Raw genomic sequence first — 70157 nt, forward strand, 5'->3', positions numbered from 1 at the left:
CAGGGTCGCTCTGAGGAGGCCCTGTGCTTCACAGGAGATTTTTTCCCTTGCTGAACAGATGGCCCCCATATTTGTTTTAGCCACTGTTCAGGCTAGTTTGTCATCCAAGTCTTTCCTGTACTGCCAGACCCAGCCATATGGGGAGAATTAAGACTGGATTAAGTTAAAGCTTTAACTCTTTAACAGGCAGCAGCTCAGCACAGACTGTCCCAGGCCCTTTTCGGATCCATGTTTTCCAGTAAAATCAATCCCTATTTCATTCACAGGTACACACACATTTCGGAAGTGTTACTGTCATATGTGAATTTCCTAAAGAACTAGATGAAAGCATTTCTTGAGTTATTCATAGCTGCTATGTTATCGCAGCCCAAGAACCTGAAACTCTGAACAATACCACATCCTTCCTCCTTTAGGAGCCTAAGTGTGACCTGAGTCAAGAAGTTTGCAAACGGATACAAGTCCCAAAGATTCCAGATTTTGCTTCTCAGAAAGACAACTTAGTCTCACTGAGGTCACATAGGACTGGAAGGCACCTCTTGGGTCACCAAGTTCAGTCCCCTGCTATTGCCCATAATCCCCTCCTTTAATCAATGTATTGTCTCCATGCTTCCCAAACACCAAACTGAGAGTTAGGAGGAGACTGTGGGCTTGCCTGCACTGGGAAGTTTACTGTTGTTACCAACAGGTTTAAGCCAAACCAGTCCTAAAAACAGTTTAACTGCAAATGTAGACAGGGCCAACCTGTCTTCAGCACCTTTTGAAAAGATGCAGTTGAAAGCCATAAGCAATTTTTTTAGTGTAGACAAATTAAGACACCATTTACCAAAGATGGTTCCTTAGACACTGTTTCTAGATCCAGTAAACAGCTCTCCAAAGTGAGATGACAAGTTACTAGCCAGCATTTAAGATTTTAAGTCTACTGTAACCAAACCTTTACTCAACAATCTGAAAGAATTAGCACCCCAAATTGAGGACTATGAAGTATTTACTCTACCTTCAAACCATATCATATTCCACTAATTGCCCATGGTCCAGCACTTCTCAGAGGAAGAAGAACTTAGCGGGACAACGTTGTTACTGCTAGTGGTACATGTATATCACAAGTTTATCCCTATTCCATAACATTTTAGCCTCCAACATCACCAGTTGATTTAGAAAGATGTGGGTAGTTAGATGCAGTAGAATCAAATCTCTCCCCAAAATACACATTTGGATACTTTCAGGCTTAAGTAAAAATAATACCCAGGCACCAAAGACAGAACAAACCAAGATAAAGGTTATTGTTAACCAGAACATTTTCTCAATAGTATTCTAGAAGCAGTAAGTCTATTGACATTGCCTATTGCCACCAGAACAGTTCCAGCTTTATCCTGGAGTTTCACTGGATTGGAGATGCAAGCTGTCTACACTCTTAGCAAGCTTAGGTGAAGTCTATTAGTCACTTCTCTCCCCATCAGGTTTTCTATAGCACCCACCACTAAGTGCCCTCTCAATCTGATGTAGCTTTAGCTATGACAATTCAAGGCCACAACATTTGACAAGTGACCCGACTCCCTCTAGTGGCCTTATTTGGAAAGTTATACACAGTACCTTGAAAAGCTACAGAAGTGTTTACAAGATGATACTGTTTTTCGTATAGAAATGATCCAATTTAATAAAAGACATGAAAGGGGGATAGTTAAGTCACTGCAAACTCCAGGACTAAAGATCAGAAAGTTGGGATGCCACTAACTTCTAAATAAGCAATTAGGTTGAGATCATCAGTACACTGGAATTAACCAGAGATTTAAAAAAGTATCTTTCCATGGCATCCTCTTCCTATGGCTCACAGTACAATGGAGACATTTACTCAGAGCACATCACCCTCAGGATAACTAGGACAGAGTGAGCCCAGCTATACATGGGTCAGTGTGGGATTTGAAAAAGAAACTGAAACTGAAGTTTTTAATAGATGTTTACTATAAAACACAAAGGTACATAATGGAAGTATAAAAAGTAAGCGGTTGGCAGGTAAGCACTACACAATTTGCACCAGATGATAAATGCTCTTCCTCACAGTTCTGTGGGACCTTTGCTGGTTCCAAGAATGTGCCAAGTTCTCTGGGAAGCTCCCTGGCCCCTTATTATGAAACAAACCCTGTAATTCATTCTCTCAGAAGGCTTTAAATGGAGATTATCTACTGTGTTCTCTTCTCTTGAGGTGCTTCTTCATTTTCAACTTCCCAGCTCCCGAAATGTCATAATTGTATTCAGATGTCACATAGGGGATCTCCCCTTCAGTTCCCTGCTGAAACACACAAAGAAACTGAAAGACACTGCCAGTCTGAACATTACTTTGTTCTGTTTCATTTATGCAGACTGACAGAATTTAGCGGTTTACCACTGGGCAGCTCTGAGAATCATGTACTGCAACACACAAGATTTTAAAAAGTAAGTTTAAAATTGAAAATAAAAATCGCCACTTAATTAGTTTGTTAATATATATAGAGAGAGCATTTAACCGGCTTATGTACTGAATACAAAACGTTCCTATCTTGGAGCCCTAACCACCAGTTAATACACATAAGCCTCCCAGCTCACGCATGCCTTATAATACAGCTGATTTAATACAAGAAATAGATCTAATACCTTCTAATTAAAATACATGTCACCCTGCTGTGTAGGTAGAAGCTGTCTGAGGATCTTCATAAGTCACCCTTACCTGGTTTGTAAAGACACAATCTGGAATGGTGATATTTCCCAGCAGCAGACAGTTTACAAGTCTTAAGTTTTCTGGAGGTACTGGAGTCAGAATATGGTAAAGCTTCCTCTCCATGTCAATCCCTCGGATAATTCCTTTAAAATATATTTACAGTTCAGTCTTAAATCCTCTGAACTATGGAAGGATGCACAATCACTGCATAGTCGAAATTCTTTGCATGGGCTAGTTATTTCTTAAAGTAGTGTTTTAGGTTTAAGCAGGAATCATGCCCTAGACAGAGGCTGAAATATGATTTTCTTGCTACTCTTGTGATTTGTCTCCCCTACCCTCCATCCCCTTTTGGTCATGAAAAACCCAAATACCCCAGATGTCAACTCCAGGATAGTTTTTCCAGGAGCAGCTACAGAACCTTCAGATTTTCAAGTAAAATTGCTGTGTGTTTTCAAAACAGATGTACAACACACATTAATGCAATGTGAAGTTGTATAGCTAAAAGTCATTAGAGGCAATGCAAATATTTAGATTCAAAACGGCAACACCTCCTGCTATGGTTTGTGATAAAATGGTATTTGTCATTAAATGTACATTAAAATAGAACTTTTTTAAAGAGAGAACAAAGGATACGTGCACAATGCAGTCAAGTAAAAGTTGCAGGGGAACATCACCCTTTGCACTTCTGGACTGATTTTCCCTGTGCGACTTTAACATGGCTTCAACTGTTTAGGGAACTCCCCCCCAACACACACTCCTTGTTTGTGGCTATGCTCCTGCAGAGCTCCAGGGAACCCTGAATGCTTAAGACATAGAAAGCAACTGAGAATTGTTGCATCAAAACCAGACTTTTTTCAAATTAAGTAGAGATGAGTGCTTAGTGAGGATTAGGCCCAAGGTAAGATTCAGACTTCAGGCGACTTTTGCTGTAGCCCTGTTCAGAGAAGTGTACTTATTTCTCCCCCCTACAATAAGAATATTTTACCCCCAATCCACACAGGTTGAGACATCCAAATGGATTTTGAGCACAACTTCCTGAAGTTGATCTTAAACATCTGAACCCAAAGGAAAATAATGTATCAAGTTATGAATAAATACAAAGACTACAATGGAAACTGTTTTGCGATCTTAACTAATCACTAATTTAAGACAGAGGGCTCACAAGCAAAGGTTATAATGGAAAACAAAACCTGTAGAGAAGAAGCAGATGTTTATTCTTTTACTCTACTCCTATTTTTCAAGTTACCTTTAAAAGAGTGATTAAAAACGGTGACTCCTTTATGCTGCAGTTTCAACATATGATCAGATGGGGCAATTTAGTTTACGCAATGCTAAAGTCTTCCCAGGATTCACTCACCGAAGCCCAAGCAATCACAGACTGGTGTCTGTGTAAGCAAGACTGGCCCATCAGTCTGACATCTGACCTCATCCAATATCCTGCAGAGACCGACCCAGCTGGCATTTACTGAATACATGATGTGTGTAGGAGCAACATCAGTGTGAATAACCCTGAGCGCAACAGCATTGAAAGGTACCTACAAAATAAGCCCCAGATCATTAGTTCAACTTGAATTTAGTTCTGAATTGCAATAGACACATACTTTTAGTTATTTTTATCATCACTATATGCAGTGTTGTTGTAGCCATCGCTGTACAAAAACTGAAATCTGCTGTACGCTGTGTGCCTACCTACATTAGTGACAACACAATACTGTAATCACAAACGACTGACCAAGAGACATGTAAAATCTTTGCTATATACATTTCAGGGAGTGCTGGCATAAATGTTAACCTGATAGAGATGTTTTACAAGTGGGTTACTACTGCTCCTAGCATTCGGACAGGGTCTTTTTGTTGACAGTTCCGTAAAACATTTAGAATATAGTAATTTAGATTACTAACAATCAGCTTTCTGAATCCAGTCATCAAAATGGCATCTTCAATTCTTTCACAAATGGTTAAGTTACCTGATAGGGAACCAAACTATGTAAAGGAAGTACTGATTTTGTTTCCAGAGGCTGCAGCTGGCCAAGGTAACCTAACATTGCCACATCCCGGAGGATACTGCTGTGGACCCGTCTAGAAAAATAAGCAAACAAATCATGCAGAGATGAAAAACAATCATGTTCTAATTCAAACATAAGCACTTACTCAGACATTTCAGAATTTGCAGTGTGATATTTTTATATTCACTGTTTTAGAAGGTTTATTTTAAAATTTCTGTTGTTCAGACCTATTTAGAGCTATGTTTTATTAACCTTGTGGTTCTGACATTCCACAGTTCAGTTGAAGGATGATATTATAAGGCTGCTTGCTTTAGGCAGCAGTCACTTTTTAGATTCTGGCTCTCTTCTCCAGTGCCGATAGCCAGGAGAATTTTCCATTCGCCAATTGTGACAAAGGAGAAGAAATGATGGTCTGAGCCAGTGACCCAAGTCACTCTTTATTAAACAGTTCTTTAGTGAAGGTTTCTGGGTGAAGTCAAACACCCATGCATATCCCCCAATATCAGAGAAATGGAAAGCAAGTGACAGGATGAGAGCCAAGGAGAGACAGTTGCTGACGCACGCAATCTTTAGATAAATATTGGTTATTAAGTTTGCCCTTAAACCATCGTAGCTAAAAGGCATATTGAAAAGCTTCAGGGTTTCTTCCTGTCCACAGCTTTACATACTCCTGGGGAAATTATGCGCTACTGCATATGTGCATAATTAATAAGCGGCACATACTTTTATTTTTTGTGCAGAAAAAAGCTTCTGCCAAAATGTTGCTTCAGTTCCGCCTTTTGCCCATCAGAAGGCGCTGCGGCGCAAGAACAGCAACAGCTCCCAGCAGAAAATAACCTCTGCAGTTCTGCCTTTTGCCCACCAGAGGGCACTGTGGTGAAAGAACACAGCAGCAGCTCCTAGCCAGATGGGGAAGAGAAAGAGCCTGCCTTAGTCGCAGCACCTGTCAGGACAGGTCAGGAGACAGGGCCTATGGGGAAACCGACAGCATGGGGCTGCTGGGGGGGTCAGACAGGGCCAAAAAACATTTCCTGACTCTTTTTTGTCATCTGTAGTTAGACATACTTGCTGACAGGTATTTTGAAATAATGACCAAAAATAATTGAAACTGGTGTGATTATATTGTGTTATTTTGACAAATAAAACATGCAGAATTTTAAAATATTGTGCGAAGAATTTTTAATTTTTTGGCGTAGAATTCCCCCAGAAATATTTACTATATCAAGATTAGGGACACTGTTCCCTCTAATTTTTCCCACACATGTGCGGAATTAATTTTATTACGAGCACCAAATATGGAGGTGATGTGTGATACATCACCTCTATATTGGTGCACATAAGAAAATTCATGTGGTGGGGTGGGGCCGAGGGGTTCAAAGTGTGGGAGGGGGCTCAGGGCTGGGGAAGAGGGTTGGGGTGCATGGGTGCAGGCTCTGGGGTGGAACTGGAGATGGAGAGGCTCAGGACTGAGGCAGAGAGTTGGGGTGTGGGCTCTGTGGTTGGGCTGAGGATGAGGGGTTAAGGGTGCAGGCTGCCCCAGGGCTACAGCAGGGAGAGAAGACTCCCCCCAGCTCTCTCCCGGCAACAGCATCTGGGCTGTGGTGTGGGACGGGGGAAAAGGCACCCTTCCCTGTTGCGGCAGCTCTGGTGCTGAGTTGGGGCACCCCTCCTCAGCAGACGGTTGGCCCTCCCCTGACCAGGTGGGTTCCCCGAGTGCCCACGTGGCACTTAATAGTCTGTTATGCGGCCACACAGCTTACAGGAAACTTAGTCCTGCATGGCTATTAAATAGTTTCAGCAAAGCAAAAGGCTTTACTTTGCCATAACTGCAGTTCTCTGTTAAATCACTAGTGAAGGTTGTTCCAGAAACGTACACAAGGCTACCATTGCACTACCAGTCTTGCACTTCTCTCATGAACTGATAAGCAGAACAGGATGAAATATTTCAAAACAAGTTTTTCATCCAAAAATGGCTTTTGAAATTGACTTTTTGCAAAAAAAAAAAATTAGCAGTACTGTCAATGTTTTAATTTTTCATGAAAAATGTAGTTTGATATTTTTCAAAATCAAACGATCAAAATTATTAAATAAAAACTGGTAGTTATTCCAAGGTTTTAAATACCATTTTTTGAAAAAACTATTAGAATGTCCATTTAATGGATTTTAAAACCAAAAGAGACCATTATGATAATCTAATCTAACCTGCATAAAATATGCCACAGAACCATGCCAAGTAAATTCTGCATGACAGCCACAACTTCTGTTTAAGCTATGGATACTTAAGAGATTCTAGTCTTGATTTAAAGATGTCAAGTGTTGACAAATCCATCACATCCCTAGGTAAGTTGTTAGAATTGCTAATTATTCTCACTGTTAAAAATGTGGTTTGTTGTCTGAATTTCTCTAATGTCCATTTCCAACCACTGGATCTTGTTATGCCTTTTTCCACTAGATTACAGAACCATCTACTATCAAATCTGTTCTCCATGTAGCTACTTGTAGGTGCTTCGACACTACGATGACTGTGCCATACAAGTACCTGAACAGATGCAAGTGTGGCTCTGCGAAGATAACATCAGATAGAGAGCTCTGCATTGTGCATTTACTTTCAAAATTTAGTGACTATGAATGACATGCTGAAATGCAGACAAACTGCTGGAAACACATACTCCATGGCAGGAGCAGTGGCTTTTGTACTTACGCTTCACCAGCATTCCCTGCTCCAGGAAATTTTGGTTGTACGCACAGCAATTTATGCCCTGTAGTCGATGTTTGAAAGTCGCTTTCTCCTTCATACTGCTTCCAATCCTCCATTCCACTCACGTCCATGCTCTTACACTTGCCCTGTAGTTTGCCTTTTGTATGTAGGCCAGCAGCAAGATTAATATATTCTGGGGTAAAGCGAGGCATATCCTTAAAGTCTTCCACACTGATCTGAACAATGTGACTGGGTGACAGCAGTCGAATGATATCAATCAGAAGCAGCAATCCAACACCTTTGGGAATGGGGGGGGGAGGGAGAGAAAACACAGTTTGCACAATGTAGTGCAGTCACACCAGGTAAGCATCTTGCAGAGCTGAACCTTGGTTATTAGAGACTCAGGAGTGTCTCTCAATGGTTGTTAGAGACTTAAAATAAACTCACACAGAATTAGAGTCATATTTCCCAGTCTCAGAATAGCTACAAAATGTGCATTATGGCATGTATACTGTTAAGATATAGTATTAATCTTCTAATGCATCTCCAAAGACTAGATGTACGCTGGCTTACCTTTCACCCATCCCATTGTATTGATGACCAAAGGCACTTCTTTCTTGTAGGAGTTAAACACATACTTTACTGTGTCAATATATCTTTCGGTATCCTGATCACAACTAGCTTCTCCATAATACACCATTTTACGTGGCATTCGCTGATGAGTGAATGGTGGCCCTGAAAAAAGACACACCGAAGATTAACAGTAAATACTTGGGAGATTCAGTAATTCAAAGAAAGCGGCCATAAAGAGTTAGCAAAACCCCCAAAACTCCTGAAGCACACATGCTCAATCCTTTTCTATACTGATGGAAGTTATTCTTCCAGTTGTTTCGTCTTTTTAGGAAAGACTTGTGCTTTAAGATTTTCTCCACTTGCTCCAATGAACCTTCCTCTGCCCTGCAGATCATTTCCTTTCAACTCTGAGTATACAGTCAAAGACAGTCAGTCTGGACGTCTGGGTATCAGAAACCTGATAAATCCACTAATGTGGTATGGAACTATACAATTCTTAAACGTATGAGTTTATAAATTAATTTAGATTAACTACTATTCTAGAAGACAATCTGAGCAGGGTAGCAGTTTTTGGTCAGGAAGTAAAAAAGGAACCCTAAATTGGAATGACAAAAGGACTGTGTGCATTACAATTTAGTAGTGTAAACACATTCGTTTTTTTCCTCCATGATGACAGAGCAGCCCAAGGCAAGCAGCTGATACAAACAGTAGACCACATCATTTGGTGCCTGGGAACCAAAGCTCTTTGGAGACATCCAAGGCCATACCTATTAGCAGGTTTTCAAAACTTACAACAATATTCTTCCCTCTTTTTCCCACCCCAAGCTTAACAACTTTACAATTTAAAACTAGGGTGAGATGTTGAAACTTTTTTTTTTTAAAGCACAAACCCCAGAAAGTTCTAGGGCCTTTTACATTTTAAAACATGTACTTCTTTGACCCACACCACTATCTGCATATCTCAAAAACATTAATAAACTTATCCTAAAGTTTCAGTGAGGTATGCAAGTATTATTCCCACTTTCACAGATGGAGAACTGAAACAGAGATTAAATGATTTGCCCAAGGTGTCACATGAAGTCTGTGGCAGAGAAGGAAAACTAACTCAGGTCTGCTATATCCCAGACCAACAGCATATAGAAAAGATCACCCTCTCCACCCACTTCCATAAAATATGTAAAAACCAACACGGGAGAATAACTTGCCTGGTAGTTCTGATTTCCTAGAGATAGCACCTTGGAGGATTTCACTCCCGGGTCTTAGCTCCTTACCACAAGATTGGCAGGCCTCCTTCACTTATAATGTTTTTTGAACTGTGAGTAGAGGTAATATGGTTCTGTTAAGACACAGGAGTGAGAATCCTGCATAGTACCTTTAGAGAATAAAAATATATACATTATATATATATATTTTTCTGGTGATAAGACTATAGCAAAATACATACCAAGACATGGCTCTGACACATTAATTAAGGAGACACAGCCAGGTGGTGTAAACTCTGTCTGTCCCAGATCACATTCCAAATATTCAACACAAGGAAGGCTACAATAAAAGAATAACGATATTTTAAGAGGCACTGCATATTAGCATCTGTGTAAATAAAACAGGACAGCATTTTACTTAGAATATATCAGGAAAAGAATCCAACTCTGACAGCTTTAAACACAATTTTGAAAATCTCAGACACTGAATAAGATCACTAGCTTTCTGCCTCCTCCCTCTATTTGACAGACTGTAATGATCAGGCAAGGACAAACTATAACTAGGACTCCATGTGCATCACGGAGGTCGCAGATTCCATTACTTTGTGCAACCTCCTTGACTTCTGCAGCGTCCGGGGCCAGCTCCTCAGGTGGCCTTGGGGACAGCCACACCAGCCGCTGCTCGGGCAGCTCCTGGCAACTGTCCCCGGGCAGCCGGCTGGAGCAGCTGCCATCTGCTGGTCCTGGGCACTCCTGGACAATTCCCCCACCTTCACCCCCCCCAAGCAGCCGCCCCCGAAGTTTTAGTCACAGGTATAAGTCATGGACAGATTACAGGCTGTGAATTTTCGTTGACTGCCTGTGACCTGTCCATGACTTTTACTAAAACTACCTGTGACTACTTGTGTAGCTTTAACTATAACCAACTACAATCAATGCCAAATTGCACAAGTGGTACAGACAAGTGGTACAGACAGATGGCGACTGCCAATTATATCAAGCAAAAATTGTAATTTTCAAAAATATCCAAATCCCCAGTAATTATTTCCAAATAATCCCATCAATTTTTTCTTGCCCAGATCATAGAAGATTTGAAAATTTGAGTGTTATAGGATAAAAAACTCACTGATTCAGCAACAGGTTAATGAGATATCTGTTAAATGTTGATTTTCCAATACTTTTTGGGCCACACACCAGAATGACAGGACAACCATCATCTTCCTCTGGAAAAATAAACATACCCTGATATGGACCATTACTACAAATTAATCTCATGCATCCTACTCCACAAAAGTTTACAAAAATTTAATCTCAGGAGCTGAGCATTTTCATTGAAAGAGCAGTTTACATAACATGGGCTTATATTTGCACTTGGGAACCGAACAAGATAACTGTGTTTAAAGGTGAAGAGGGTATTGACATATATAAACACAAAATAAAAAGCTTTCTAAGAGGGCGGACTCCAACACAAAACCAAAACCTTGCAAAATTCTACTTGCCTATGGGAAATTATTTGGGGGGTGGGGGAAACTGATACCCCCCCCAACCCCCACTAAAATCATCATAAAGGCACATTAGTCTTGGTGGCAGATCAGCAAGGCAGCAATAAGCCTTATGGGCGAGATAAACACTCCCTCCTGCCCTCTAAGTACATCAAAATGGGGTAACTCACACTCAGTTTGGTTCAGAAACTCCCCCAAGACTTGAAATTTGACCCAAGCTTTTCACTATTGTCAGGGCATGGTTTCACAAGCATGAACTTAGGAAAAAAAACTCTGAGAAAGGAGCTTTTGCTCCTGTTATATCACTGCAAAACTTAACATATTCAGTTCCATCAATTTAAGATACTCACCACAACACGCTTGTATTAACTCTTCAATTGCCAAAACTGAACTCTCTGAAAAAATCAGGCCGCTTTCAGGATCACGTTTTCCAATACCAGTAGAAGCTAGAGCTGCATCTTCTGGTGTGAAGCAAGGACCCTTTTGTCTCTAGAGATCAGCAAGCATATAGCAGAGAAAGGTTTTAGCAAGTTCATACATAACAATACAAAATAACCCCAGAATAACTCCTACTGTCTTATAGCCTGGACAGTGGTACCAGGACAGAAGGATTTAGTCACACTATCTTCTCTGTTCTAGTTCTACAGAAGTCTTAAGTCCAAGTGAGAGGAAGAAAGTGATAGGAACAAGGTCTTATCTTCATTGACATTCTACTTACTACAGCAAATGGCACCTTATAAATACCACAGACAGATATGTCTAAAATGGGAAGAATGATAACTCCTTTATAAAGCACTTGGAGCTCAACCGAAAAACTCTGTAAGAGCTAGGTATTATTATATACAGGTCTACAGCGCTCAGACCATTATAAACCATGGGAAACCAGCCTTATAATTCAAAGGCATGGGAGCACACCTGAAAGTCACATGACAGACATAGGATGATGACATGATTGGAACATGAAACAAACAATAATGGGGCTGGGCCAGTCAAGTGGAGCTGCCACCAACTGCAGACAGAACAGGAAACACTAGAGGGCTGGGGAGTGTGGGGAGAAAAGTATGGGAAGACAGTAGCAAGAAAGTGACTGGAACAAAGGACTAAGAAGGATAAGTAGTAAAAGAGGAAGTGAAGTTCTGGCAAACGATAGATCCATGTGTCATATATATAAAAGAATGAATTACAACTTATGTACACAGTTATAATTCCATCACTGATTCAGCAACAAGTTAATGAAATATCTGTTAAATGTTGACTTGAATGATTACATACATGATTCAAGCTTTGGTCTTATGGTAAATATCCAGAATACTTCTATGGAACGGTACCCCCTTAATTCACAATTCCTGGAAATTAGTCTGAATTTTACAAACATAACACATGCTTTTTTTTCCTGACCCATATATTTATTGCTCCATATACCATTGATCTTCTCCTGAAGCCATGCACATTTTTCTTCCTCATAAAACAATTCCCATAGGGTAAGCTTGAACAAATGCAAGATTTCCATTAAGTAACCAAGTGGAAGACGCATTTCACCTTTACTCTGAAGATATGGGAGAACTCTGGGTGATTAAGAATGAATCTTGTAACCGAGGTATCCAGACCATCCAACAGCACCACGGAACACAAAGGGGCAAAATTTTTCATCAGTTTAATTCTAGCAGCTGCAAGATGACAACAGTTAGTCTTAAAACACTATATTTCACACAAATTAGAGTCAAGTCCAAAACTGATACAATGGACAAATACTTTTTACATTATCTGACCTTCATAATACCTGTGAGGTAGGTATCTCCCCATTTGACAAATGTGAAAAGAGAAGCAAACATCTCATGTGATTTGCCAAAGAAGTCAGTGATGTGCAGAACTAGAACTCATGAGTTCCTATTTTCCAGTCCTGTACTTTAAAAAACAAACTACAGAGCTCCATGGAAAATGAGAAAGTATATTCGTATCCTAAAGTAAGGCAATAAACAACACTCAGTCATTTTCATTGCCATTAAAAAGTGATAAAGACGATCTTGAGAGTTTGCCAATTACTACGTGTACAACTATAGACCAAATATTTGTGTGTGTGAATTTACTGTGGGACAGATGATGGCTGGACAGCCCTAAAAACTGTAGTACCCACTGGACAGATACAGCATGAAACACATCTCTCCCCTCAGTCCAGGTGATCATAATAGCTCACCTAGTCTGACCTCTTATGTAAAACAGGCCCTAGAATTTCAAACAGTGATTCCTGCTTTTAGCTCAACTTGTGGTTGAATAAAGCACATCTTTTAGAAAATCATCCAGTCTTGATTTAAGGACTGCCAGCAATGGAAAATTTACGACAGCATTTGATAATCTCTACCAATAGTTAACTACCCTCGCTGTTAAAAATTTGACTCTAATGGGAAGTTATTCTGCTTTGTCTCTACAGAAAACAGCCAGAAAAGGCATCAACAGCAATAGTGACGATGAGGACATGTCACTAGACTGGGACCACCCTAACTCAGTTCACAGAAGCCACTGAATAATGTCAGGTGAAGATGACTTCTGATCACAACTCTAGTCTACATTCAGAATGGTGACAGAGAGATAAAAGGCTTATCTCACTACAAGGTCTCTGGGATTCTTCAGTCTGCCCCAAAGCAATTGGTAACAGGTAGCCCTACATGTAACCAGCCCTAATAGCATGGCTCTTCAACCCCCCAAATAGCAGACTCCTCACCAAAGCACACTGCTCAGCCCATGCTTACCACGTGGCACATGATGGGCTCTGAGCATCGCCCTGGCTGATATCCTCATCTCCTTTTTCGATTTCTCCAGCGTCTCGTAGATCACTGCTTCGATGGTCAGGGCAGAGTGGGTCTGAGGGGAGAAGAGGTCGTAGGGAGGCTGCTCCTGAGTGATAGTAAATCCAAACACTCGGACTGCACCATAGAGGCAGGTCAGGCGGCATTTCCCAGTGAAGGTCAGCTTCTGCAGTGGGGAAACAGGAGACGAGATACTGACCAGGCTTGAAGACAGGGCGGTGCTAGACAGACAAGGGAGAGACAGCCCCTGCCCTGGCTGTTCACACACAAGAGGCGCGGAGTTTCCCACCCCGCCCAGGAGCTGCCCCCCACCCACCCCATCCCTGCTCCCGCACTAGGCTAGGGCCCAAAGCCACTGCACATCTTCATCCCCCCCAACTATTCCCAGCTACCCCACCAACAGCCGCCCCGCCCAACAGCCGCCCCCCAGCACCCAACGGCCGCCCCCTCCATCGCCCCCAACGCCCCCCGTCCCCTCCAACGGCTGCCCCCTCCATCCCCCCTCGTCCGTCCCCCCAACAGCCGCTCCCGCGCCAGCCCTCCCTTCCCCTCCAACACCTGCTCCCCCCAACGGCGGCCCCCTCCATCGCCCCCCCGTCCCCCCCCAACGGCCGCCCCTGCGCCAGCCCTCCCTTCCCCTCCAACGCCTGCTGCCCCCAACGGCGGCCCCCTCCATCGCCCCCCCCGTCCTCCCCAATGGCTGCCCCCTCCAACGCCGGCCCCCTCCACCAGCTCCCAACGGCCGCCCCCGCGCCAGCCCTCCCTTCCCCTCCAACGCCTGCTCCCCCCAACGGCGGCCCCCTCCATCGCCCCCCCGCCCCCCCCAACGGCCGCCCCCGCGCCAGCCCTCCCTTCCCCTCCAACGCCTGCTCCCCCCAACGGCGGCCCCCTCCATCGCCCCCCCGCCCCCCCCAATGGCTGCCCCCTCCAACGCCGGCCCCCTCCACCAGCTCCCAACGACCGCCCCCGCGCCAGCCCTCCCTTCCCCTCCAACGGTTGCCCCCCTTCCCCTCCAAAACCTGCCCCCCCACAACCCCTTCCAACGGCCGCCCCCCTCAACGGCTGCCCCCTCCATCGCCCTCCGTCCCCTCCAACGGCGGCCCCCTCCATCCCCCCCTCGTCCTCCCCCAACGGCCGCCCCCGCGCCAGCCCTCCCTTCCCCTCCAACGCCTGCCCCCCCCAACGGCGGCCCCCTTCATCGCCCCCCCGTCCTCCCCAACGGCTGCCCCCTCCAACACCTGCCCCCCCCCAACCCCTTCCAACGGCGCCCCCAGCTCCCAGCGGCCGCCGCCCCGCACCTGGGCGCGCGGCAGGAGCAGCACCGCGGCGCCCTCTGTGGCCTCCACCGCGGCGAGGCTGCGCGCTGCCGGGGCCGCCTCCCCGCCGCCCGCCGGGCCCGGCGCCTGCAGCAGCCCCGCGCGCACGAAGGAGGCGGCGTATTCCCGCCACGCGTCCCGGCCGGGCCGCTCCCGCCACTTCCGGGCCGCGGGGCCCGAGCCCGGGCCTCCCTGCCGGCGGCCGCGGCCCAGGCGCTTGCGCGGAGGCTGCGCCCGGCGGGCCGCGGGGAAGCGGCGGAGAGCGGGCGGCCGGGGCATGGCGGCCTCCCCAGCAACTCTCGCGAGAGTCGCCCCAGCCGGCGAGAATCGGGCGGGGTCCACGGGATCGCGCGAGACCCGACTCAAGCGCCCCCCCGCGGGGTCAGGGGGGGCGTCCAGGCCGAGGGGGGGAAGCGGGGGGGGGCAGCGGGGCCGCGACACGGTGCCCCTCCCCCCCTCCGCGCGCGGGGCCGGGACACGGTGCCCCCGGCCCCTCCCCCCCCGCCGGGCCGCCACACGGGGCCCCCGGCCCCTCCCCCCCGCCACACGGGGCCCCCGGCGGGCCGCCACACGGGGCCCCCGGCCCCTCCCCCCCGCGACACGGTGTCCCCGGCCCCTCCCCCCGCTGAGCCGCCACACGGGGCCCCCGGCCCCTCCCCCCCGCGACACGGGGCCCCCGGCCCCTCCCCCGCGCCGGGCCGCCACACGGGGTCCCCGGCCCCTCCCCCCCGCGACACGGGGCCCCCGGCCCCTCCCCCCCGCGACACGGGGCCCCCGACCCCTCCGGGCCGCCACACGGTGCCCCCGGCCTCTCCCCCCCCCCCGCGCCGAGCCGCCACACGGCCCCCCCCCCCACCGCCCAGACCCCGTAGACCCCTTCCCTGGCCTGGGGCACTAGGCGTGTGTTTGCGCCGAGGCTACTCCTTGACCCAGGGAGATGGAGCCGCAGGATGTGCTCTTGCATCCACACTAGGGGAGAGGCCAAGGCTGGGCCCAGCAAGGCAAGGCCCCGTGCAGCCCCCCTGAACTCCACTCCCTCCTGCTCTGCGCCGGGGCTTCTCCACCTGTGTTCCTTTGCGCACCTTTAACAAGTCTCAAGTGGCGGTGCAGACAGCTGTTGGCTGTATCTGTCCTTGAATCCTGTTCAGCGAGTTTTCAGTCTAAGCCTTGTGCGGACCCCGTAGACGTAGTCCACGGACCAGAGACTGAGAACCACGGCTCTATACAAACCCAGAGCGAGGGAAGGACACCACTGGGACATGAAGCGCTCTCTGGACTCTTCCCTGCACCTGCTTATTAGTGCACAAAGTCTCCAGCCCAGGGACGGTCTGTACTGATGTGTCTTGTATGTTGTAGGCACCAAAAAAAGAAAAGGCCCAGCTGCACGCTTTCCCCTCCTCGGCCTGCACTCCCCATTATCTGCTCTTCCTCAGAGTCCACCCCAAAAGGGGAGCTCATCCATAAGCATCTGTTAGACCTGTCATAAACCCCAAAGCTTATGGTCAATGAGCAGCACTTATTTGTCAAGTGCCGGCAGTGAATGTGTCCCCTTCCCCAGCAAGCTTACTGTCTCGAGCAGTGGTTCTCAAACCTTTTTTTTTTTTCCACAGACCACTTGAAAATTGCTGAGAGTCTCAGCGAACCACTTAATGATCTTTCCAAATGTTGTTTGTACCGTTAGCTAACTATTGTAAAGCGCTTTGGATAAAAGTGCTTCATAAAAAAAACCCTTAATAATTAAATTTTTTTGTTCAACAAATAAAAGCACACAACTCAACTTTCTAATGCGATGGATGTGCCCTCTCTCCCCCGCTGCAGCAGCCCCTGCACAGGGGTTGGGAAGGAGGGGGTCACTCCCTCTCTCCCCCGCCGCAGCAGCCCCTGAACTGGGGCTGGGAAGGAGGGGGGTCTCTCCCTAGCAGCTGCAGCCCTGGAGCTGGAGAAAGTCTCCTCTTTCTCTGGCCGCTGCAGCCCTGCACCTCCCAAATTCCCCCCACCCCCTCTTCTCACCCCACTGCCCTCTCCCACCTACCTGCCATTTCCCCCAAGGCCACCACCTCACCTTACATGTGCGTCTTCTCCAGGGTCCAGGCACCTAATTAGTGGAGCCATGCCTGCATAGTTCCACTAATTAGGTGGGTGGCCCTTCATTCTCTTGTGTGCAGCTGCCCAGGCGTGCACCTTAGAGGGAACGATCTGCAGACCACCTGAATGGAGCTCGCGGACCACTGGTAGTCCGCAGACCACAGTTTGAGAACCTCTGATCTAGAGAATACACATACCATATAGAGGAGGACACACAATGGTAATTTATCTTTTATTACCTTTGTGAGCCTCACTGAAGAAGCAGTTCATTAGCAGAGATTCTGATGTACATCACATACTGGCTTTCTTCTCTTTCCCCTCTCTATTACATGCAGAACATAGTGCAACATATATAGTAGTTATATAAGAACACTCCTAAATGCCCATAACAAAAGCACCACACAGCCCACTCTACTTCCTAAAACACTCCAACATCAGCTTGTTGAATGAAACTATAAAATAACTGCTCAGTTTAACGTGAGAGGGAGGTGGTAGAGAACAACTCTAGAGAGAGTATCCTCCACGAAGATCATGACCTAGTTAATTCATGCCATTTCCACTGACCACAGGGTCTGGGCTCACCTGCAGAATATTACAATAGATAAATCCCTGGTTGGTTTGTTATTTTTACCTCAAAGCAAAACTTCCTCCCTTCCTGGGAAAGTGTGAAGTCCTAGTTCCTGGGTACATGTTGTATCAGGGGCATTTGCGTATGCGTAAGCTGTCTATGTAAATAGTCCAAGGTACTTCAGGATCTGAGATCCTAACATTGTCTGAGAGGCAGTAAGTGTTGTGTCCATTATACGCTTCCCAATCCCTTCTCCAGAGAGCTCTGTGCCAACAGCATGATGCTTTCTCCTCCATTCATTTTATATTTGTATCTCTTGGCTCCATGTTATTGGGCTTTCATATGCCAGAACACGGGGCCTTCTTCTAACTTCAGGATGGACGGAGATTACACGATTGCAGGATTTTTCCGACTGCATAGCTACTCAACAACAGTGAAACCTAGACCGGAGGTTGACATATGTGACAGGTAAGTGGGAAGGGAAGGGCTTGGCGCTGCAACAAACACTACGTATCAGTACCTAGATCCTACAGTTAGTGTGTCCAAGCAGGGGGTATGCTGTAATCACTGCTTAACATGCTGTCCAGTACTATCTCATTGCTTGTGCTTGCGGTCTGTCTGCTAGATCCACCTGTTGCCTCTCATCTTAGCCTTAGATTTTAAACTCTTGGAGCAGGGCCCGTTCTGTTTTGTACAGCAGCTAGTACAGTGGGGCTCCTGCAACCTAATACAATCACAGTGACCAGAGCTTTAGAAATGTGGTTCGCCTAGATTAGACAGACACAAAGAAGGAAATCATATTTAGCAGGAATAGAAACAGGAGGGGAAATGAGCAGGAAAAAGAAGTGGAACAAGAAGTAGGAAAGCAGATATTGGACAAAGAGACCCACTGCAAATAGACAGGAAGCTGCAACAGAGAAGACCCATGGTGGGCTGGGAGTTGGGGCATGCAAGGCTCACCTCTCATTAATAAAATGACAATAGTCCAAAATATCGCAGCTTAGCTGGTGCAACTGCGGCCATTACTGAAGAAAATCTCTGCTACAACCAATATCCACTCTGTGCCATCAGAGATCTGGGGAGATGCAGGTGGTTTCTCCTCCTCTTGTGCCACCTGAGCAGGCGAAAGGGAGCAGAACAGGGCAGTGAATCTGCCCCATAGGATATTGCATAAAGAGTTGCTGATTAGGAGAGGGGCAGTGGGGATTTGAACTAATAGGTAAGATCTGATGTGTGTTGTGTAACAATAAATAGCGGGTTTCAGAGTAACAGCCGTGTTAGTCTGTATTCGCAAAAAGAAAAGGAGTACTTGTGACACCTTAGAGATTGGTTAGTAATTAATAAATTGGTTAGTCTCTAAGGTGCCACAAGTACTCCTTTTCTTTTTGATAAATAGCGGCAAACTCAGTGTAAACATACAAAAAGAAAGATGTTTGTGCTGCTGGTCTCCTCATGAATCCCCTGTGAGCAATGGTACATGTAGCAGAGGGGGGCACAGACAGGTGAAGTGATTTGTCTGAGGTCACCTAGTGTGTCAGCATTAGAACTCCAGGCTGCCTGGCTCTTGGACCACATTGTTGTTATGCCAGGCATTGCCCAGGGTGCATCTCCAAGATTCAGTGAAGCCTTCACATCTGTCTCTTGCCTCTGCAATAACACTTGTGTTTCTGCAGAGCGGCCTCTGTAAACAGCCATGGCTACCACCTGTTCCAAGCCATGAGACTCGCCATCGAGAAGATAAACAACTCCAGCAGTCTCCTCCCCAATGTCACTTTGGGCTACGAGATCTACAACACATGCTCAGAAGCTGCCAACATGTATGCAACGCTGAGTATCCTTGCCCAGAGCAGGCAGCACCATGTGGAAGTGCTCAGCAACTTCACACACTACCAGCCCAAGGCTGTGGCTTTGATAGGACCAGACAGCAGCCACTTTACCCTCACCACTGCAGCTATCCTGAGCATCCTCCTTATGCCAGAGGTAATCATTAGCTTGTCTGGAGCAATGCCAAATATACCGTAAGCGATACGTTATCTGTGGCAGGGTCAAACACAGGAGCTGATTAGGGTAATACTGATTAATCAGAAGAAGGACAGGAAGTGGGCTTGTGGTTTGGAGTGGAGGTGGCTGGAGGATCAGTGCTCCAAGCAGGTGTTGCGACCCCTATGGTCCTTTGTGGCATGTGGGACTCAGTCTCGGTGTGACTCCAGAAGAGGTTAGGCTCATTCCTAGCGCTGAAAACAACATGCAGCCATGCTGCTTACTTGGTTGTTTTTTGAATGTGTGTTGCTGCGGCTACCACTTCCACATGCCCTCCAAATACCAGTCCCCTCACGCCCACAAGAGTCACTGCTGACGCTGGTTCCTCCTGCCGGTATCGTTGCTCGGTGCCAATCGCCCCCCTGCTCCTCGGGTAATCACTGCTCAGCACTGACTTCCCGGCGGTACCAGTGCCCATCCCCCTCTGCGCAGTTTCCCAGCTGGAGACACATCCTTTCCCTGATTCCCTTTTGCAGATTAGTTACGAAGCCTCCAACGAGTTGCTGAGCCTGAAGAGCGCCTACCCCTCGTTCCTGCGCACTATCCCCAGCGACAGGCTGCAGGTCGAGGCACTAGTGCTGTTGCTGCAGGAGTTCAGGTGGAACTGGATTGCGGTGGTGGGCAGTGATGATGCCTATGGCAGGCACGGGATAAAGACCCTGAAAGAAGTGGTGGCTAAGCATGACATCTGTGCCGCCTACCAAGGAATCATCCCCATGAAGGGGGGTGCCAACAGCCCAGAGCTGAAGGAGATGCTTAGAGTCCTTGTGGAGACCGGTGTCAATGTCACCGTCGTCTTCTCCAATGTGGACAGTGCTAGAGACTTCTTTGACATGGTGGTTCAGGAGAACGTGACGCAGAAGGTGTGGCTGGGCACTGAGGCCTGGTCTCTAGCCTCAGAAGTCTGGAGCATCCCCGGCATCCACAGAATTGGCACGGTGATTGGGTTGTCAGTCAAGCAGGCAAAGCTTCCAGGATTGGAGGAATTTGAATCTGCCCATGTGAATTCAGAGAAAAGTAATGTAGCCATGTGTGCCCCTGATTTGGGTGCTGAAGGGAGCAGTGGTGGGAGCAGCAGCAATGAGAGTACCAGCCAAGGCTGCAATCAGATCTGCACAAGGTGCCACTCACTCACTTCAGCGCCCCAGACATTTGACATTTGGGCTGCCTTTAATGTGTATTCGGCGGTGTTTGCTGTGGCCCGTGGCCTGCACAACTTGCTGGGTTGCTGCTCGGGAGCGTGCAGCAAGGACAAAGTCTATCCCTGGCAGGTGAGTGGGTCACTGGGAAAGGCCCCCCGCTCTCTTGTAGACTCTTGTGAGAGTCTCCTTGTGTGAAGCTGCATGGGGGCAGCCCAGAGCTCAGGGCAGGTTTGACTATGCTGTAGTGAGAGGCAGGGGACTGGAAGTAGAAAGGAGCAGAAGTATAAGCATCTAGCAGGATGAGCAGGTGTCCAGCAGCTCCAAGATCTACCTGTGAGCTGCATGCTGTCAGAGCACCGATAAGGTTTCAAGGCTGGTGAATTGAGTCCCAGAACAGGCCAGCACGGCTCTGCCAATGGGCCTCACCCTGCTCTGGAGAGACCATCCCTAATTAGAAGAGAGGATGGATGGTAGCTGGGGGCCTCGGACACCTGGGTTCAATTCTCTGCTTCCTTATAGACTCCATGTGCCTTTGGGATGCCACTGACGGTAAAATTTTCAATGGCCCCTAAATGACTCAGATGCCTCCATCTCTTGAAAGTCAATGGGACTTAGGCATTTTTGAACAATATTCCACTAGTCTCTGTGCTTCCGTTCTCCAGCTGTAACATGGGGATAATAGCACCACCCTGCCTCCGGGTGGTGGGGGAATTCATGAGGAAGAGGAAAGCAGCAAAGACTTGAACCCTCCCACCCCGTTAAGGCCCTAACCTATCCCTGACTGGGGTCTTTGCCCAAGTGGCTGAAGCTGTGTGTGGGAATCTTGGGTCTTTTCTGTCTGTGGCCTTTTTGTTTTCCAGCTCCTGGAAAAAATCAAGCAGGTGAATTTCACTCTGCAGAATAGCAAGGTGCTTTTTGATGCCAATGGGGATCCCCTGACAGGCTATGACCTCGTCATGTGGAAGTGGACTGGCCTGACCTGGTCTTTTGATGTGATTGGGTCTTTCCTCCAAAAGCCAGGCAGACTGAACATCAACCAGGATGGAATCCTGTGGCATACAAAGGATAATCAGGTACCACAGCATCTGAGCTGCATACTGGGAAAGGAGTGGCCTCAGGAGCTTCGGGCAGTAGCACCAAACCGGGATTTTCTTAGCATTACAAACAAAACGAACCTCCCCTTATTCCTGAAACTTGACCCTGCATAAAGCTCTGTGTCCCCAGAGTTGGGGAAGCAGAATCCTGCAGGCTGGGAGGGGCCCGCCTCACCACTTCTCCTTCTGCACTGAGTCACATTTTCTGGTCATGGTCAGGTCTGCTGCATCTCCACGGGTCTTTCCCTTAGCAGGGTGAAGATGGGGCGCTCAGCATCTCAGGGTGCAGGCTCTGCAACAATCAGGGCTGGCAGTACTAGGAACAGACAGCTGACAGGCTCTTGCTTGCATCTTAATTTTCAGAAAAAGCTCTCTCAGGAAGAACCCCCCCAGGTATGCCCTTGTGCTGCCCCTGCACACTGCCCCTGCATCCCATCCGCAGTCCTGACCCCTTTCCTGGACATTAAGATGCCTAGAAATATAAGGAACAGCCCTCTGGTGAGCAGCCTGCGCTGGTCCCAGGAACTCAGCTCTGCTCGGTCAGTGCTGTTTCCTAGCGGGCCCTAGCTGTGATGGGGGCTTTCTCTTGGCAGGCCTGACCCTTGCTGTGCTTTCATTTAGGTGCCTATGTCAGCTTGTTCAAAGGTCTGCGTAAAAGGAGAGAAGAGGATGCAGGTGGGGCTTCACCAATGCTGCTTTGACTGTGTGGCCTGCCCCGCAGGAACCTTCCTGAACAGCAGCGGTCAGTAGAACCTGAGGCAGCTCCTCACAGGGGTCACAGCCAGGGCAAGCTGGTTAATCTTGTTCTGCCATTCCTGTGTTCCTATCCTATGCACCTGGCTCCATGCTCCTCTTGGACACGCTTACTCCAGCCCTTCTCTGTGCTCCTTGCTTTCTCCTTCTCCTCCATCCTGGCTGCAGCAGTTTTCTCTTCTCCTTCTCCCATTCCCTTCCCCTTCCTCTTGCGGGGGCCTGATGACTAGCGTTTGAGATGCAAATGGCCCAGTGCAGCTTGCGCTCTGACTTCTCCATTTGAATAGCTCTCAGAAGGGCTGCTGTGCTGTGAGTATGTAAATTCCGGGTCTCCCCCCACAGCACCGAGTGCTGGCTCCAGTGCACTCCTGGCTAGTGCTGGGAAGCTGTGGTTTCAGATGGTTGCCGGGAATCAGATGAACAGGTGAGCTGAAGCTGCCTGACTCCTCTCACTGTGAGCTTTGGGTGGGGGGAGGCAGGTGTGACAGCTGCTGCCTGCCCTGGGAGGAAGAGCCTGCCCACTGTTGTCTTTGTCCTGTTGATGGGGCAGGCAGACAGACAAACCCAGAAAGAATGAGCAGCCCCAGGTGGCAATAAACACCAGGGTGAAATTTGGTTAGTGGCTAGTCGATGGTGCTGGAAGTGATATGAAAATGCTTGGGTGCTGGGGGCCAGGTGATGCCCAGGGCTGACTGCAGGATTAGCTGATCCCCGCTGTGCCAGCCACAAATGCAAACCTATGGCAAGAGAAAGTCTTCAGCCCCTTCACTCTCGCTCAGTAGATGCCAGCAAACTCCACGTTCCACTAGAGCATGAGCTTTGGGCAACCACCAACAGTGAAGAGCCTCAGGAGTAAGTTACTCAGTGGCCTGGCTGTGTGAACAGCCCTGCACCTAACTAGCAGTTGGAGGAGAGAGCAGCTGCTGCAGACATGCCAGCCTTTGTGGGGCTGTTGCATCTGCTGGAGCCCACATCACACGTCCCTGCAGACTAGCTGCATGAGCTGTGTACTTTACCTCAACCAGGACTCCAGCTGGGACCCAGGTGGTCTGTAAGCCTTAGTTCACTCAGCTAAGCCAACAGCAGCTACTGCCCCTGACTAAGCTGGGGGGAGCCGTGCTGAGGGAGGCCACTCTATAGATGAGTGGATGAGCTATTACCAGCAGGAGAGTGAGTTTGTGTGTGTATGGGGGTGGGTTTTTGGAGGGGGGTGAGGGAGTGAGAGAACCTGGATTTGTGCAGGAAATGGCCTAACTTCATTATCATGCACATTGTGTAAAGAGTTGTCACTTTGGATGGGCTATCACCAGCAGGAGAGTGAATTTGTGTGGGGGGGTGGAGGGTGAGAAAACCTGGATTTGTGCTGGAAATGGCTTTTAGATAAGCTATTACCAGCAGGACAGTGGGGTGGGAGGAGGTATTGTTTCATATTCTCTGTGTATATATAGAGTCTGCTGCAGTTTCCACGGTATGCATCTGATGAAGTGAGCTGTAGCTCACGAAAGCTCATGCTCAAATAAATTCGTTAGTCTCTAAGGTGCCACAAGTACTCCTTTTCTTTCTGCGAATACAGACTAACACGGCTGTTACTCTGAAACCTGTCATTATGCAAGGCACTGCATTTAGCCGTATGGAGTGGAAATCTATCAACTGCATGAAAAAACTTGCACAGATACAGACAGACATCATCTTCCTTTCCAAATGCAAACAGATGGACATCGTACCAAAAGGACTGAAGGTAAAAAATCCATTACAATCTACATACCACACAGACTATGCTGACAGCTTGTGCCACACGCTCTCAAAGAAACTGCGGAATCACCTGATCAACATCCTCTACAGCAAACAGGGACAGATTAAGAATGAGCTCTCAAAAATGGATACTCTCATAAAAAACCAACCTTCCACACAAACTTCCTCGTGGCTGGATTTTACTAAAACTAGACAAGCCATTTACAACGCACACTTTGCTTCTCTACAAAAGAAAAAGGACACTAAACTTTCTAAACTACTACATGCTACAAGGGGCCACAGCAATGGTTCCCTCAACCCACCTAGCAATATTGTTAACCTATCCAACTATACTCTCAGCCCAGCAGAAGCAGCTGTTCTATCTCGGGGCCTCTCCTTCTGCCCCTCCACCCCCATGAACATGATACAGTTCTGTGGTGACCTAGAATCCTATTTTCGACGTCTCCGACTCAAGGAATATTTCCAAAATACCTCTGAACAACATACTAATCCACAGAGGTCTCCCTACCAACACTACAGAAAGAAGGATTCTAGGTGGACTCCTCCTGAAGGTCGAAACAGCAGACTGGACTTCTACATAGAGTGCTTCCGCCGACGTGCACGGGCTGAAATTGTGGAAAAGCAGCATCACTTGCCCCATAATCTCAGCCATGCGGAACGCAATGCCATCCACAGCCTCAGAAACAACTCTGACATCATAATCAAAAAGGCTGACAAAGGAGGTGCTGTTGTCATCATGAATAGGTCGGAATATGAACAAGAGGCTGCTCGGCAGCTCTCCAACACGAGTTTCTACAAGCCATTACCCTCTGATCCCACTGAGAGTTACCACAAGCAACTACAGCATTTGCTCAAGAAACTTCCTGAAAAAGCACAGGATCAAATCCGCACAGACACACCCCTGGAACCCCGACCTGGGATATTCTATCTACTACCCAAGATCCATAAACCTGGAACTCCTGGGCGCCCCATCATCTCAGGCATTGGCACCCTGACAGCAGGATTGTCTGGCTATGTAGACTCCCTCCTCAGGCCCTACGCTACCAGCACTCCCAGCTACCTTCGAGACACCACTGACTTCCTGAGGAAACTTCAATCCATCGGTGATCTTCCTGATAACACCATCCTGGCCACTATGGATGTAGAAGCCCTCTACACCAACATTCCACACAAAGATGGACTACAAGCCGTCAGGAACACTATCCCCGATAATGTCACGGCTAACCTGGTGGCTGAACTTTGTGACTTTGTCCTTACCCATAACTATTTCACATTTGGGGACAATGTATACCTTCAGATCAGCGGCACTGCTATGGGTACCCGCATGGCCCCACAGTATGCCAACATTTTTATGGCTGATTTAGAACAACGCTTCCTCAGCTCTCGTCCCCTAAAGCCCCTACTCTACTTGCGCTATATTGATGACATCTTCATCATCTGGACCCATGGAAAAGAAGCCCTTGAGGAATTCCACCATGATTTCAACAATTTCCATCCCACCACCAACCTCAGCCTGGTCCAGTCCACACAAGAGATACACTTCCTGGACACTACAGTGCTAATAAACAATGGTCACATAAACACCACCCTATACCGGAAACCTACTGACCGCTATTCCTACCTGCATGCCTCCAGCTTTCACCCTGACCACACCACACGATCCATCGTCTACAGCCAAGCTCTGCGATACAACCGCATTTGCTCCAACCCCTCAGACAGAGACAAACACCTACAAGATCTCTGTCAAGCTTTCTTACAACTACAATACCCACCTGCGGAAGTAAAGAAACAGATTGATAGAGCCAGAAGAGTTCCCAGAAGTTACCTACTACAGGACAGGCCTAACAAAGAAAATAACAGAACGCCACTAGCCGTCACCTTCAGCCCCCAACTAAAACCCCTCCAACGCATTATTAAGGATCTACAACCTATCCTAAAGGATGACCCAACACTCTCACAAATCTTGGGAGACAGGCCAGTCCTTGCCTACAGACAGCCCCGCAACCTGAAGCAAATACTCACCAACAACCACATACCACACAACAGAACCACTAACCCAGGAACTTATCCTTGCAACAAAGCCCGTTGCCAATTGTGCCCACATATCTATTCAGGGGACACCATCACAGGGCCTAATAACATCAGCCACACTATCAGAGGCTCGTTCACCTGCACATCCACCAATGTGATTTATGCCATCATGTGCCAGCAATGCCCCTCTGCCATGTACATTGGTCAAACTGGACAGTCTCTACGTAAAAGAATAAATGGACACAAATCAGATGTCAAGAATTATAACATTCATAAACCAGTCGGAGAACACTTCAATCTCTCTGGTCACGCAATCACAGACATGAAGGTCGCTATCTTAAAACAAAAAAACTTCAAATCCAGACTCCAGCGAGAAACTGCTGAATTGGAATTCATTTGCAAATTGGATACTATTAATTTAGGCTTAAATAGAGACTGGGAGTGGCTAAGTCATTATGCAAGGTAGCCTATTTCCTCTTGTTTTTTCCTACCCCCCCCCCCCGATGTTCTGGTTTAACTTGGATTTAAACTTGGAGAGTGGCCAGTTTGGATGAGCTATTACCAGCAGGAGAGTGAGTTTGTGTGTGTATGGGGGTGGGTTTTTGGAGGGGGGTGAGGGAGTGAGAGAACCTGGATTTGTGCAGGAAATGGCCTAACTTCATTATCATGCACATTGTGTAAAGAGTTGTCACTTTGGATGGGCTATCACCAGCAGGAGAGTGAATTTGTGTGGGGGGGTGGAGGGTGAGAAAACCTGGATTTGTGCTGGAAATGGCTTTTAGATAAGCTATTACCAGCAGGACAGTGGGGTGGGAGGAGGTATTGTTTCATATTCTCTGTGTATATATAGAGTCTGCTGCAGTTTCCACGGTATGCATCTGATGAAGTGAGCTGTAGCTCACGAAAGCTCATGCTCAAATAAATTCGTTAGTCTCTAAGGTGCCACAAGTACTCCTTTTCTTTCTGCGAATACAGACTAACACGGCTGTTACTCTGAAACTCTATAGACCAGAGCTCTCCCATTCCAATTCCTTTCCATATCCTGCCACAGACACCCCAGTGGTCTCATAGGACCATTAATGTCACGGGAATTGCACCCACTCACTCTAGGGCTGAGGCCTTAGGATTTGTCACCTTTTATACTGTCTCATTAAACCTTGTTTGGAGGTGGTGCACATTGATCCCAGGTCATTAAAGACCCTAAGGCACTTTACATAAGGGCTGAGTTGTTATCCCCAGCATCTGTGCTCCACCTCAGAGGTAACTGCATCCCAGTGGTGAGTGATCCCTGTACACAGCTTGTTAAGTGTTTTGGGATCCTTTCAGGCATGAGGTGCTATAAGGTGGCAGATCATTATTACCATAACCAGCATGGTGTGTGAGCAGCATCTCCGCTCTTCCATTCCCTTCCTCTGCAGACCTCTACAATTGCCAGCCCTGTGGGACAGATCAGTGGGCCCCAATGAAGAGTGAAATCTGCTTGAATCGGACCACCGAATTTCTGTCCTGGGCTGACCCCGTCTCCTGGGCCTTGCTGACTGCCATCACCCTTCTGCTGCTGCTGCTGGCAGGGACAACTGCCCTCTTTGCCCAGAACCTCACCACGCCAGTGGTCAAGTCGGCAGGCGGCAGAATGTGCTTCCTCATGCTGGGCGCTCTGATCTGTGCCTGCTGCAGCCTCTACTGCTACTTTGGGGAGCCCACCTGGCACACGTGTCTGCTGAGGCTGCCCATCTTCTCCATTAGCTTCACCATTTGCCTCTCGTGCATTGCAACCCGTGCCTTCCAGATCGTCTGCATCTTCAAACTGGCGTCTAAGTGGCCTGCCTTCTATAGAGCCTGGGTGAAGCACAACGGACCCAACCTGTTCATCGGAGCCTGCACAGCCACCCAGGTGGCGATGTGCCTGGTCTCGCTCAGCATCAATCCCTCAGTGCCCAGGAAGGACTACACGACCTTTGTGACAATGACCATCTTCCAGTGCTCGGAAGATGATGCTGTGTGGGGGCTGCTCTACAACACAATGCTCAGTATCTGCTGCTTTGTCATCAGCTACATGGGGAAGGACCTGCCTGAGAACTACAACGAGGCCAAGTGCATCACCTGCAGCCTGCTTATCAACTTAGTCAGCTTCGTCTGCTATCTCACCACCTACGTCTTCTACCATGGCAAGTACCTGGTGGCCATCACTGTGCTGTCCAACCTGTCCACCCTGTCTGGGATCTTTGGAGGCTACTTCCTCCCCAAGGGCTACATCATCCTCTTCCGAGCGGAGCTCAACACCACTGAGCACTTCCAGATGTCTATCCAGAGTTACACCAGGAAGAGCAGCTCAGACTGAGCCCACAGGCGGGGGCGCAGGGAGACTTTGGGATTTATATGGGGTGGGTGGGGGGAGGTCCCTCACAGCTGTTGAATTCTGTGCTCTCAGCATCCCACTGTGGAGGAAGAGGGTGTGACAGAGATCTGTGCAGGGAGCTGCAGGGGGCCTCTAGTGGGAGCTGGGGATGAGATGGGCGGTGCGGAGGGGTGGAGTGAAATGAGCTCAGGCCTGTGACTACCTGCCACCAGTAACTGATCCTGCTGGGCTGCGAGGTGAGAGTAGCTGTGTGGGAGTTGGGATGCAGGGGGTATTGGGCAACATACCCTGCAGGGGGCACATGGGAGCACGCAGGCCACATGGGGTCTGTGCTGTGGGAGGTGGCAGCAAGAACAGGACAGACTGGAGAGCTCCCATGTTTCAGTTAGAACAAGCGTTGACAAAGCTGGGCCTGTGGCCTTGCCTCACTCCCAGCCAGCCTGTGGGGTCAGGGACAACTCATCTGCCATGCTCTTCATCTTCCCTGTGAGTGGAAGGCCGGCCCTGTGACAGAGCCATGTGCAGGGGGCCTGTGCAGGGCACAGAGGTTGTGACCCCACAGCCTAGTGGGTGAGGGAGTTTAGGGGCAGTGAGGTCAGCCCGGGGCAGTAATGCTTTGCTCTCCCCTTTCGTGGCTCCTTCCCACCTCCAGCCCTCCAAGGGACAGAGCTTCCCAGAGCCGCATCCAGACCAGTCCTGCTGCCAGCACCAGGGCTGCACTTCGTGGCAGCACAAGACTGGCTCCATGAGCTAGTGCACATCCTTAGCCAGGCTCCGTGGCTCCAGCATTTCAGGAGCACTAACTCCCACTGTTACACCCTGCATGGAATCCTCATAGCCACAAGATGGCAGCCCTGCATGCCACCTGCCCAGCTGCAGCGTAAGTTGCAGGTCACAGACCTGGAGACAACAGCAGGTCCCAAGGGGGCCACATCCTCCAAGACAAGACTGCTGTAGGGCATGGGGAATGGAATGGAAAAGAGAGGCACAAAACCAGATGGCACAAGTCATTATACTTTATCCTGGCTCTTAAACACCTACCCTCAAGAGACAGATCTGGGCTTCTCTTTTCTCCCTACTAAATGGATGGAATACCTGGTGAGTGGGGCTGGGTGGGGGACGGGATCCCCATGAGCCCAGCACCTCGGAACAGGAGGCTCTTGACAATTTGCTCATGCCCCTGGAACTGAGTGGCCTGATAGTCTCTCAGGCTGGTTACCCAAGAGACGTGAGAACAGCTTCCTGGGAGGCTTGGACCACTGGCTTTGTCAGCTCAAGGTGGAAAAGGAGGGGCTGAGCACACTGGCCAGCCTAGGATAAAAACGCCCCTTTTCTCTCGGGTGCTGATATGGGTAGAGAGGGGGGCTAGGAACATGCTGCTGTTTCTCAGCACCAGGCACCCAGCACCTACGCACAGGCTCATTCCCTCCCACGGGACACTATGGGACACTGAGCAGAGGTAACTTACATAGCGGGCACTCAGATCCAGTCCTCATGCTCTTCTCCCTCAGCATCTGAAGCCATTTCACTGTGCCCTCAGCGCCTCCCTCTCGCCTGCCCCACAAAGTTCCGACCTTAAGTACTATTTTGTCAGATAATTTTTATTGTTAAACTGCCATTAAATATAATACAGGAGAAAAAACACAAATGTCTCTCCAAAAACAGGTGACAACAGCACCCAAATGGCCAACAACAGTCAATCAAACTTCACTGGAAACTCACTCACTGTTGCATTACAGCCCATAGTTAGCCCCGCTCCTACCCCTGGGGAGTTACAAGAGCCTTTGCCAACAGTGGCATGGTGACTGGCTGCAAGCTGCGATTCCCAGGGCCTGCTGGATTTGCCCAGGGAGGCTGAATGCAGATTTTTGCACCTCTTTCAGGGTGAGTCACTCAGTTGTCAGTTTCAGCTGAGAGCATCCAGGGGAATAACATCTGCCGCCATGTGTATGAGGTTCCCTTCCAGCCAAGTATGCCAGCAATGACCAAGGGGATGGAGCTGTTCTGCCTGGAGCAGTTTATAACCTGTCCCTCAATGACAAGGGCCTCTTTCTGCCAGGGCCTCCAAAGCCCCTCTGCGTTCCCTGCGGCTCTGGGACAGGCTCCCACCCTGCACTCAGCAGTTTGCTATTTGTTGCCTCATGCTCCCCAAGTGATGCAAACTGCAGTGCCTCCTGCAAACTCCAGGCCTAACCTCCACTGTGCTGGGAAAGTGCTCCCCTGTGGATGGGCAGGAAGCCAACCGAGCTTTCTGAATGAGATACGCAGGCTGTTTGTCTTCCTTGGATGCCCAGAGCACACTAGTCACCTCCTTGCTCCAAAGAGCTCCTATTCTTAGCTCAGTGACACAATAAGGTCATCACCAAGGTCTGTGGTGGGAGGGAGCCTGGGGAGAGGAAGGACGATGATGCCAATAACACAGTCATGCTGGGATGCAGAAAGACGTGCACACACAAGGAACGGGCTACTGAGGGAATTTGCACAAATATCACATGCTCACCCCCTCATCGCACACTCACCTCCCCCATTTCACACTCTGCTCACTCACATAGGTCAATGGGCTACAGGGTGTCTCTCTGGATTCACGGCCAGGCTTACGGCTTTTTCAGGGAACAGTTTTATTCTTCACTATAAAATCTAGGCCAAACAGCAAAAACCACCAAACTCCCACCCCTAGTTCTGGCCACCATGGGCTCCTGCTCCCAGAGGCTTTTCCCCTTGGGTCTCTTAACACTTAGAGGGAACAACACACTGCATTGCAGCCTTCAGCAGAAGCCCATCTCCATCCTTCCCAACTGAGGCAAAGTCTTCACTACCACTTCAGTATAACTTTTTCACATGTAAGTTACACCTAAGCGCCGGTGTGGACGGTCCTATGTCGGCAGGAGAGCATCTCCCAGTGCCTCTCGCAGAGGTGGATTCATTGTGCCGACAGGAGAGCTCTCTCCCGTTGGCCTAGGGTGTCTTTGGCAGATGCACGGCTGTGGCTTGGTTGCAGCTGTGCCTATGTAGTGCTTCTAGTGTAGACTAGCCCTGAGTCACCTGGTGGCTTGATAATCCCTTACTCCCTTCCCAGATGGGCCTGATAGTTGAACAGGGCTACTTGGCACAGGTGCCGACTCCGTGGGTGCTCTGGGGCTGGAGCACCCCTTGGGAAAAATTGGTGGGTGTTCTGTACCCACCGGCAGCTCCCTGCCCCGCCCCAGCTCACCTCCGCCTCTGTCTCCTCCCCTGGGCGCGCCGCGTCCCTCTTCTCCCCCCCTCCCTCCCAGCGTTTGCCACCGCAAAACAGCTGTTTCCTTGTAGAAGTTCCTGCTCCTAGTAAGTGGAATTACTGAGCCCTGAGACTACCAGAGCAAGACAGGCTGCAGATTTTATACAATGGACCAGATTCTGAGACTCCCACTTGTATTAAGTAGCACCTTACTCAGCAAACAGTCCTACTGACTTAGATGGGCCCTGTCATGGAGCGAAGTGCTACTCAACCTGAAATAGGAGAGCAGAATCTGGCCTAATAGCTGCACAGATTTTGGAATAGTACCAAGCTCATCACATGGAAGGATATTTTAATGAGGAGTCCTTGTAACATACTTAAAGGCTCCCCATGTCCAGCCCAGAACCCTTGGCAGGAAGCTTTCTGCTCTCCCATAGCTGAAGCTTATTTTATTCCTTGTCTATTAAGCTGTCATTGCTAACTGTAGCTATTGCAAACATTCTGTGCTGCAGAATGCAAATGGTGGGTTGTTACAATGTTTCATGAGCTGCCAGACTCAATAAAAAGAAATCGCTAATGACAGCCCGTTTAATTACAGATTCTCCTTTTTTAGGTCACAACTGAATATTCACTGAGTCAACCAGAGGGAGCAGGGCTGCAATAACTAAGTCACAGCAAATACCAAAGGTGGTCAGTCCCTCCATATGGACGTCAAATGCTAGCAAGTAACCGACTCTCCACGAAACAGCTCTATGCATAGGCCTGGAAAGGTGTCCATGGTGCTAAATGCAGGAGTCTAAATAAAGCCTCCAGCTGATTCCCCGCTGATTCCCCTTAGCAACAGAGACCCAGGTCAGGCAGAGTCCACATGCTATAGCATGTTGTGCTCAGTGAGAGGAGAGTTTGATGCTCTGAAGCCTCTGGCTTTTGAGAAACACAAATCCACGTTAATTAATATCCACATGAAAAATGACAGCTATTGTGATAGGAGTCCCTGTGAGTGATCGAGGTCCTGACATGGCCTTCGTGCCTGCCCATCCGAGCACCTCAGAGTCATTCATGGATCTTTATACTCACTACATTGCTGGGAGGGTGTGGAGCATTAGCCCCGTTTACACTGGGGTAGATCAGCACAAACAACAAGGAGTCCTTGTGGCACCTTAGAGACTAACACATGTATTTGGGCATAAGCTTTCGTGGGCTAGGACCCACTTCATCAGATGCATGGAGTGGAAAATACAGGAGCAGGTATAAATACATGAAAAGATGTGATTTGCCTTACCAAGTGTGAGGTCAGTCTAACAAGATAATTCAATTGACAGCAGGATACCAAGGGAGGAAAAATAACTTTTGCAGTGGTAATGAGAGTGGCCCATTTCAGACAGTTGACAAGAAGGTGTGAGTAACAGTAGGTGGAAATTAGTATTGGGGAAATTAGGTTTAGGTTTTGTAATGTAGATTAGGTGACTGCTCCCAAGTGGCTGAGCTGAGAACTGAAGTCAGGTCTGTTGTGTGGCAGGTCAGTGCCCCATCCTCAAGGCATCCTTCCTAAATGACACACAGCACCATCCCCAGACTTAATAATGAACTGTACTGAAAACATGCAACAACTTCTGGCATCTTCACCAACACCAATTTTTTTTTAAAAACAGTGATTTCAGCCAACAGAGATGATTGCACAGAAGGGTCTCCTAGCACAGGGCCAATGCCACACAGACTGTGCAAATCAAGAGAGGTAGAAACTTACATAAATGGCCCCTTCTGGATGAACAAAGCAGGCATTTGGTGCCCAGACCAGTAATAGCGCGCACAATAGCATTCCCATATCACCATTCAGAGAGTGCAATTTAGACAGCAATGCTTCAAAGTTTGGCCCAAGCAGAAGGGAGAAGTCTGACGGGAATATACATAAGAGTCAAGCACTGGAAGGAAAGGGCTCCTGAAGGAGAACCTTGACCCCAGAAGTTAAAAAACAAAAACTAAAAGTCCTGGACCAGGGCACTCATGCCCCATAAGAGCTGCCCTGTGGAGACTTTACTGGCCCATTGCAAAAACACTCACCAAAGACCCACCCCAGGCAGCACTGCTCACTTTGCTCAGCTGATACCAGTCCTTCCGAAAGCAGAGCTGGAGGCTTTATAGTACACTGGCATCCTAAAAGGAGGCTCTTCCTGACTCCCAGGATATCTGAGAAGGTAAAAAAAAGTCAGGGATGGGAAGGGCTTTGGCAGTGCAGTGAGAATCCTCTGCCCATCTCTGATGCCCTCCACCCGAGGATCTCAAAGCAACTTATAAGTATTAATTAACCAACACTCCCAACCCTCTCTAAGGCCATTGTGGCTAGCATTACTATCCCCCTTTCACAGATGTGAGGAACAAGACGGAGAGGTTACGAGACTTGCCCACAGCCAACAAGAAGTCAGTGCTGGGAACAGAACCCAGGCTTCCTGACTCCTGGTCCTGTACTTTAGCTAATAGGAGATACTTCCTCTCTGAATAATGTACCAGGGACGAAGACAATAAGCACACACAATGCCCTCTCCTCTTCAGGTGACAGTAGCCAGAGAGGCTGTGTTCACATGCAGCATACTCTAATGGAGAAGCTGTCTAACACACTCCTTGATTTATTTAGTGCTGCTGGCAGGACCCCAGCAACAGGCAGTAAAGCTGTTTTCCACACCATCAGGCTCCATTTCAGGATCTAATACCCTGGTATTGTCTACAAGCCACTGCACTGGGTGCAGCACACCCAGTCCTCTGGAGAGAGAAAACACCACAGGCTGTTCACAGGCAACCAAGGCATCCAGGAATGCCAACATAACTCTCCCTGAGGCCTTGCATCAGTTTAACTAAATGGGTTTAATATCACTGACAATATGCTGACAAGATCTAAAGTGGAAGCCTGCCATTTGAGAGAGACATCCATTATCATACATAAATAAAGGAGAACAGTGGCCCTGCAGGATTCCAGCCAGACTCCAGAAAGTTGCTGGGTTTCCCTTGTGACAACAGCTCTGTGCATTATTTCACTGAACTCCTTGATGCAGAAACACACACACACAAAGCCTGCCCCCCCCCCCCCCAGATGTTCTGGTTTAACTTGGATTTAAACTTGGAGAGTGGTCAGTTTGGATGAGCTATTACCAGCAGGAGAGTGAGTTTGTGTGTGTATGGGGGTGGGTTTTTGGAGGGGGGTGAGGGAGTGAGAGAACCTGGATTTGTGCAGGAAATGGCCTAACTTGATTATCATGCACAATGTGTAAAGAGTTGTCACTTTGGATGGGCTGTCACCAGCAGGAGAGTGAATTTGTGTGCGGGGGTGGAGGGTGAGAAAACCTGGATTTGTGCTGGAAATGGCCTAACCTGATGATTACTTTAGATAAGCTATTACCAGCAGGACAGTGGGGTGGGAGGAGGTATTGTTTCATATTCTCTGTGTATATATAAAGTCTGCTGCAGTTTCCACGGTATGCATCTGATGAAGTGAGCTGTAGCTCACGAAAGCTCATGCTCAAATAAATTGGTTAGTCTCTAAGGTGCCACAAGTACTCCTTTTCTTTTTGCGAATACAGACTAACATGGCTGTTACTCTGAAACAAAGCAAAAGGTAATTCTGATCCATATCAGAGGTCAGAAGACAGTGATTCCTTCCAGACCTTTCAGGCACATACTCAACCCACAACAGCAAATGAGTGTTCATTCTTCCCACAGCTGAGAAGATGAGGGGTCGGATTAACAGCAGCAGTGAGCAGCTCAGGAGGCTCCTGCACAGAGATACCAAGGACCAAAAACCACATCCTCAAACTGGAGAAAGCAGACATTCTGATCGTAAAGTGAAATGAACCATCAAAGCTATGCACGGGTCTCATTGTCTGTTGGTGAGAGTTGGTGCAGCTATTTTGCCTTCAGTGGAGCTACACCAGTTAACACCAGAAGAAAATTTGATCCCAGAACTTGAAACTTCAAATTCTGGGCCGTCCATACTGGGTGTCACACAGCCCTCTCTGAAAAGATTCTCAGCCTCAGCTACACTATGGTTTGCAGCCTCTCGCTAACACATCGCTAAAACCCACTTCATCGGATGCATAGAGTGGAAAATACAGGAGCAGGTATAAATACACAGCACATGAAAAGATGGGAGTTGCCTTACCAAGAGGGGGATCAGTTGGTAAGGCAACTCCCATCTTTTCACGTATTTATACCTGCTCCTGTATTTTCCACTCCATGCATCCGATGAAGTGGGTTTTAACCCATGAAAGCTTATGCCCAAATAAATGTGTTAGTCTCTATGGTGCCTCAAGGACTCCTCGTTGTTTTTGCTGATAGAGACTAACACAGCTCCCACTCTGAAACCAGAAGCCTTTTAGATGGTCTCTGGGGAATCGCTCCCTGGAGTTCACACTTGCTCCTCTCTTGTGCTTTCTGACAAATCCCATGACCCATGGTCCTCCTTTAAGTCTGGTTCCCTTTCAGTGGCATCGAGAGCCAGCACCCCTCACCCCTCCATGAACCTGCAGGAACCTCGAGAATTTGTTTGCTCTCCAGAGGGGCCAGGGCTGTGATCACTCAAGGCTTTCTTCCCGTGGAGAGCAGGGTTACATCGTCCACCCTGCTCAGGGGCTCCGGGCACAGTACTAGGCCAAAGCCAGCTGCCACAGGCACGGCCAGCGGCTCCCTCCGCCATCGCCCGGCAGGAACAGCGCAGGGACCACAGTGAGCCCGGCTGCAGCACCCCCCAGGGCACGGCTTGCTGCTGGGGGGCGGGGGGGGCAACGGGTTTGCCCCTGGTCATGGGGGGGGAATTGGGGACAGGGCTCAGCTGTGCCCCCCGGCTCACAACCCAGGCAACGCCCAAGAGCCTCCCAGGCCCCGCGCTACCCCTAGCCCCACAACCCACCCCCCATGACCCCATCCTCGCTCCCCCCTTCAGTCCCCCCAGACCCCCCAATGACCCCCAATCTAGCTCCCCTTCAGCCCCCTCCCCCCATGACCCCCATCCTCGCTCCTCCCTTCAGTCCCCCCAGACCCTCCTGTGACCCCCATCCTCGCTCCTCCCTTCAGTCCCCCCAGACCCCCCAATGACCCCCAATCTAGCTCCCCCTTCAGCCCCCTCCCCCCATGACCCCCATCCTCGCTCCTCCCTTCAGTCCCCCCAGACCCTCCTGTGACCCCCATCCTCGCTCCTCCCTTCAGTCCCCCCAATGACCCCCAATCTAGCTCCCCCCTTCAGCCCCCTCCCCCCCATGACCCCCATCCTCACTCCCCCCTTCAGTCCCCCCAGACCTCCCAATGACCCCCAATCTAGCTCCCCCCTTCAGTCCCCCCGGGACCCCCATCCTCGCTCCCCCCTTCAGTCCCCCCAGACCCCCCAATGACCCCCAATCTAGCTCCCCCTTCAGCCCCCTCCCCCCATGACCCCCATCCTCGCTCCTCCCTTCAGTCCCCCCAGACCCTCCTGTGACCCCCATCCTCGCTCCTCCCTTCAGTCCCCCCAGACCCCCCAATGACCCCCAATCTAGCTCCCCCTTCAGCCCCCTCCCCCCATGACCCCCATCCTTGCTCCTCCCTTCAGTCCCCCCAGACCCTCCTGTGACCCCCATCCTCGCTCCTCCCTTCAGTCCCCCCAGACCCCCCAATGACCCCCAATCTAGCTCCCCCCTTCAGTCCCCCCGGGACCCCCATCCTCGCTCCCCCCTTCAGTCCTCCGCCCCCCCCGGGACCCCCATCCTCGCTCCCCCCCTTCGGTCCCCCCATCCCCCGTCGGGACTCACAGGCCCCGCCCCGCCCCGTCACGTCACGTCACGTCCGGCGCTTCCCCAAGATGGCGGCGGCCCGGCTCCCCCAGTAGCCGCGCTCGGTTCCCTGTCGGGGCCCTCGGGCGCCCCCTGTCCCACGCCGGTGCCGGGACCCGCCCGCCCGCGGAGGTGGGGGGACCTTGGCGCGGGGGGCGGGGCGGTGTCCCCCCCCCGGGGCGGACCGGAGGGGTTGGGGGGCGGAGGTGATGTCCCCCCCCAGGGGCGGGCCGGACCGGACCGGACCGGACCGGAGGGGTTGGCGGGGGGGGGAGGCGATTTCCCCCCCCAGGGGCGGGCCGGGTCGGGTCGGGTCGGGGCGGACGGGAGGGGTTGGGGGGGAGGTGATGTCCCCCGCCCCCCAGGGGCGGACCGGAGGGGTTGGGGGGGGAGGCGATTTCCCCCGCCCCCCAGGGGCGGACCGGAGGGGTTGGGGGGGGGAGGCGATTTCCCCCGCCCCCCAGGGGCGGACCGGAGGGGTTGGGGGGGGAGGCGATTTCCCCCCCAGGGGCGGGCTGGGGCGGGGCGGACCGGAGGGGTTGGGGGGGAGGTGATGTCCCCCCCCCCCCGGGGCGGACCGGAGGGGTTGGCAGGGGGGAGGCGATGTCGTCCCGTCCCCCCCAGGGGTGGGTTGGTGGGGGGGGGGGGAGGCGACGTCCCCCCCGCAGGGGTGGGCCGGAGGGATTGCGGGGGAGGCGATGTCTCTCCTGGGGTGGACTGGAGGGGATGCCTCCTGGGGAGGGTGACCTGGAGCCTCCCTCCCCCCCCCAGCTGCTTTCTTTTCTGCCTCCCCTGGCAGCCCTTGGCCCAAGCGCCGCTGGCTCACCCCCGCCTCCTCTCCCTGCAGACCATGGATGGCTCCTTTGTCCAGCACAGTGTCCGTGTCCTGCAGGAGCTGAACAAGCAGCGGGAGAAGGGCCAGTACTGTGATGCTACCCTGGATGTGGGCGGGCTGGTGTTCAAAGCCCACTGGAGCGTCCTGGCTTGCTGCAGCTGCTTCTTCCAGAGTTTGTACGGAGATGGAGCCTCCAGCAGCATCATTCTCCCTGAGAGCTTTGCGGAGATCTTTGAGCTCCTGCTGGACTTCTTCTACACTGGACACCTCGCACTTACCTCAGAGAACCGGGAGAAGGTGCTTGTCGCTGCCAAGGAACTTTGTGTCCCTGAAGCTGTGGAGCTGTGTCAGAGCTTCAAGCCAAAATGCTTTGATGGCAGTGATCTAAACAACCGGTGCCTTCACGAGAAAGGTCCTAGGGAAGATCTTAATGGTCACTTAAAGCAGCCAACAGACTCGGACGGAGAAGAAGCTATCAAAGCCTTGTCTAAAGCTAATGTTGCTAGTGAAGCCAGCCCCAGCTGCTGCACTAGGAGAGCCAAACTAACCCAGGGACCAAGTGGGAGCCCGTCTCTTCTTAGGGAAAGGCTTAAAAGGGCTGTTAAAACAAATGCATTGAGCAATTCAGGTGAAGTAAAGAACACCCAGGAATGTAAAGAAATAAAAAGGCCACCTAAAAGAGGAGGCACTGAAGACAGAGGCATCAGCAATGAGGTGGTGCGTGGAGCATGTCCTAACAGGGTTTCTTTTATGAACTAAGAAACTACTCTCCTTAGAACTAAAGGTTTAAAACTTAAGCAGGGAGAGATTTGCTCCTGAAAACTGAGCATCAAGCATATAGGATGTCTGCTAATCTCAACAGAGCCAGTGTGATAAGAGGGCAAGGATGGTGGTTTAAGTACAGGAGTGGGACTCAGGAGATGTGGGTTCTATTCCTGACTCTGCCACAGAATTGCTGTGTGTCCTTGAACAGGTCACTTAATCTCTGTGGACCTTAGTGTCCCCCATTTGTAAAGGAGGGAAAAGGTTGACCTATATCTCAGGGACACTGAGGCTTAATTGGCTACTATTTGTAACTACTTTGAGCTCCACAAATGCAGGCTATTACAGAGTACAAAGTATTTGATACTTTTCATATTAATTGGGTTAATTACTTTCCTAGAGCAAAGCCAACACATCTGAAATTCTTAATGAGTTTGTGTATTCAAAAAGGAAGAAACTGGACATCTTAAATTAAAGAAGTACTTTGGCTCAAAGACATGATAAAATTTCATTATGAAATTATTTTAAGGTCAGGAACTTCAGAACCACTGAACAGAAATACCTTCTTGTGCAGTGTATATTGGCCCTTTGAGAGTCAGTATTTCAGGAGGCTAATGAGACACACACTGGCTGGAGTTTGAAGAGGGCTGGGTAACTCTTCGATGGCTAATAACTGTTTCTATACGAGCTAAGATAATGGGTTCAGGGTGGTGTTGGCAAAGACAGGGACTGATTCCTGTATACAGCAACAGAGTTTAGTTTCGTTAGGTTTTAAAAAAATCAGACTAGCCAGGAAGCAGTTTACATCAGCTGCTGCAAAAGATGCAGAGATACTTGTCAGGAGGCGTGTGACTGGGTGAGTGTTTGCAGGGTGGGAAAGTTATCCTCTTACAGCACTGGAACAAGCTAAACACGTACAGTAGACAAGAGTCAGACTCTGCCCTGTGGGAGTTATTGGGAAATGTTCTTAGTCAAATCCACTGAGTTTGTTTTATTTTCCTGAAAGCGTCTTGTCATCAGACAATGGTGCTGTCCACAAGCTCCAGAATTTAGCTGACTTCTAAGATATTGCAGTACCGCTGTAGATACGATTTCTTGTTCTGTCTAAGGTGCTCATTGAGTTAACGTAATGGCTCCCTGTTCCATCGCAGTGGGAAATGCAGGTTGTTCAAGTCTCTGATGACGTGGCAGCAGAAGATGATGGAGAAGTTCATGAGGAAACAGGTGAAGATTACATTCCTGAGAAAAAGACCCTGAGGACCAGAAAGAAATCAAATTTGGCAAAAAAGCCTCTCAGTTCGGAGCCTGCAGGGAATGCTGGGCTGGTAGAGGCTGGGACTCCTGGGAACAGAAAAGGTACAGCTGTGCCGGTTGAATGCCCCACATGTCATAAAACCTTCCTCAGCAAATATTATCTAAAAGTGCACAACAGGTAAACATTCTGATTTTTATTTCTGTACCTTACCCACAGTAAGAGGGACCTGTGCCCTGACTGGCTTCCCGCAGGGCTGGGCTATACAGAGCAGTCGTGCTGAGTAGTTGAACTTGAGCTCATTTCTGAACTTAAACACACTGGTTTAGGCAATGAAATAATAGTACTGGGAGGCAGGCGAGACCTGAGAGAATAGTCTCTGCCTGTAGGAGTCTTTTACTTGTTTAGAGAAAGCTCCAGTTCCAGGATGGAAAACCTCCTGGGGTACTGAGGATCTTTGCTAGAGGAAGCACCTAGTCCTAGCATTTCCCAGCTGCCTTTTTACGTTTTGCTGGATCACATTTCCTGTTTGCAGTTGGCCAGGGGCAGATACTAGTAAGACCCTCTGTATAGACTCTTGGAGTCACTTTTTGGCATTGTGACCCTTTCAGCACTGACTGGGGTACTGAACCCAGCTAGCTGTTAGGGCTTCAGTTGGGGGTGAGAAAAACAACTTCTTGAAATGTGCTGAATTTATGAGTGTCTGAAATGTCTCTAAAGCACATCCAGCCTGCCATCTGATTTAATCCGACGCTCAAGCTCCCACTGGGGAGCAAGGTCTGGGGCTTGATCCACTCCAGCTGGGCAGTGGGGTCGGGGGCCGCTCCGTTCGCACGTGCTGCGGCTCCAGGAAGCAGCAGCATGTCCCCTCTCCGGCTCCTACGCGTAGGGGTAGCCAGTGGGCTCCGCACACTGCCTCCGCCCCAAGCCCCTCCCCTGCAGCTCTCATTGGCTGGGAACTGTGGAGCGGCGCCTGTGGATGGGGTAGCGTGCAGAGCTGCCTGGCTGCACCTCCGCGTAGGAGCCAGAGGGGAGACATGCCACAGCTTCCGGGAGCTGCTTGAGGTAAGCGCTGCCTGGAGCCTGCACCCCGATCCCCCTCCTGTGCCCCAGCCTCCTGCCCCAGCCCTTATCCAAGTCCCATCCTCCAAACCCCTCAGTCCCAGCTTGGAGCACCCTCCTGCACTCCAAACCCCTCATCCCCATCGCCTGCACCTCAGCCAGAGCCTTCATCCCCTCCCCTCGAACTCTCCAGAGCCCCCTCCTGCACCCTGAACTCCTAATTTCTGGTCCCACCCTAGAGCCCTAACCCCTGGCCAGAGCCCTCACCCCTTCCTGCACTCCAACTCCAATTTCATGAGCATTCGTGGCCTGCCATACAATTTCCATACCCAGATGTGGCCCTCGGGCCAAAAAGTTTGCTCACCTACTCTAAAGGTTTGAGTAAATAACTCCTCTCAAGCCTCTTCCACTCTCTCAAGTCTGGGCTGGAGATCAGTGTAGCTCGAACGGAGATAAGAGCTTGCCTGTGTCGAGGGGCTGTTACAGGAGATGCAGCACCTGGGAGCAGATCTCAGCACAAGTGCGGAGGAACTGCCACCTGTTAAAATTTGATCAGCCTCTGACCGTGGAGCTGCCTAGACTTGCTTGTTGTTAAAAACAACTTTAAAACAATCCTAGAGCCGGAGGGCGAATGGAGCTCTTAGCCCTATAGCAACAAGGGAAAAATATGGTGTAGGACTTCAGAGTGGTAACTAATGCCTAAAGGGAGATCTAGCCCACAGTAGCCGCAGGAGGAGGGAGCTCCAGGTTCCTTCTTTAAAATGCAGACACAGGTCTGTGACAGTCACCTTAGTTTCACAGGTCAGCATTTCCTACCTTAAACTGCAGCATGTTAGTGGGGGACAGAGAGCATGACTGAGATGATGGCTGTCTTCTGGAGAAGCCAAGGGTGAGCATTCTGCAGGAGAGCCTTGGTGAACTGATGCTCTGAAATACCATGGGAGCAGCAAACCGGCTTCCTAAAGGACAGCATTCAGAAGGGTCTCTTAGAATACAGCTTAAAATCCTAACAACTTTGACCACAGATAATGTGTTGGTGTGAACAACATTTAACTATGTCTGAGTTTATAAAGTTTTTATTGTCCCCTGGCTCCAAATAGCTGGCTGAAAATGAGCAATGCTTCACTAGCCTCTTTTAAACTAGGCTATGATGGGGAGTGTGGACCTAGAAATGACACTGAGTCGAGTGAAGGTCCTGTAACTGTTCATGAAGCCTCTCAAGCCACAGGACAGATTTGGTTAATTGTGAAAATAACCCATTGTCTCTGGGAGTCTGCTTCTCCAGTGTAAAACAGTTCAGACTACTAGCATCCTGGCTGTAACTTGGGATCCTGTTGTGTGAGTGGCTCCCTAATCTGTCCCAAGGAAATATTTGTCTTTGCTGTTAAAGACTGAGAATTACAGATACTCTGTTTGTATTCCTTTTAGGAAACACACTGGAGAAAAGCCATTTGAATGTTCCAAATGTGGTAAATGTTATTTTAGGAAGGAGAATCTGCTGGAGCATGAAGCTAGGAACTGTATGAACCGTTCGGAGCAGGTACTTCTGGGAACTGTCAAGGGAGGAGCAGGAGACAGCAGCTGTTAAATTGTTAAAGCAGCAGCTCAAACATAGCATGTCTACAGCCACTTGCTTTGTTCGCTTCTTGCCTAGAGCTGTAACCTGAGCTGTCTATCCAGAGAAAGACTTCTCTGGGGGTGCCATGTGGTAAGAGTTTGGGTCCAACACTGGGAGGCTAGAATAAAATAACTTCTGTTTAGATTAAGGAGTTTCTATAAAATGGGACGTTGTGTGCATTGATGCTCTGTGCAGTGCTGGGTCTGTTACATCCACTGCCTTTCTGTGCTGATGGGAAGTTAGCCCAAACGCTGGCTAGTTTAGAGAAGGATGTGTCCCTCTGGCAAGCCAAGGCCATCTCACCAGGAAATAAACACTAGGCATAGCAGTAAATCCTGTGAGTTTGTCCATTTTGCTGGGCAGTTGGGAACATGAGCAGAATTAGAGCCTCCGCTGCAGCGTCCTAGAACCAAGATCAACCTCAGCCATTGAAATTCAGAATAACATTGAAACTACTTCATCTGTCCTCTGCTGTCTGCCAGCTGAGCTTCCTGCGGAAGCGTGTACCGGTCCCGTGTGGGCCGTGGACAGTGACTTGCAGCAAGAAAGCGAGGGTTGGTGCAGCAAGTGTAGTCCCCACTTGCTTTGGTTTGGGTTTTTGGGACAAATATTGGAGTTTGGTATAACCCGAATATTCTGACTGTGTATTATAAAGAGGACATAATGTTTACAGGTCACATGCCAAACAGTGTCCTAACCAAGCTCTCAAACTGTGAGGAGTCTGCATTCTGATATGCCCCTGTTTCCTATGCCAGGTTTTTGCTTTATCTTCTGTCCCCTTTGCCTGTGTCCTTCCTTTCTTGCCTCTCCATAAGCAGAGCTGCTTTTTCATAAGGGTCTCGCTGACTATCTCCTCTCCTCCTGTCTTTCAGGTTTTCACCTGTTCAGTCTGCCAGGAGATATTTAAGAGGCGAATGGAATTACGGCTGCACATGGTGTCACACACCGGGGAAATGCCTTATAAGGTCAGCACAGTGGGCCCTTGAGCATTCCTGGGAATGACTGAGAGATGCTGTCATGAAAAGAAAGAGGGGCATGTGTGCAAAGATGCCTTTCTATTCAGGGGTTGAGGGACTGACCACACCCAGCCAGGCCTTGCACTGAGAGCATGCACTACCTTGTGGCAGTGACTCAAGGAATTTGGGCTGGTGCTGTGGACGTGCATAGGTCACTGGGCTGCTGCCTACACCTTAAGAATATTGTTTTGGTTTATTCCCTTCCTTTTATGGCAGCTGCATTTATCCTGTGTCTTAAAGTACTGATCCCACCGATCCCTTCTTCCTGTCGCCAGACCATAGATGTGCTCCACGTATCACTCATCTCCTTGATAAAGGGCATGTGTCTTGGAGGGGAAAATGCAGCACAGAGCCCAAGGATTATAGCCTGGGTGTGAGTGCCAAGGATGCACCTGGAGCTTTGGGGGCTTGTGTGTGGTTACATGTTGTAGGCAAGTGGAAAGGCATTGGGGAAGGATTTTATGTCTTGCATCTTTTCTCTTCTTTCTCCTTGGCCAAGCCCCTTTGGCCTCTCTGCATTAGTGAAACCGTAAGCTCTTCTAACTCAGTTACGGTAAGTTATCTGGAAATGGCCAGAGGCTGACTCTTGTCTCATGTATTTCAGTGTCCCTCCTGTGTACAACAGTTCATGCAAAAGAAGGATCTTCAAAGCCATATGATAAAGTTACATGGTGCTCCAAAACCACATGCGGTAAGGAGGGGCAAGACTAATGTGGGGTGGGCAGAGCTGACATTTTTGGAGTAAAACATGGAATGGGTCGATGGCAATCTTGAATTATTACAGAGGGAGGAGGGATGCTAGTGCAGTGGCATGAGGCAGTGATGGATAATCAAAGGATCCTAACTTTCATCTGGTCCTAGTGTGGTGGCGTGCCAGGCAAAGAACATCAGCTGGGTTGACTCTGTAATTTAGAAGCTGGCAGCCTCTAATCCTCATCTGGAGGAGACCTGTGTCCACCAGAGGCTTGGCCTGGGCCTTGCGCTTTTGCTCTTGGCTGTAGTCTCTGGGAAGTCAGTTCCCTGAGCGTGTGACAGAACTCCTGCTGTTGGCCTCTGATCCTAATCCCTCCCTGTGGACTTGTAGTGCTCTGCCTGCTCCAAATGTTTCCTGTCTCGAACGGAGTTGCGCCTTCATGAGGCATTCAAGCACCGAGGAGAGAAACTTTTTGTCTGCGAGGAGTGTGGGCACAGGGCTTCGAGTCGCAATGGCTTACAGATGCACATCAAGGCTAAACACAGGTAAGGCACAAGTGTAGGCATATCCTTCAGCCCCATCTACTGTCTGTCTTCCTTGCCGACCTGCTGATCTCTGGAACACATTGCAGGGACCAGTCCTGCAGAGGCCAGGAGATGGACTAGGCGAGACAGGGATAGGCACCACCCCGTTGAGTGGTCTTGGCCCTGGAGGGCAAATTATAAAGGCCCCTTGAGAAATAGTACCACGGAAGGCCAGCACTTGGTTCTGCAAGAACTGGCCAGCACTGCCTCCTCCCCCAGAGATGTAGCTTACCCATATGCTGTTTGCAGTTTGTGTGGCTTCCGTTGGCTCAGTCTGTTCATTGTCTTTGGAAGCTGATCACCATGAAGCCGGATACAGTAATTGCCTGTTCTTTAGGTCACCGACACATTTCAGCACTGTTTTGTTCATGCTCCCTGTCAGTATGGGGTCCCTAGAACTTGCTGTAACATCTGAGGGCTAAGAGACTCTGGCTTCTGCTCTTTGTACCTATAGACTGGTCTAGGATATTAATCACAGTTCTTGGACCTCTTCAAGTCCTTGTTTTGAGGGAGGTTCGAAACAGGATTGAATTCGGGAACTTTGGAACAGCGGTGAAAGCTGACTTAACTCCCAGGGGTCTGACCCTTCTAATGGAGAGCTGTGGGTCGGGGTTGTTTCCCCAACCAAAGAGACTCTTCAGGACAGGAACAAACTGAACACGGTTCTCATTGTCCTTCCAGAAACGAGCGTCCCTATGTGTGTGAGTTCTGCCATCACGCCTTCACCCAGAAAGCCAACCTCAACATGCACCTCCGCACACACACGGGCGAGAAGCCTTTCCAGTGCCATCTCTGTGGGAAGACTTTCAGGACACAAGGTACAGACAGGATCCTTTGCTTGGCTTGCCAAGTTGGCTGTCGTTACAGCTCCTCCTTCCAGCCCTTGGAGAGCTGCAGCACTTGGTGCACATTATTCCACTGCCAGGGCCCAAGCACTGAATGTGTTGGTCTTAACTCCAGCCCTGAGTGTTACCTGAGCAGGGGGTGTTCTAACGGGCCAGACCACAGGTCCATCTGGTACTCTGCCTCTAGCAGCATCAGTACCTGATAGCTTCAGGGGAGGGTCATAGTAAGCAAGCCCTAGTGAGACGCTGTACAATTCTTTCCTGCCCCCTTGGGGCTCATACTGTGTGATACTGCCTCAGGAATAAGAAAAGGAAAACATAATAGAAGCTAAAGCCTCTTACCAGCTGGGAGGGAGGGAGAAGTGGCCTGTGGTAGCCAGACAGTATGGCAGCTGCTTTTTTCCCAGACTTAAGGCCAGCTACCAGAAAAGCATGCTGGGAAATAGTAGGTAAGGGAAGAGTTGAAATCCCCCTCCCACCTTTCTGGATGTTGAGGTTCTAGGAGGGAAAATGTATCCCAGTGTTTTCAGAGCTGAAACCTGGTATATTTGAAGACTTTTTTTTTTTTTAAACGTGTCAAAAGTAAAATGTTCAGCTGTTTTCCAGACATCAGCTGTGTCCTCTGCTCAAAGTTCACTGCATGTCATGGCAGCGCTGAAGTAGATTTTATAGGCCTATCCTAGCGCCTAAATAACTTGTGCAGATTTTTTAAGATGTTACATATTTCTGTCCTTTTTGAAATACAACATTTGTCTCCTCCCGTCTGCCCGTGCAGTGAGTTCCATAAGTTACTGCATGAAGCTAACAAATTAACTTACTTATTTCATTGAGCATCCCCTTATTCTTTTATGCCTGGACACTGTGGAGGAGAGAGACTGACCAGTTAAGGTATTGGGAACCATAAAACAGTGAATTCCCATTTGCATCTTTTTTCTAAAACCGTTAAGAAAATAGTGTCTGAAGGCTATGCAGGCTCTGTAGCAGGCATAAGAAATGGCAGGAACTCTGTGGTAAAGTTTCTGTACACGAAGGATAAATTTCTTGTCTTTCATCTGTATAGCAAGTCTGGATAAGCACAACCGCACACACACTGGTGAACGCCCCTTCAGCTGTGAGTTTTGTGATCAGAGGTTCACGGAGAAAGGGCCCCTTCTGAGGCACATTGCTAGCAGGCATCAGGAAGGAAGACCACACTTCTGCCAGATCTGTGGGAAAACATTCAAAGGTAATGCCCATTACAGCATTGCTGCTGCATCCTCCTGCACAGGAGTTATGAGGCCTCTAATTTGCCTTGAGCCTCTTTGTCTTAATTCATAGTGACCATGCAAGTGCTTGTCAGGGAATTGGGACATTCTGTTTGCCTGCTGTGGCAATCAGAGGCAAATACATGTCCGACTCTTAAAACTGATTGCAGAACAGAAGTGGATCCAGTATTTCTGTGTTTTGTCGAACATTGAGTCTCTTGCAGGGATTCTTACGTCCATTGCTGATGCAATATTCAGCAAAACTGTGTTAGTGAAAGCAGAGCAATGGATGGGCAGGAAGGGGAGAGAACCCTTCTCCTTCAAGCTTTCCTGTGACTTAACTGGCCAAGTTTGAGGCTTCAACTCTTCAAAAAGGAATCTCCCTTTCACCATGTCCTGAGATAGCAGGATTGTCATCATGTCCCTTGCCAGGGTAACATTTCCAATGTAGCTCAGGCCTATGATGGTTTAACTCAAGAACTCTTTGTTGCAGTGTTCAGACCATGCATTGTTGCCACGTTCAGCCAAGTGGCTAATAAATGATTTCTAACTTTCCCTTCTCAGCTGTTGAACAGTTGCGTGTCCATGTTCGCAGACACAAAGGAGTGAGGAAGTTTGAATGCACTGAATGTGGTTACAAGTTCACCCGACAGGTAAGGGGTTTTCCTAATTCCACTTGCAATGAGCAAGTCTAAGCTCGGTTGAGTCACCAACTTCCTATTTGCAAAGAGATGAACAGAATTAGTCTTATAAAGTGGAGTATTTCTTCGGGAGGGAAAACACGGGTCCTAAACTGAAGCATGTTCACTGTCTATTGTAGACAAGAATGAAGCAGAGCAGCACTTGGGAGTGTCTGAGTTGCCGACTGCTCCGGCAGGGGTGAAAAGGGCAGTACCAGTTAGTACCCTTGTTCCTTTGACCAAGTTTTCCCTCTGTAACCCCACCAAAATCTCATCTCATTTACTAAAACCAAAGTCCTTGGGGAGGGGGAGAGGAAGCAAAGGAAGAGATTTCCATGGACAGGTGACATCACACTCAGATTAAAAACCCCAAAAGAATGAAATGCTTTAATAAATATTTGAGGCAACCATACTATGAAAGCAGGTCACTAAACCTAAATCTAGTGTGAAATATGGGCCTCTGCTTTTTGCTCCCAGCCTGGGTAGTGGCTGTGATGGATGATAAACTAGTGAGGATTGAGTCCCTGCTAGAGCAGCCTGGAAGACTTCAAAAATGGGACTTTCTTTCCTCCTAGCTCTATCTGCCATTCCCTCTGCACAGCTGGAATCCTGCTCCATGGCACTGCTTTGCTGCCTTAAAGAGAAAAGACTGTTACCACCTTTTCTCTTATAGAGGAAGTGTTAGAGACAGAAGTTTCTATGGAAGAGCTACTCCAGCCTTGTCTTCTTACCTGTTGCCATTTCCCCCCCTTCCTACAGCCTTTTGGGAGGAGGGGGTCTGTTCTCCTATAGTTGTGAATTCACTGTGTGCATTTATTTCCCCATCCCTAGTGCTAATTAGACCCAACTTCTTATGCCACCAACATTCCTGCACCCTGGACCTTATTCCTCACCAAGAGGAGACTCTGCTGTGCATGTTTTAGGTGGGTAATGATGGACTTTGATTGCTCTTCTTTTAAAGGCCCACTTGAGGCGCCACATGGAGATTCATGACAGGGTTGAAAACTACAACCCCCGGCAGAGAAAGCTGCGGAACCTGATCATTGAGGATGAAAAAGCTGTTGTGGTAGCACTCCAGCCCCCCCATGAATTAGAGGTGGGGCCTGCAGAAGTCATTGTGGAATCCCTCTCTCACAGCTCCCTGGGGGAAGCGATCCCTGTACAGAGACTATGTTCAAATGAGACCTTCTCTATGACAGATGTTATTGAACAATCTCTTATCATTACTACAACGATCCCTGAAGATTGTGAAACATAGCACTTCTGTCCTTGTACACACCTTTCCCTCTCAAAAGATAAATAAAATGAAGTGTTAAGTTGAACTAACTGTTCACAAGGGCTTGATGTCTGTGTTTCAAAGCCTACATTCTCAAATGCCTCTTGCTTTAAAAATATCATACTTGTACTGAGCTTTAAGGGGTGGGGAATAGTGTCCAGCTAAGTGCTGAGCGGGTGGAGGGGCACAAACTAGGGACTTGGCAGCTTACCTGTTAATGAACCAAATGTAAGTGAGCAGAATAAATCTTCCCAGGTTGACATAATTTTGTATTCCCTTGTGCCTATTACTGTCAGCTACCTTTTCAATGGAAGAACCTGACTTTTGGAAAGATGTTGCCTTTTACAGACTTGTTTAGAAAAGTAGTTTGCTTTGGGGGGAAATGCAGCCCCCCCATTACTCCAGCACTGTGGCAGTAACAAGCAGAATGCCTCCCGTAAACCATCCTTCTGGTAGGCATCAGTAGATATAATGAAACTTCACTCCTTACCACTGCCATACTTGATGTTAGTGTTTATGTATTGGTCACACTTGCGTACAAGTCCATGGCTCTTGATCTCCCTGAGGCAGTTGGGTTGAAGTGTGGCTTTACACAACCCAATACCATGAACAGCATACCAAACTTAGCCTTCATGTAAGAACTAGGTAAAGTTGTTTAGTAATCCTATTTTTGCTAAGGTGACTCCAGCACCAGCTTTGGATAGTTTAACTGAGGCTGCATTTATCAGAATCACCTAAGCAAATTAAGTACCCTGATCCTACTGAATTTTAACTGGAATTAGGTATCAAGCTCCATTGAAAAAATCACAGGTTTAATGACTAATAAAGGAACAGCAAATGCATGAAAACTCAAAGCTAATCAGTCTCTCCAAGAGTGCACTTGCTTCCCCACCGCTGCCTTGTTAGATCAGTAATGCAGAAAGACCCTCTAAAATGTTAGCTCTCTATGGAGAGATGAGCCTAATACCTGCTATGAATGAGATTGCAGGAGGAAAAGTGTGATTGTGTATAGTCCATGTATGCAATATTGTAGCTGTGTTGGTGCCAGGATGTTAGAGATCAACTTGTTGGTGAGAGAAACTAGCTTATACAGAGCTCTTATTACCTCACTCCCCCTCTCTCTCACCTATATTCCACTATCTCCTTGGCCATTAACTTTTTATCTGTCTTGGAACCATATACAGGCATGGTCCGTGAGCTTGCACTATAGGTACAAGCTGTCATTTTGGTCAGAGGAGAATCAGGCCAGGAAAGGCACATCCTCCTGCCAGAGCTACTCCCTCTCCCTACCCTGCTGGTGACAAAGCACACAGCTGGGGCTTTATAACACTGCTGCTCTCATTTTGGGGTGTTGGCAACCAGCACAACTTCAGAGCTAGAAGGGAGAGTGGGCCTGGCTCACAATAGACAACATGCAAGGTAAGGGTTTAGCTCATCTATCACTCTGAGAAAGTCCTGGAACAGACTTGGCACAACAGCTGTTTGATTGCTTTATGTAAGGGCAGTTCGAAATGTCTTAAGTGAAGGCTTGACATTGTAAATAATCAGCAATTTCTTTAAAACAGGTGGCTTTTACATGCTGCTGCTTTTAAACTCAAAATCACTATGTGTACTGATCAGGGACAGACAGGTGAGATGATTTAAGTTATCACACCTCTATCAATACTGAGTTACTCATTCCAACCACAAAAGGATGCATAAAGTAAAAACCCACCAAAAAAACCCAAACAAGTTCTCAGCTGTTTAACAGTTATGGTAGGAGGCCGATGAGCAACTTTGCAATCTAGCCGTACTTTGTCTACAGGGCTTGTATCCTTAAGATAGGCATGGTCAACTTTTTACACTGAGGGCTGTCTGCACAGCTTGTGAAAAGTCATGGTGTGTGCTTAAGGGTACCAGACTCTGACCATCTCTGTCCATTAACTACAGCTGTTGACAAAGCACCTAAATTTAAGATGCAAGTTCTCCAGTAAGAGATACCTAGTATATCAGCTGTGAGGTAATGTAAGGGAACTGAGAATTTCAATAACTGGACTACTTGAAGCCCTTGGTTCCTTTATAAAAAGCTTTTATAAAGGCTGAAAGTTGCTTTGGCTCTGAAGTAGATGTAGTTTAAGAAGTCTGTCAGTGCACAAATCAGAATTCAACCAATCTATGCTTGAGCATTTCACAAGCAGCTGATTGGATTCCAGAATGGAGTACAGATGAGAGAACTAACTCTTCCAGGGTTCGTTCTTAATTGACACTATACAGTACCTTGACCCCTCGGCCTGAGTTTCTGGTTATCGTAAACTGCTACTCCTGGAATACTAAATTACTCAAGTCACATAAAGTGGGACCATATATGGCAGCGGGACCATGTAAGTGTCTGCAAAAGACATTTTAGAATAGTTCATTTGTGATAGGAAGACAGGAAGCATTCTTAAAATGGTAGTGGAACAAAAATGGGATGTGTTATAAGTGTACTTAATAGTGACTAACAAACAGCTTGGAAGAGAACTCTTAAATCATACTTCCTCTATGGGTGAAGTAAAATTACCCTTCAATGTCTTCTCTTTGGAAAGTGACTATTTAGTTTAATAAACATGCATCAGATAGAGAGCCACCACAGGCAAATTAACCCTATCAGATCTAGAACCCTCTCTGCAGTCACTGAGAGCTGAACAAAACCTTTACAATTTTACATGTTTTATTTAGCTTGATCATTTCAAAGAAGTTTAAAAAAGAAAGTATGAGAATAAAAATCCAAAATCTGTCAAAAATGTAAAATGCCTTTGCTTCAAAGGATGGTATTTAAACAGTATTTAAAGGTTTGGACACAATGAAAGTCTACAAAAAAGTTAAACACAAACCTAATTATTCAGCTGGTTTTGGAACTTCAAGATGACACAGGTCCAGCAGAGAGCACTACAGTAGGAGAATGTTCTACATAAATATACTTTAATAGTTCAGCATAAATACTTTACCATTCTACTATGCAAATTAAGTTATACTAAATTACAACATGTAGGCAGCAGTGCTCCACATCTTAAGATGGACTTGAATACATCTCTTAAATAACTGGCACCCTATTGAGCACCACATGGTTGTGTGTATCACTCCCATTACAATAACTGCACAAGCTCAGTGGAAGAGAGACTGACTTGAGGTTTCAGTTTAACTTTTGTGGGGACACAAATTGCTTGCTGGCATAGTATTCTACAGCCAGAAGTGAAGAAATTGCATCAATTCACTGCATTCTTCCAAGGAAATAGGCAAGCTTCACCAAAATGAGCCCTGTATCTTGCTTAACATTCGCTTGAGAACTGAGCACAGGAGCTAAAAGCATATTAAATATATTTTCAGGAATAAAAACATGTTTATAGAGCTGTAAGCCTCAAATAAGAAGCTATCCCATGTTCTTGCTTGCACATCAGCTAAACAAGAGCTAAGGGAGAGGGGAATACATAACAGAACTATCCTTTCTTTGTAGAAACAACGAGGGGTCCTTGTGGCACCTTAATTGTTTTTGCTGATACAACCTAACATGGCTACCACTCTGAAACCTCTCTTTTTAGATTTCCAACTGGTTACTATAAATTTGTGATACTAAAAAGCCTGACTGAAATAACGAAATGGTCCACTGAATGGTATTCCCAACTCCCAAGTAGGAAACTCAGTGAGGTTACCAAAACAAAACAGGTTTCAGAGTAACAGCCGTGTTAGTCTGTATTCGCAAAAAGAAAAGGAGTACTTGTGGCATCTTAGAGACTAACCAATTTATTTGAGCATAAGCTTTCGTGAGCTACAGCTCACTTCATCGGATGCATACCGATGAAGTGAGCTGTAGCTCACAAAAGCTTATGCTCAAATAAATTGGTTAGTCTCTAAGGTGCCACAAGTACTCCTTTTCTTTTTGCAAAACAAAACAGAAGTTAAAGTTTGCCAAATCTATCAAGTTGATTTATTCAGTCACTTTGTTCCACCCACTGTGAAGTCTTGGTAGACTGAAGTCTACCAACACAAACTAGTTGTTCTATAACCCTGTCTTAAGCTACATTCTGGTAAGGCACTGTCAATTACCTGTCAAAGTTTAAAAGTGGTCCTAATTCAGGATAATGGGAAGAATCTCTGCTGAAAGTTTGCAATAGAGAGAAAGGTTTCAGAGTAGCAGCCATGTTAGTCTCTATTCGCAAAAAGAAAAGGAGTACTTGTGGCACCTTAGAGACTAACAAATTTATTTGAGCATAAGCTTTCGTGAGCATGAAAGCTTATGCTCAAATAAATTTGTTAGTCTCTAAGGTGCCACAAGCACTCCTTTTCTTTTTGCGAATAGAGAGAAAGTGTTCCAGAGAGAATAGACTCAAGAGCTCAAGAGAAAATGCTTTCTCCCTTGGGAACTTAGGACATTTCAGTGAGTTAGGATATCCTACAGCATCTTCCAAATGAAGAAGCCTAAAGATTTGTGTGATTTAATATCTGGGTTTGTCATGAGTAGGTGAAGTTTAAATTCATACAGTTTTCCCACTGAGAAAGTGCACAGCTACAATCTTACCCACTGTTTCACTTCATCATGCTTTCCTAAGAGACATTAATGCTTGTTTTCAACTAGATCATGCTGCATTTTGAAATTTAAGAGCTCTGTAGCAACAGCCAGACATTCAATCAAGAAATTAGCAGGAAATTTCCTCTTCCATTGAAATCTGCTTGCTCAGGTTAAATACAGGAAATAGAATTAAGCCTGCCAGATCACTTAAATCTGAAAGCAGAACTTACTGATTACAAAAGCAATAGAGATCTAAAGAAAATTCAGTGTCTGTGAACTAACTAAAGGCCCTGATTAGCATTTACCAACTGCTCAAAAATTCCAACAGCTGCTTTAAATTATTCTGATGAAGGTCAATTCTCATGTGTAATATTAATATTAGTAGGTTCTATCACTCAACAAATTGATCCATTATAAACCGTAAATTTACCTTAGCTTAGCCACAATACTTTATCAAATGTTTGAAGCAGCATAAAATTATTTTTCTATATACCAAATACTGTGTAATAAATTACTTTGCTCAAATCCATGGGACAGTTCCCAAGGAAGCTCTTCTATACTTCCTGTCTTTAAATAAGTTCTCCCCTAAAAATACCATTCTCATCTACTTCCTTAGTGTCTAAATGGTGAGAATACACCCTCTGCATTTTACAGTGTCCCCAACTTCTATCCAGGGCCTATCTGCTCAATCTAGCACAAATTTTGCCATTCTTGATAAAAAAGAGTCAAGTTAAAGTCTTTAGAGCTTATGGAACATCAATAATGAATAGCAAATAACTTCACGAGACAAGACCATACTGCAGAGATTTCTCTGCCAAGTTCAACTGCAGACTAAACAATTTGATAGAAATAAAAATGTTATCCAGATTTGAATGTCGATGGAGGTTCTTCTCCAAGAGATCTTTGACATGAGCCCCCAGCCTCTAAAGTCTCTCCCCACTCTTCTTCTCAGATGGATATTTGCTTAAAAAAAGAAATTGAAATGTATTTCACATTTCCCTCAATCTAAGTTTGTGAATGTGAATCATTTTTAAAATGCAAAGTTTCTAAAGAAACATCTTTCTAGTAAGGACCAATAAAAGCACAAGCTGCTTGGAGTAATGAAAATTCTGTATAAAAACTTACAGTACTGTACGGGTTTAACAATTAATTTATCACACATTTAAGGTAGCGGGGGAGGGAAATTTCAAACTTCATGACTCTCAACCTTAATATCCTTGCACTGACCTTTTTAGCAATTTAATAGGTTCTTCATGAAAGCACGAAGAGTGACCAAACTTTATTGTGGCTCTCGGCATATTTAGGGCTAGATATTTATATCCTCATATCTGCACATCTATAATGAACCCAAACTTTGTGGGTGGAATTTTCCCTCAGACCATATTGGCAAGGACCTGGGCAAGTGGTCTATCTTCCTCTGGAGCACTGAGCGGAGTATTAGATCTGAAGGCATATCTTACCGAACCAATCTCTCCCCTTTCAGAGAGCCTCTGGTATTAGCAAACTTTGGTCCTTCCTCTCTGCTATGTTCCATAAACCCCTCCACAAAGAATGGAATTTGGTGGCAAATATGAAATGTTATGATGTGGAAAGATGCTGACTGCAGGGTACTACTGACAGCTGTCTGATCAAAAGCTTCGCTACGCTGCCTGCAATAGTGGTGCTTGAGTAACAAGTGATTCTTTAAAAATATCTTTTTTCCAGAGTTCTCATATCAGAGCTTTTCTGTGGTTAATGCTGCACCTTCTCCATCCACAGAAAAGTGCTGAGGGACAATGCACCCAAAGGGGCCTGTAACTTTCTGCCAACTATGCTTCTTACAACAACATTTTAATCTTTCGGGGTTTTTATTTCCTCCTGCTTGCAATTACTGATCAATCCATTTCAGAGTTTCCAAGCACCAGTTTGCCTCCCCCAAATTGACACTGGTTAATTGTAATGAATTCACTTCAAACCATAGAGATAAGTTTTTCTACTGTTAACGTAACTCATTAAGATTCTGATTATGCAGATTCTGGCGCTGCCTGTTTAGGTTAATGGCATTATCCAGAGCAATACTGTCGTCATCTTGTGTAGTTTGTGGCATGAACTGTCGGAATATGCTGACACTTCCATGCCAGAAGGTAGGTTCAGGCAGCCGTCCCACTATGCTCCACATTCGAGTTTCTGGATCATAAGCTTCCAGCACATCTGAAAGTTCAAATGTGTTATCGTAGCCACCAGAGACATAGAGCTTCCCACCAAGCACAGCCAAGCTCCCTCCAACGTGAACCTACAATTAAAAACATGTTATTAGAGAGGACCACCCTGGCTTAACAAGGAGATCTTCAAAGACCTGAATCTCAAAAAAGAGTCATACAAAAAGTAGAACGTAGGTCGAATTACGAAGGAGGACTATACCAAAAAACAACAGAAGCATGTAGGGACAAAACCAGAAAAGCCAAGGCATAAAACAAGATAAAACTAGCTAGGGACTTAAAGTGTAACAAGAAAACCTTTTAAAAATACATTAGATGCAAGAGGAAGATCAAGAATAGGGTAGCTCCATTACTCAATGAGGAGGGAAAGACAATAACGGATAACACAGTAATGACTGAAGTTTTAAATGCCTTTTTTGTTTCAGTTTTTACCAAAAAACTTATCAATGATTGGAAAACCAACATAGTGAATATCAGTGTAAATGGGGTAGGATCTGAGGCTAAAATAGGAAAAGAACAAGTGAAGAATTACTTAGACAAGTTATATGTCTTGAAGTCAGCAGGGCTTGATGAAATACATCCTATAATATTTAAGAGATCTCTGAACCATTAGCAATTATCTTTGAGAACTCATAGAGGATGGAAGAGATCCTAGAGGACTGCAGAAGTGCAAATATAGTGCCTATCAATAAAAAGGGGAATAAGGACAACCCAGGGAATTGTTCTCCTTAACCAATGAGGACAGGACATGAAGTAATGGGTTTAAATTGCAGCAAGGCAGGTTTTGGTTGGACATTACAAAAAAATTCCTAACTGTCAGGGTGGTTAAGCACTGGAACAAATTAGCTAGGGAGCTTGTGGAATCTCCATCACTAGAGGTTTTTAAGAACAGGTTTTACAAACTCCTGTCAGGGATAGTCTAGATAATACTTAGTCCTGCCTCTGTGCAGAGCTTTGGACTAGATGACCTATCGAGGGCCCTTCCAATCCTATATTTATATGATTATGCCCATTTAGGTAGGTACGCTGATATCTAACCTAGCAGATCGTCCCAAATTTGTGGGTCCTCTGCTATTGCTGGCAATTGCGGCTCTGAAACAGGTATAGTGCTCACAGGCCCCAGCAGGTGACACAACAGAGACCATACCGTCTCCGACAGATTTTCCTATCACCTTATTGAATTTTGCTTGTAATACGCTGTCAACACAATTGTAACAGAACTGACAAGTCCCAGCCAAATGGTCAGCAGCATTAACTCCAACTAAAGGAGCTATAATCCAAGAACCACAAAACAACAAGATACAAACAAAGATCTCTGCTAACCTATGCAGCTGCACCACATGATGGTTTGGGCACTTATGGCTTGTCTACACTGTGCATTAGTCCACAATGGAGAGGAACTGGCCCACGTGGACCCTGCTAGCGTACACTAAAAGTTCCCAGGTGCATTAACATAGTATCGTATACTACATTATTGCACACTAAACTTTTAGTGCAGGCCAGTTAGTGCGTGACACCCTAGTGTGCACTGGAATTTATACCCTTCTAGTGGCACCTTAGAGAGTAACCAATTTATTTGAGCATAAGCTTTCGTGAGCTACAGCCACAAGTACTCCTTTTCTTTTTGCGAATACAGCCTAACACGGCTGCTGCTCTGATCCCCTTCTAGTGTGAACTAATACACAGTGTAGACAAGCCTTCATCGTTCTCTATTTGTTATCTAAACTACAACTGCTCTGAAGCAAGGACTACCTTTTGCTGTACATGGCTGAACATATTGTTAGCATTCACTGAGTTTATTTTGTGTTGTGTCAGTGCTTAAAAAATTAAGTCACTCCCCTACCCAAAGAAGTTTATAGTTTCCAACGGTTTTTTAAATGAACTCATTGTCAACATCCTACCTGAAGCATAGGAGGGATTTTGTCCCATTCATTCTTCATTGGATTGTAAACATCCACTTCGGCAGAGTCATCTCTATAAAAGAAAAAAGGAAACCACTATTCAGAGAGCTGTAAAGGCTCCCCCCATTTCATCAAGCACAGGTGAAAGTAGTCCAACCAAGTGTCTGAAGTGCTACATTAGCACTTTTGCTTCCACCCTGTTACATTCACAAACCCATGTACACACTGATCAAATTGCACTTGCACCAAGACATGAGATATGGTGCACACTTCAAACTCCTACATGTGGCTCCTATAACGCAGCATCAATGGCCAGCACAGAAATCAATGGATCTGCATAGCCCCAGGTGCTGAAGAGCTATGTATTAGAGTGGGTTGTATCATTATGCATAGGAATTCTCCTCACTACTTGTGAACTGGTGCTTGTGTCCAAAGAATGTGAATAGCACTTCTGTGCTTCTCCAAAGTCAAAACTGCACTTAAAAAAATAAATTCTGGTGGAACGGATTTTGAAAAGATTACCCAGCTGGACAAGCTAGTTGGGTGCAGCGACCCATACACTGGAGGCAGAATGAACCCAGAACACTCAGGCGGTGTTTCTGCCTTCCCCTGCCTACAACTGCCTCATGGTTATTCAGCCCTGGTGCCTGCCCAAGACAGGATGCAAAATTATTTGTATTACAAATAGCACCTAGAAGCACCACTGTGCTATGCTGATAACTGCTGGCCAATCCTAAACATAAAATTTGCACTTGTGGGTCCCACTACAGATAAATTTACTGCAAATTTGTACCTGATAAAATAATCTGGCTTTGGTGATACGAGTGCACAAGAACATCTTAGAAAAATAACTGACATTTTGGGGTGACTTAAACCTCTCCCCACCTAACATTAACACTAAAAGGATCCATGTTGGATTGAGACTTCAGCCAATGCCAAATTTAAACCGGGGTGGGGGTGTCAATAAAGGGTGGAGACAGGTCTGTAATGGAAGAACTAACAGCAGCACTATAATCCCATAAGGCTTCTTTTACCCATTCCACTCATGAGACAGGAGTGTGACAGCAACAGGTGAGGGATTATTGTGACACAGAAATGCAATTTGCTGGCATACGAATGTGGAGATTACAAGGTCAGGGTAGTCATAGCAGTACTTAAAGTAAATCCAAGAAAGTACTATCAAGAATGAAGTTAGAAGACTACCTAAGAATACAAAAGAATCTTCTACTTAGTTCAACCACTAATTAATTTGAGCTTCCATTTTAACTGAATCAGTCTCAAGAACTAAGTTAATTGAATTTAAAGTAAAAACTATGTACTGTATTAGAATCCATTTCAATTGGTATAGACATCTTTTATTGGATAATTCAATCTCTGGCTATAAAGTCCTTTGATTAAAGTTAAAAATTTGAATGAGAGAAGAAAAGTGAGTCCAAGACAATTAAAACCGAGTATTGTATTTTTCAGACATTGTTACTGACTTTCCAAGAACTACCATGTCCTTTGCAATCTACGACAAGCACTCTAGTGATGACAGAGAAAACAAAATCAACTGCTTATTCCAATCAAAGCGATAGCAACAGAGTGTCTCGAAATAAGAGGAAAGTGAAATAAATAAGAGTCTTTGCAGACATCCCAGAGCACCACCTCTCCTGATGGCTATTCATTTAGAAGCCATCAGGCTTATGAAAGGGTCTGCTTAGTATACAGCAAAATCCAGGTTTCTGAACTATAGTTATAATTAGTTAAAAACAGGATGGATTTATTCAAATCAATGTAATTTAAATACTTGATTTTAATCACCAATCAGGAAACCTTGATTTAAATCAAGGATTTTAATCTTGTTTTGCATTTGTACTTTAGTTATTTTCTTAAAGAAAGCTGATTCTCACTGGTTGGTAATGATTAAAACATTGGATTTGCAACTGAATATAACCTTTACACTAAATTTGGTGCTTCTTTTTGTTAACCAGGAGGATACAATATATTGATACACTTTAACCAAATATAAAGCTTAACTTACATTTATTCAGACTCTTAAATTTTACTTTTTTATTATGTTAGATCATTTTTTACTTGTGATTTAGTGTCAAGCTCAATTTGGAAATTCTGATTCAATAAAAAAGTGCACAAAAATCAGCACTTTAATTTTTGTATTAGTTAAGTAAAATTACCTTAAATGTGCAGATACATAAGAAAAAAAAAGTACATCAAAACATGTTCTGCATTTACTGATTTATGAAAACAAAGTGTTATCTGTAGTTAGTGAATTGAACTGATTATTTCTGGTCCTCATTGTCCTTCAAGAGTTTGGAACTAGTTTATCTCAACCTCTCACAACCAGTTTTTATGTATAGATTGGAAGAAGAAAGCAAGCTTTTCTCCTTTTTCCAGTGTACATTTTTTCCCTTAACTTTGACTGAACTAGTTATAGAACTGATCTGAATATACTGAAACAAAAAAATATTCTTTGTGTATCTGCAGAAGATCCTACTACTGTCAAAAGCTGATTAAGCATGTCAACAAACTCTGGTTATAGGTGCTTAGCCAGTGACTTTCACCAGTTCAGTGGTTTAATTTTCTGTAAAACTTCAGCAGCAAACATGTGCTGCTTATTATTTTAATTTAATACAGTTTTAATATATTATTGTAAGTTTAGACCTTAACATAGGTTGTCAATTTCAAGTTTATTTTTTAAAAATAAGCCTGTATTTAATTTAAACAAAAAAACCCCTCAGATTTAAAATTAAAAAAAATCTGATTTTTAAATATTTTCAAATCAATTTTTATCCACTGTGATTTAAAAAAAAAAATCAATGAATAAGTTTCCTTATGGCTCCCAAGGTACATGCTTCATAACCAGTTTCCTTAGTTTGAACTACTTTCAGAAACAATCTCGGAGCAGAGGTGTCTATGCAGAGGAAAGATGATCCATGGGAGTCAAGCATTTAAAAATCACACTGGTTTAATTCAATTCTATGAACCTGAAGATTCTAAACATCTTAAATACACAGAGATCTCTTCTTCCACCTGTTGTCTACCTCAAACAGAGCATTAATAGGAGTTTCAGGAATTCAAGTGAAGAGCGAAGACAACCCTTTTAGTGATACTGCTTTAAAAATCCTAAAGTTGCTGTCAAGTTACAGCAGAGAAGAGTTATCATAGTTTACAATGTTTGTTGTCACTAACAGTGCTGCATGAGGCAAATACTTCCAAGAATGAAAGTGAAAACATACTGCTTGCAGGCTGGGAGGGAAAACAGGAACAAGAATGATTCCACATTCTCGTCCGAATAAGAACAAGGCATTCCCATTTCAAGGTTGTTTCTAATACAGAAGTAACCCAAGAGACTAGTTTTGCTGTGATGCCATATTTATTACTGTAACTAGGGTTGGTTGTAAAGAAGAGAGAGAGATTTTATTCTCACTTGAAGAAAAAACCCACCTAAACTGAAAGTTAGCAGCTTTGGTTAGTAAGTCACCCTTTGATCCCATGTATATGACCTATTGCTTTGAGACTGTCCTTATAAATTATCAGAAAAATATCCCTTTTGCAGCATTTTTTTGGGGGAAGCGCGGAGGGGGTGAAGAAGAGGAAGAATTTTCCCTTTGCTGTGTCAGGTAATTTTCTCAGCTACTTACCCAATGAATCACCAATGACTTCCTACTGCTGCAGTACCCCCCGACAGAGGTGTGTATGGGCCAACTACTCAACTATTAGAAATTCTAAACCTTGACCTACCAGTCTGCTGAAAACAGCAAGTAAAGTTGGCTCTGCAAGCGTACAGGATGGATATTCTGATGAAAGAACCTTTTCAATATTAGTTGAATACTGAAAGAGGGAGAGGAATAACTTCAAACAGCTGCTGGAAGCCAAGATGTTGGACTGAGCACGAACAAATCCAAATGCAGCAAATAAAGGTCTTGGATACAACTTACTGCTTTAAGGAAACCCAAAGGTAATAAAACAAAATTTCTGGGGACTATTTTTAATGTACATTTGCTCATGCACAAAGACAATACACTCCACTAGATGAAGTGTTTCAGTGATGGAAAGCCTTTCAGTTTATTTTTTAAGTGGATAAGTATTTGAACCATTAGAACTCAACGCATAATGGTAAATCCTGGTTTAAAAAAACAAACCATTTCATCTCATGTTCTCTTATCTCATTACACATGTGCTATCCGCTGTACAATTTAATATTTTCTTGGAGCTTATTCATATGTGTGTGTGTGTGTGTGTATTTAAAGTAATAGTAGAACTGAATTAAAGCCAATAGAACTCAAGGATTCTACTTTAAAGTAGATTTCTCCTCAGTCCAGATTTGTAAAATTGCCTCCGTTTCCCAAATTGTGGATTTAAATCCAATCCTTCTACACTATTTCTCAAAAAAAAAATCATTCTATAGTGGGATGAGGTGGGGTGGAGGATACATTATTACTTACCTTATAAAGTATATAAGTCCATTAAGAGTCACAGTTTTTGGTGCAAAAGACCACGGAGGCAGCTGTCCACAGTTCACGAGGGACCAGAGGTCAGTTTCAGGGTCATAGCATTGTATAACCATGGATTCTTTGCCTGCTAGAGAGCCAATAGCAAAGAGTTTGCCACGACAAGATGTGGTAGAACAGTTGTCCATTGGGTACAACATAGGCTGCAAAGCCTCCCAGGCGTCTATGGAGTGGTCATAACGTTCTGTGCTGTCTGAGGCTATAATATACAACAGTCCATCCAAGACTGTAGAGCTGTGGTATTCTCTTGCTTTCAACATTGGAGAAACTTCTGTCCACTCATTCACACTGGAGTTGTATCTCCAGACACAGTCATAGAGCCTTGACCCATCTGATCCTCCTACAGAAGAGAGCACATTTCATAAGTAAATATTTTGCAATATAGCCCATTGTGTGTGTGTGAGGGGGGGTGGGGGGGTGGAGAGGAAGACAGACTAGGGGTTTTATGTAATAACTCAGTCCTTTATTAGGTATTCAAAAATGTTATTACTTTCCAATACTATCACAAATTTTGCTACTTCCCCAGCCTACTTGTTGTTATTAAAATATTCAGGTACAGGAGAAAAATGGCAGTTTGTTTCACAACAATTTTAAGGCTAATGGTACCACTCAATCTCAAATTTGTTTGGAAATTTCGAAAATGGGCCTGTAACTTTGTCTCCCATTTACTCCCAGAATCTCAGAGTAGATTCCCTCATGTGATGCTCAGATGAAATCTGATGTATTATCAACTCAAAACACGTATCCCAGATTTGGCTAACTTCCTAACCATTTTCTCCCTTCCCTATTTACAACCCTCACCATATCCCTGATGAGAGGGCTTGGAGCTGGTGACCCAATACAGAGCAACTTTCAACAATGATTAATTAGCCAGCAAGTACTGATAAGAGTCCAACTAACACTTCTACAATAGTTGACAACGATATCAGTGGAGCAAATCTAGCATGCAAGCTCCATAAACTAAAGAACAACCTTAGACACATGACCCCACTTCACTACTGCCTCATACAAAAATCTGCTTCTAAGCTTTTCCTTTACATCTCTTTTCCTCTGAGCTACAACTGTAATGCGAAATACAAAACAGTTATCCATGCATCTCCAATGACAACAGACCCTGTATGCAAGTACAAGACTCTTGGAAGAAGTCAGCAATCACAAGGTGTGTGACAAAATGCTTGGCATTCAGAATTCCAGGTCAATCAACCTTGCATTGTTTTTGAATACTACCATATGTGACTTTCTTTGGATGCAGAAATAATACAAAAGTATTCCATTTTAGCACATCATCATGTTTATGACATTACTTAAATCACAGGCATGCGTTTTAAGTCAAGTCAGAGATTGAACAGCTTTCTGTTCACTTAGGCCGGGTCTACATACAACCTTTATCGGTATAACTATGTCTGTTCAAGGTGTGAATTTTGTTGACATGGTTATACTGGTAAAAAGGTACATCATACAGTATAGCTTATTTCTGTTTGGGTCCCTTTACACTGGTATAACTGCACCCACACTGGGAGTGAGGGTGAGATGGGAGGTCACTGCTTTATACTGGTATAGTTAAAGTGGCAAACTGGTATAGTTAAACTTGACAAACTGACAAGAGCCAGGGAGTACACTAGAGAAAGAAACACAACTTTTGCCCTTCAATACTATAAACGCACTGCTGTGCCAAGGTTAAATGACACTGAGAGTCATTGAAGTCCAGAGTGTCAGAGGACTTTCTGGTATGTTTCTACCTTGAGTGCTGTGACGAAGTAGGGATTTTCCCTCGTTGTGTTGTATGTGAGTCTTACTATTTAGCCTATGTGAGTTTTACTGTTTTGCATGAATATTGAGTATGCTTCAGTTTCCCTGTGTGCTGCACCAATACCTCAGTGATAGGAATAGGGGTGTGTGACTTTGGCTGAGACCTTAGGGGCAGGTGAGGCTGCTCTAGCTGCCTAAACATATGCTATGACCAGTGCCCTTCGTAACCTGAGACCCAGGAGGGGGATGCAACCAGATGACACTCTGCCCAGGAAGTGAGACAAAGACAAGGAGGAGGAGCAACGGGGGTGCTGGCAGTCTGCTTGGGTGGACCGGAAGAGGGGGAGTCCAGGGCTTCTGGCCCAGGACTCCCCAAGACGGACTTGGCTGAAAGTCACTGATTTCTGTGCTAACAAATTCTGTTCTACGCTGTGTTCCCGTCACCTAATAAACCTTCTGTTCCAGAGCATCACCTGGTGACTCTGTGACAAGCATACACGGTATGCTTTGTGTTGCACCCTGTTATTTACTTTTCTCTAAGTTCTGCTTTTCTTAAGTGTTCTCAACACAGCAGGAATTTGAAAATGATCTGAAATCAGACTCCTACCCTGTTGTCTTGGGAAGTTATACCAACATGTGTCCTGAAATGCTGTCTACATACTCACTAGTATTAGTCATTATGAATCAGCTGCCTGTCTGAGATCAGCTACTAAATCCATCCCAAAACAAGAATAACTACAGAAAAGGAATCCCTGTTGCAAAATGAAAACTCGCATTTATGCCAAACATCTGAATAGAACTTTAGACATGGTCCATTTGTGAAAAACCAAGAACCACTGTAGGAAACCTAAATATTTTCATTACACATTTAAACATTAATGTAAGCACAAAGTGGAAGAGTCTCCTGGATGATGGACCCCACACATTAAAAATAAAGTGTTCAGGAGGTTCCTTCTGCAAACACTCAAGTAATATATAAAGTTGCATACATATTTATTTTCCTGTTCACCTCTGAGTTCCAAGCCTATTAGCACAAAATTAGAACAAATTAGAACAAATCTGACCCCCATAAAGTAGCTTATAACCCCAAGCAGAATAACAAAACCATTTCAGGTTTACCAACACGCTGCACTAGCCTGTACTTAGAACCAACCACAGAGCCCTGAAGTCTGTCACAATAGAAGTGTATACAAATACCTTTACACAGACTTGTACACAAGCCTCCACACAGAACAAAGTGTTACTGCACTGTGGAGAAGCCAAAGTCCCTTTGAAACGGGCTGTTGGAATGCGTGTCTGCTTACAACGTATGCAACACACTCGTTCAACATTTTCACAGAAGCCAAGGAATCATTTCCCCTGGCATTTAGCAGAACAGAATGGTTTCTGAGTCTTTGCAAGAGACACCCTAATTATGAAGGCAGATCTCATTTCAAAGAATCATTACTCTGCGAACCCAAAACAAGCCATGCTTAGCCCATCCTAGGACTAATGGCAAAGAAAAGAGGGAACTTTTTATAAAAATACTAGTGCTTTGAAAAGTCAGGGATCTCATTTCTGGCCTCTTCTACAGCTTTGCCGATGCCCCTTGATCTTTAAACCTAAAGCCGTCCCCCCATCCCTTGACAGACTTGGGCTCCCTCCAGAATAATGCCCAGCTGTGGCCCTTTCCCCAGACAACACTGCTCAGGGCATCAGATCCAACGTGCCCATCCTTACCTGTCACGTAGATGTCATTGCCCAGTGCCGCTATGCTGTAGCCACCACCCAAGTGCTCGGGAAACTCAGCCAGGTAGCGCCAGTGCCCCGTTCGTGGGTTGTAACAATCAACGGTGACCAGCTCATCGCAATCACGGTCGCAGCCACCAATGAGCACAAGGATCTCTGCCAGGCCGGTAGAGGGTCGTGGCCGCATGCGAGCACATGGCCCCTGGTCGTGCCGGTCATAGCGAGCAGCCTGGAAGTCGCGGGCCTCCCGCAGGAGGCGCAGACAGGGCTGACAACGCGCCACCAGGGGCTCGCCCTCCACATGTGCCAGCAGGTAGAAACGGCGCACGAAGGGCAAGCGCACGTGGGCCAGGAGCTGCGGCAGCAGCGGGGCACGGGCAGCTAGGTCAGCACGCACCCAACGCAGTGCCAGCTGGAAGGCGGCCTCCTCCTTGGGCACACACAGCTCATCGTCCTGCAAGTAGGAGATGAGCCGCGCCAGCGGCAGCCGCTCCAACTGCGTGCTCAGCTCACCCACATGGCGCAGCACAAACCGGTGAGCGGCAGCCGCGAGGGCTGGGCAAGCAAAGGCCTCTGCGAAGTCCTGCATGTCCAGCGCGTTGGCCGGCTCCAGCTGCCGGGCCAGCCAAGTGCCACATGCCTCCTTCACGGCCGGGAACTGTAGTAGGTCGGCAGCGCGCAGCAGCCGCTCCGCGATGTCGGGGCCCAGCTGCCCCACCCGACCAGTGTAGGCAAAGTCGAGCAGCAGTGCCAGGCACTCAGGGTCCACCCCATGTAGCCGCACCCGCTCGGCCCGGGACTCCCGCAGTGACCCGCCGAACATGGCACGGAAGTAGCCAGAAGCTGCAGCTAGCACAGCTCTATGTGCCCCAAACTCACAGCCGCCGGCCACCACTGTCACATCAAGCAGGCTCCGCTCAGAGCGCAGTGCACTCAGACCCCGCAGCAGTGCCACTGCGTGCGCTGGTTCGCCTGGACCCCCACCTCCTCCTGCCGGGCTTGGTTCCATAATATGCCTGTGGAGGAGGCAACACACAGCAGGTTAGCATGAGGCTTCTCAGGCACTCACAGCCCCTGTAAGGACCAGACCCAGCCCATACCACACGTGGCTCCTGCCCCCACCCCCTGGTCATCCACCCCTTTAACTCCTAGAAGCCCAATGGGCCTAGGCGGCAATCAAGGACAGAGCCCACAGGTTAGTACACCCCCTCCCCCCCACACTCATGTCAGGGACAGCTGCTCTAGTTTAGAATATTCCCATCAATAGGGGGAAGGGGCCTCCCTAATGGATTCCATCCCAGCAGGGAGACTCAGTTTATACAGGGTTCTGTAGAAACCACAGGGATTCGGCAAGCTTTCCTCTGCGGTGAGGGGGTTGCTTCTGGAGAATTGCTTTGCCGTCACAGATGCACCTAGCAGAGCCTCACACTTGAAAATCAAGGCAGGTGAAAAGACCCGTTGTGACCTTTTTTTAAAAAAAATATTGAGGATGTCCAAGATTGTTTGAAAACAGGTCTGGCGCGTAGTTTTCAGTTTATCCACACACATGGTCTCAATTTTCTACACTACAAACTTCGCTGGGGAAGAAGAAAGGTTAGCAGGATAAACGCACAGCACATGAATTTATCACTTCTAGTAGCCTTTCTTGGTTTCAAATAAAAGTTTTGCTCAAATGCAACTAATTTCTTTAAAAAGAAAAGGAGGACTTGTGGCACCTTAGAGACTAACAAATTTATTTGAACATAAGCTTTTGTGAGCTACAGCTCTCTTCATCAGATGCATTCAGTGGAAAATACAGTGGGGAGATTTATATACACAGAGAACATGAAACAATGGGTGTTACCATACACACTGTAATGAGAGTGATCAGGTAAGGCGAGCTATTACCAGCAGGAAAGCGGGGTGGGGTGGACACGACAACACGACAACCTTTTATAGTGATAATCAAGGTGGGCCATTTCCAGCAGTTGACAAGAACTTCTGAGGAATTCCAATTCAACCCAACCCACTATCTAAAGACACTTTTGGGGACTGGTTGTTATTGTCAGAATTTAGTAAAGGAAGAAATAAACATTACAGTAAGTAACAGTTATTTAAATGGGCACTGAAAACAAATGGAATGTTAAAGAAAAAAGTGGGGGAATTTCTTATTCCATTTAGAGAGAGCACCTGCAATCTGTACTTGCAAAACACTGCAGTCTACAAAATTGAATATTTTACTTTACTTCACAAAATGGACAAGTTGAAAAGACAAACTCAATTACAAGATACAGTTTCTCACTGAACTGTAACAATAAAGCTATGTAACTACAGGTCAGCACATACTGTTTCAGTTGCTTTTATAAGTACTCTGGTACAAGTCATACAAGCAATAAACATTTTAACAGAATCAATGAAGCGTGCTATTGCCTACAATAATGGCAATCCCATTACTTGACAAACATTTAATAATAAAATACAGAAAGTCAAGCTTGAGCAATCAAAGTATATTACTCATCGGTAAGGCTACGTTTTAGTCATGGGTATATTTATTAAAAGTCAGACAAGTCACAGGCAGTAAACAAAAATTCACAGTCCATGACTTGTACTATACACCCCTAACTAAAGATTAGGGGGGTAGCCCTGGGAGGTGCTGTGGGGGTGGCGTGCAACCCAGAGTTGTGGGGGTGGTGCAGGTCGGGGGAGGGGGGGTGAGGGTTGGCGGGGCTGGCAGACTCCCCCCCCAGGCTCCGCACAGCTCCCCGGAAGCAGCCGGCATGGAGGGAAGGCCGGGGGGCTCCACGCACTGCCCCCGCCACGAGCACCTGCTCCACAGTCAATGGGAGCTGTGGGGACATGCCAGCCGCTTCCAGAGAGCCCTCCTGAGGTAAGCGCCACCCTGCCCTGCAACCCTCTGCCCCAGCCCTGAACCCCCTCCCACACCCAAACTACTGCTCCTGCTGGGAAGGCGTGGTGGCCCAAGATTGCCCCAGTAGCGGCCGGCGTGGCTGGCCCAGGGGCTGCCTGAGCTGCTCGGACAGCCCCGGAGCCAGCTGCACTGGCCTCTGCAGAAGTCATGGAAGTCACAGAATCGGTGACAGACACACAGCCTTACTCACTGGCAAATACATTTGTTTTCTTATTTTCCCCATTCAAACCTTCCATTTTCCCTCTTCATTTGGGGATCTCTGACAATCTAGTAAGAGTTTTTTGAGTGCTCAGTTGCAGGTTTACAAATGGGATAATAATATATTCTTAGGAAATAAAATAAGGAGTTCTGTATGCATTCTACTATCTGCACTGCAAATGTATGCTATTAAAATTCCTTGCTAGATTCATTCTGCAGGACAAGTATTTTCACAGAACTGTAATAATATTAAACCTTTAAATGCCTGATGCTGCATTCTTTGTGCACTCCAAACACCCACTGTAGTCAGGGAAGTGAATAGCTCCCTGCACACCAGATACTCATCTACAAGGACTGCTGTGCACATGCAAGAACTAACACAACCCACAGAGATTTAGTATCTTTCACAAAATGCAATGTATGGTCTTCATGGGATCAAAGGGACAAAAGCCCACGCTAGACGCCTTGGGGTGGCACAGCAACAACTCCTTGTTCTGGCTTCAACATCCACAACATACCGCAAATGGGAATCTATCTTAGGACATTAACAAATAATTACAGCCATGTGGCAAAATGTCTCCACAAATGAAGTCCCTCTCTGCAAGAATTCTAAATACTACACAGACTAATTAACAATCTAGTCTATGAAATAATGTCTTAAAATATAAATATAATTATAAAATAGCTTAGTTAGTTTACTCTTTTCTGGATCTAAGCAGGACTATAGTAACTATCGAACAACCTTAGGAACAATTTAAAGAAGGGGGGGGCAATAAAAGGTTCATCAAACGGAAACTGTCCTCAAACCAGGGAAACAGGATGAGATGAACAGCCTTTAAACATTCCTACCTACATTCCTCAAATGTGGAGCTTTAGCAAGATGAATTACATAACGTGCTATCAAACAACTGCTCAGTATTTTCTACACTTCAGTCTCATAATAGATAT

General features: G+C 46.8%; 4 protein-coding genes across 9 annotated transcripts in view; 2 read left to right on the forward strand and 2 right to left on the reverse strand.

The window, feature by feature from the left end:
* Nucleotides 1-1936: 1936 nt before the first annotated feature.
* NOL9 (nucleolar protein 9) lies at nucleotides 1937-15072 on the reverse strand. The gene is made up of 12 exons (XM_077837111.1): nucleotides 14776-15072; nucleotides 13421-13643; nucleotides 12213-12340; nucleotides 11024-11162; nucleotides 10298-10394; nucleotides 9414-9511; nucleotides 7970-8131; nucleotides 7400-7694; nucleotides 4660-4771; nucleotides 4050-4227; nucleotides 2702-2835; nucleotides 1937-2287 (listed from the first exon to the last, which is right to left on the reverse strand). Exons 1-12 carry the CDS (start codon nucleotides 15070-15072, stop codon nucleotides 2174-2176), a joined length of 1977 nt encoding a protein of 658 aa, XP_077693237.1. The 3' UTR covers nucleotides 1937-2173.
* Nucleotides 15073-15667: 595 nt separating this feature from the next.
* Nucleotides 15668-30247, forward strand: TAS1R1 (taste 1 receptor member 1). 2 transcript variants are annotated; one of them, XM_077837394.1, is made up of 7 exons: nucleotides 15668-16119; nucleotides 17796-17914; nucleotides 19120-19426; nucleotides 19963-20757; nucleotides 21489-21701; nucleotides 22344-22464; nucleotides 27677-30247. In XM_077837394.1, the coding sequence occupies exons 2-7, from the start codon at nucleotides 17823-17825 to the stop codon at nucleotides 28597-28599; spliced, it is 2451 nt and encodes an 816-aa protein (XP_077693520.1). In that variant the 5' UTR covers nucleotides 15668-16119; nucleotides 17796-17822; the 3' UTR covers nucleotides 28600-30247. The 2 variants fall into 2 exon arrangements, with proteins under 2 accessions (XP_077693520.1, XP_077693519.1); XM_077837393.1 differs by lacking the exon at nucleotides 15668-16119 and having other exon boundaries at nucleotides 16945-17914.
* Nucleotides 30248-37644: 7397 nt separating this feature from the next.
* ZBTB48 (zinc finger and BTB domain containing 48) lies at nucleotides 37645-49537 on the forward strand. 2 transcript variants are annotated; one of them, XM_077837058.1, is made up of 11 exons: nucleotides 37645-37755; nucleotides 38471-39175; nucleotides 40372-40652; nucleotides 42963-43074; nucleotides 44025-44117; nucleotides 44773-44859; nucleotides 45253-45407; nucleotides 46128-46264; nucleotides 47352-47516; nucleotides 48100-48188; nucleotides 49177-49537. In XM_077837058.1, exons 2-11 carry the CDS (start codon nucleotides 38474-38476, stop codon nucleotides 49471-49473), a joined length of 2118 nt encoding a protein of 705 aa, XP_077693184.1. In that variant the 5' UTR covers nucleotides 37645-37755; nucleotides 38471-38473; the 3' UTR covers nucleotides 49474-49537. The 2 variants fall into 2 exon arrangements, with proteins under 2 accessions (XP_077693184.1, XP_077693185.1); XM_077837059.1 differs by having other exon boundaries at nucleotides 37654-37755; nucleotides 38423-39175.
* Nucleotides 49538-53330: 3793 nt separating this feature from the next.
* The window catches only part of KLHL21 (kelch like family member 21), a 23199-nt gene continuing 6372 nt past the window's right edge, over nucleotides 53331-70157 (reverse strand). For all 4 annotated transcript variants that reach the window (XM_077837223.1, XM_077837224.1, XM_077837221.1 and 1 more), the window contains 4 exons: nucleotides 66095-67119; nucleotides 62561-62966; nucleotides 58116-58188; nucleotides 53331-56288 (listed from right to left, as the gene is read on the reverse strand). In XM_077837223.1, coding sequence (XP_077693349.1) covers nucleotides 55995-56288; nucleotides 58116-58188; nucleotides 62561-62966; nucleotides 66095-67112 — 1791 coding nt within the window. In that variant the 5' untranslated portion in view covers nucleotides 67113-67119 and the 3' untranslated portion in view covers nucleotides 53331-55994. The remainder of the gene's footprint in view (nucleotides 56289-58115; nucleotides 58189-62560; nucleotides 62967-66094; nucleotides 67120-70157) is intronic.

This window comes from Eretmochelys imbricata, chromosome 18 (genome assembly GCF_965152235.1).
Source record: "Eretmochelys imbricata isolate rEreImb1 chromosome 18, rEreImb1.hap1, whole genome shotgun sequence".
In the NCBI taxonomy this organism is placed as follows: Eukaryota; Metazoa; Chordata; order Testudines; family Cheloniidae; genus Eretmochelys; species Eretmochelys imbricata.

Bases quoted from the DNA above. Each gene is read 5' to 3' on its own strand.
- NOL9 (XM_077837111.1), bottom strand. From the start codon at position 15,072: ATGCCCCGGCCGCCCGCTCTCCGCCGCTTCCCCGCGGCCCGCCGGGCG. The intron at 12,341-13,420 runs GTAAGCATGGGC...GTCATCTTGCAG, and splicing joins AGCCCATCATGTGCCACGTG to CTGCTAGAATTAAACTGATG. The intron at 7,695-7,969 runs GTAAGCCAGCGT...CCATTCCCAAAG, and splicing joins TACAATGGGATGGGTGAAAG to GTGTTGGATTGCTGCTTCTG.
- TAS1R1 (XM_077837393.1), top strand. From the start codon at position 17,724: ATGATGCTTTCTCCTCCATTCATTTTATATTTGTATCTCTTGGCTCCA. The intron at 20,758-21,488 runs GTGAGTGGGTCA...TTTGTTTTCCAG, and splicing joins ACAAAGTCTATCCCTGGCAG to CTCCTGGAAAAAATCAAGCA. The intron at 21,702-22,343 runs GTACCACAGCAT...GCTTTCATTTAG, and splicing joins GGCATACAAAGGATAATCAG to GTGCCTATGTCAGCTTGTTC.
- ZBTB48 (XM_077837058.1), top strand. From the start codon at position 38,474: ATGGATGGCTCCTTTGTCCAGCACAGTGTCCGTGTCCTGCAGGAGCTG. The intron at 47,517-48,099 runs GTAATGCCCATT...TTCCCTTCTCAG, and splicing joins CTGTGGGAAAACATTCAAAG to CTGTTGAACAGTTGCGTGTC. The intron at 48,189-49,176 runs GTAAGGGGTTTT...CTTCTTTTAAAG, and splicing joins GTTACAAGTTCACCCGACAG to GCCCACTTGAGGCGCCACAT.